The following is a 72,089-nucleotide window of genomic DNA, read 5'->3' on the forward strand; positions in this document are numbered from 1 at the left end:
TGTTGACAGCTCTGAAGGGGTAAACAGCAAAGGAACAAACAGAAGAGGCCAATACTCCACTTTCAAAATAAAAGAGGATATCTAGGTGGGAAATCAATAGAGAGTGGTAGATTTGAACACTGTAAATCAACTTTTCCTAACAGTTACACAGAGAGCATTCTACCCGACAGCAGCAGAACATGTGTTCTTCTCAACAGCTGTCAAAAATTCTCCAGGTGGGATCATCTAATTCAGAAAAAAATATGTCAACAATTTTTAGAAAATTGAAGTCATACCACTGTCTTTCATAACCCCAATAGAATAAAAATAGGAATCTATTTGAGAAAAACTGGAAAAGTCACACATACGTGGATCTCAATCCACACTGTCAGCCATTGGCTTGAAGAAGAAATGAAAAAGGAAATAAAAAATATTTCAGTGAGTACATTCTGAGTTTTTTTAAAAGATTTATTTATTTATTTGAAAGGCAGAGTTACACAGAGAAAGAAGGAGAGGCAGAGAGTCAGGTCTTCCATCTGCTGGTCATTCCCCAGATGGCCACAATGGCTGGAGCTGAGCCAATCCTGAGCCAGGAGCCAGGAGCTTCTTCCAGATTTCCCACATGGGTGCAGGGGTCCAAGAACTTGTGCCAACTTCTGCTGCTTTCTCAGGCCACAGTAGAGAGCTAGATCAGAAGTGGAGCAGCCGGGACTTGAACCGGTACCCATATGGAAAGCTAGCAGTGTAGGTGGTGGCTTTACCCACTGCACCACAGCGCCAGCCCCTATTTTGAGTTTTGAGCTGGGACCCATATCAACAATCACAATCCTCAAGTCCAGGCTTGGGTACAAAGAGAAACCAGGTGGACATGGAAGGTCACCAGTAGAAAAGCTCTTTGAACACTGAGAACCATGGGGATCTTTAAACAGAGCAGACAGAAGTCTTCTTACTGCCCACAACAAATTTAGGAGACCAGGATGCTGATGCTTATGACCGAGTTCAAAGGCAGACTGCAAAGTCATATATATTTTATTTAAAATATCAACATTCCATAGTCTGCTGAGCTTTATTTTATAAATGGATTGATTATACATGAGCTCCCCCATAACATTTAGTAAATAGCTCAGTTTGCTCATTCAGCATATGTTCTTTACATATCAGGCACTAGACACTATTCTAAGTATATGGGATGGAGCAGCAAAAAGACACAATCAGGAAGCCGGCGCCGTGGCTCAATAGGCTAATCCTCCACCTTGCGGCGCTGGCACACCGGGTTCTAGTCCCGGTTGGGGCGCCGGATTCTGTCCCGGTTGCCCCTCTTCCAGGCCAGCTCTCTGCTATGGCCAGGGAGTGCAGTGGAGGATGGCCCAGGTGCTTGGGCCCTGCACCCCATGGGAGACCAGGAAAAGCACCTGGCTCCTGGCTCCTGCCAGGATCAGCGCGGTGCGCCGGCTGCAGCGGCGGCCATTGGAGGGTGAACCAACGGCAAAGGAAGACCTTTCTCTCTCTGTCTCTCTCTCTCACTGTCCACTCTGCCTGTCCAAAAAAAAAAAAAAAAAAAAAAAAGACACAATCAGGAAGGCTGCTTTTTAATAGGTCACAGACTAGATACGAGAAAATGAATGAAAATTCACACTGATGCCATAATAAGTGCTATAAAAACATAAGTGTGTGATATAAAAAAGCTGCTTTGAGTACTCTGACCAAATCAATCCATTTCCTCCTAAAGTGTAGTATCCCCAAATGCTTGATCATGATGGGAGATTTTATTTTGCTGAAAGGCAGAGTAACAGGGAAGGAGATTCACATGCATGAAGGAGGAGTGCAGAGAGAGAGAGAGAGAGAGAGAGAGACTTCCATTCACTGGTTCCCTCCCCTAAGTGGCTGCAACAGTTGGGCCTGGGCCAGACTGAAGCTAGCAGTCAGGAACCCCATCTGAGTATTTCATGTGGGTGGCAAGGAGTCAAGTAATCAAGCCATTATCTGCTAATTCCTAGGCATAGGTTTAGAGGATTGGATCAGAAAGAACATAGCTAGGATTCAAGTTGGCACTCTGATAGGGGATGCAGGCATCATAAGTGATAGTTTAATGTGCTGTACCACAATGCCAGTCCCAGCAACTGAGTTTTATGTATGTTTATATTCTTGATGATTATTTCCTATTCCATTTTTGCATTGGAACCTGTGAACTAAACTGCAGTAGAAGGCAGAGAAAAGTTTATTTTCCTGAGAACAAATGTAGGTTTCACTCAGACTTGTTCCTGGAGGCTATTTAACACATCTCAGGTTGTTTCTTTGGTTGACTTTTCTTCTAGATGTTCCAGTGTCTCAGGGTCTTTCACATATTAGTCTCCTTGTGATCCCCTCTCTGGATTGTCTGTTCCAAGGGCTCTTGTTTCCTCACCTATTAACATCCTCCCACTGTCTCTAACTCTCCTCACTGTGTAAATGAGGGCATAGGCTTTTGGCTTGGTGCAGGAAAAGTGCCACACATGCCACCTTAGCAGCCTCCATGTGATATCACTTATCACTTCCAGCTTTTGCATGACATGGGTAAGCTCCAGTGCCACAAAACAGCCCAACATGGACTGACCCAACAAAAAAGCCCACAGACAAGTCACACACCAGTCAGCTGAGATGTGCAGATTTGTGGATCAAGAATCTAAGTATATTGCAAACCCTCAGCAGTTATGTCACTGTTGCATCCCAGAGTCCTTTCAACAGAAAGATAAGACTAAGGGAGGTGCTTTAATTCAAGCTGTTGAAAGCATGTATCTTTCTTAGACAAATACTAAAATTACAGGAATTTCTACTATCCAGATCTTTATCCTTCACCAACATTCATCAACTTTTCGAAGCTTGGTTTACACTCTAAATTGCTTAACATCCATTGTAGTGTCATAGTAAATGTTACTATTGTCTGAAATTCTGTGACAGTGGGCATACTTGATGTGAGATTCCTAGTACATCCAGATCTGTATGACAGATTAGCATGGTGTCTTTGGAGTGACTGTCTAACTGCTTGTTTCCAAGAAAACAAGCATTCTATGTGACATCCATCGTGACCAATAGAAATCTGTGAAAATCAGGGCCAGCACTATGTGCAAATATTAGGCCTCAACCTGCAATGCCAGCATCTTGTATGAGCATTCATTTGAGTCCTTACTGCTCCTCTTCCAATCCAACACCCTATAAATATATGTTGGAAAGCAGTGGAGTCATCACCCAAGTACTTGGGCCCCTACACCCACATGGGAGACCTGAATGGAGTTCCAGGCTCCTGGATTTGTTCTGGTTCAGCCTCAGCTATTGTGGCCATTTGGAGAGTAGACTAATAGATGGAAGATCTCTCTCTCTCTCTTTCAACTATCTATCTTTCTCCTTCTCTGTCACTCAGCCTTCTATATTTTAAAGATTTATTTGTTTCTTTTGAAAGTCAGAGTTGCACAGAGAGAGGAAGAGACAGAGACAGAGGGAGAAATCTTCCATCTGCTTGTTCACTCCCTCCAGATGGTTACAATGGCTGGTGTTGGTTCAGGCTAAAGCCATGAGTCAGGAGATTCTTCCAGTCTCCATGCGAGTGGCTGGAGCTCAAACACTTGTGTCATCCTCTGTTGCTTTTCCCAGGCCATTAGCAGGGAGCTGGACTGGAAATGGAGCAGCCAGAACATAAACATATAAGATGTCAGCATCACAGGTGCTAACTTTACCCATTACCCCTCAAAGCCAGCCCTTTTCTGCCTTTCAAATAAATAAATAAATCTAGTTTTAAAAAATAAATCTTGGAGTATCTTCCTGGTTGTGTTTGAAATCATATAGCCAACGAATGCAATGGTGTGATAACATCATTACAATGAATGGGGACCCAGACACTGGGAACTGATCCTGTGCCCAGCATGTAGAATGTTTGGTAGGTTGTTTTCTAAGTCTTTTTAAAAATCTATTTATTTGAAATAGAGCTACAGAGAGAGAGAGAAAGAAGAGAGAGAGAGAGAGAGAGAGAGAGAGACCTTCCTTCCACTGGTTCACTCCACAAATGCCTGCAATATCCAGAGATGGGCTGAGCTGAAGCCAGAAGCCAGAAGCTTCATCCAGGTCTCCCACATGGCAGGCAGGGGCCCAAGCCCTTGGGCCAGCTTCTTTTTTTAAGATTTATTTTGCTTATTTGGAAGTCAGGGTTACACAGAGAGAAAAGGAGAGGCAGAAATAGAGAGAAAAAGGTCTTCCATCCACTGGTTCACTCCCCAGTTGGCCACAATGGCTGGAGTTGCACCCATCTGGAGCCAGGAGCCAGGAGCTTCCTTCAGGTCTTCCCATGTGGGTGCAGGAGCCCAAGGACTTAGGTCATTTTCCACTGCTTTTCCAGGCCATAGCAGAGAGCTGGATCAGAAGTGGAGCTTCTAGGACTTGAACTGGTGCCTATATGGGATGCCAGCACTGCAGGCTGTGGCTTCACCTGCTATGCCACAGCACTGGCCCCTGGGCCATCTTCTGATGCTTTCCAAGGCATGCTAGTATTGAACTGGATCAGAAATGGAGCAGTCAAGTCTCAAACTGGTACCCACATGGGATGCTAGCATCACTGGAAGTGGCTTAAGCCACTATGCCACAACAGTGCCTCCCCCCAATGTTTTGAGAGTGCTCCTGGGATGGCAAGTATTTGTCAAGTGGTTTGTATGTGTCAGACTCTACAGTACCTCAACATGTTATGAGTGTCCCTCATATTCAGAAACCGAGTCACCACTCCTCCAAACCTGTTTCCTCTGAGACTGAGTTTCTGAACAGGACACTGTTGCCACAAGAGTCCATCCATCCTCCAGGTCACAAGGGATGCTGAGATGACAGCAGCTGTCAGCTAGCAAGGGGTCATAGAACACTTCAGCACTGGCTGGGGGTGCAAAAGAACATTTCAATTTTGCAGAGACCTGAAATCTGGGGCCTGACCCTGGAGGAGAGAAGCAGCCTCTGTGCTACTGGGAGGAAACATCACAAGATTTCCCTGCTGGGACCCCAAGTTACAGAAAGATGCTGCTGCTCCCTTTTCTGAACCTCCAAATGACAGGTTTGCCAGCTGCAGTCTTTGCAGCCTTCCTGGGCTCCCTTAACCCACATGAGTAGGCACAAGACCCAACAGACAGGTGCCAACCAATCACTGGATTTGGAGTTTTACTGCACGTCACTATTGCTCCCTAGAGAGTCCAGTTGACACATTTCAGTAATTTCTCTCTGTGGGACACTTGAAGCAAGTTTACTCATCAGTGCAGTGTATAAGCCCTCTGAGAGTGGTTCTGAGTTGGAGTGCTGAGGAGCCATTGATGTTTAGCTCTACCCAAAAGGTAAGGATGAACCCTGGGATGTATGTCATTTACCTGTGTGTTTACCTATTCAAATATCCCCAAGATAGCAAGCATTACAGTTATTAAAAATATATCTTGGGTCCACTGTCTGAAATGATGACACCCTATATAGGCACTGCTTCATGTACTAACTGCTACACTTCTTTCTTTCTTTTTTTTAAGATTTATTTACTTATTTGAAAGGTAGAAATACAGAGAGGCAGAAACAGAGAAAAAGAGGTCTTCCATCCAGTGATTCACTCTCCAGATGGCTGTAATGAATGGAGCTGAGCTGATCTGAAGCCAGGAGCTAGGAACTCTCTCTGGATCTCCCACTCAAGGGTAGCTGCCTGATGACTTGGGCCATCTTCTACTGTTTTTCCAGTCAGAGAGCAGGATCAGAAGTGGAGCAGCCAGGACTCAAACTGGCATCCATATGGGATGCTGGTACTGTAGGTTGTGGCTTTACCTGCTACACCACAGTGCCAGCCCCTTCTGCACTTCTGATCTAGTTCCCTGCTAATAGGCCTAAGAGTGCAGTGAAAGATGACACAAAGCTTTGGGCCTCTGCACCCTTGTGGAAGACCCAGATGGAGTTCAAGCCTCCTGCTTCAATCTGTCCCAGACCTAGCCATCACTGATAGATTCTGTGTGTGTGTGTTTGTGTGTGTGTTTGTAATTCTGCCTTTCAAATATATATATGTATGTATGTAAATATATATATAGTACATCAAGCTACTGCCTAAAAAAAAAAGAAAAGAAAAACATTCAAAATCAATGGCTCCCCTTGTGGCACAGTGGGTTAACCCACCAGCTGTGGTGCTGGAGTCCCATATCAGAGTGCTAGATTAAATTCTGAATGATTGACATTTTGCCCAGTTCCCTGCTGTTCCACCTGGGAAAGCAGCAGAAAATGGCCCAAATACTTGAGTCTCTGACACTCATGTGTGAGATCCAGCTAGTATTCCTGTCTGATGGCTTCAGCTAAGTCCATCTTGGTTGTTGTCATCATGTGAGATGTGAACCAATGGATGAAAGTTCTCTATCAATGTGCCTTTCAAATAAATCATTAAAAATAAAAGAATAAAATGCATAAATATTTAAGCTTAATGCTAGAAAGCATTTGATTAAATTCAGCATCTAAGCTTTAAAGAAACTGTTAGAAGAGAAGTAAAATATCAGAATTTTTTAGTATAATCAAAATTGTCTCTGAGGAGCCCATAACAATCAGTATCATTAAGATAAGACAATGAAAGCTCTTTTCCTGGGAGTTTACTCTGACAAAGCTACCTCCTTCCATTCTATTTCTGCAACATTGTACTAGAAGTGTAGTCAGGAAAAGGAAACAACAAAATGGAAGCATTAGATAAATGGATCAAATTTTAAACAACAAAATTTTATTTTGTTTTTAGAAAACTTTTATTTAATAAATACAAATTTTGAAAATGTACAATTTGGGACATGCTCAAGCTGACTTGCTCCAAATGGTAGAGTTAGAAACATACCAGGGGACTCCAATTTAATCCCATCAAGGTAGCATGTACCAATGCCATCTCACCAGTCCAAGTGATCAATTTCAGTTCACAATTGATCATAATGAAAGGACTAAGAGTCAAAGGAAGCACATAAACAAGTCTAGTACCTGCTAATACTAACTGATAGAATAAATAAAGGAGAGAGTGATCCAACATGGGAAGCGAGATACTCAGCAGACTCATAGAATGGTGGATGTCCTAAACAGCACTCTGGCCTCAGAATCAGCCCTAAAGGCATTCCGATCTGGCTGAAAAGCCCATGAGAGTATTTCAGGCATGGAAAGCCCAAGACACTCTGGCAAAAAAAAAAAAAAAAACCTAAATGAAAGATCTCTGTGAGTGAGATCCCAGTGGAAAGAACAGGTCTTCAAAGAAGGAGGTACCTTTCTCTGAAGGGAGGAGAGAACCTCCACTTTGAATATGACCTTATCTAAATAAGATAAGAGTCGGAGAACTCAAGGGGCTTCCATAGCCTTGGAAACTCATGACTGGTGCATAGGGAGATTACTGATGCCATAAACAGGAGTGTCAATTTGTAAAGTCAACAACAGGAGTCACTGTGCACTTACTCCTCATGTAGGATCTCTGTCCTTAATGTGCTGTACATTGAAACTTAATGCTATAATGAGTACTCAAACAGTATATTTCGCTTTGTGTTTCTATGGGGGTGCAAACTGTTGAAATCTTTACTTAATGTATACTAAACTGATCTTCTGTAAAAAAAAAAAAAAAAAAGAAGAAGAAATTATCAATTCCCAACTTGACTCTCACTGGGATTAAACATGACAATAGGTCTGATCTGATTTCATCATCATTTAAAAAGTCATCTATTATTTTTCACTTTATGTTTGTGTGGGAGCAAACTGTTGAAATCTTTACTTAGTGTATGCTAAACTGATCTTCTGTATATAAAGAGAATCGAAAATGAGTCTTGATGTGAATGGAAGGGGAGAGGGAGTGGGAAAGGGGAGGGTTGCGGGTGGGAGAGACGATATGGGGGGGAAGCCATTGTAATCCATAAGCCGTACTTTGGAAATTTATATTCATTAAATAAAAGTTAAAAAAAATAGTGAAAAAAATTTTGAAAATACAACTTGTGGATTATAGCAGTTTTTCTTCCCATCACCACCCTCCCACCTGCAAAACATCCCATCTCCTACTCCTTCTCCCATCCCATTCTTCATTAAGATTCATTTTTAATTATCTTTATATACAGAAGGTCAACTTAGTATATACTAAGGAAAGATTTCAACAGATTGCACCCACACAGACACACAAAGTGTAAAGTATTGTTTGAATACTAGTTTTACCATTAATTCACATAGTACAAAACATCAAGGACACAGATCTTACATGGGAAGTAAGTGCAGGGTGACTCCTGTTGTTGATTTAACAATTGGCACTCTTATTTATGATGTCAGTTATCACCCGAGCCTCTTGTCATGAGCTGCCAAGGCTATGGAAATCTCTTGAGTTCACAAACTCTGACCTTATTTAGACAAGGCCATAAGCAGAGTGGAAGTTTCCTCCTCCCTTCAGAGAATGGTACCTCCTTTTTTGATGGTCCCCTCTTTCCACAGGCATCTCACTCACAGAGATCGTTCATTTAGGTCATTTTTTTGCCAGAGTGTCTTGGCTTTCCATGCCTGAGAAACTCTCATGGGCTTTTTAGCAAGATCTGAATGCCTTAAGGGCTGATTCTGAGGCCAGAGTGCTGTTTAGGGCATTGGTGATTCTAGGAGTCTGCTGTGTATCTTGCTTCCCATGTTAGATCATTCTCTCCTTTTTAATTTTTTCAATTATTTTTAACAGGCACTGATCTTATTTATGTGATCCCTTTGACAAGTAATCCTATCTTTATGATCAATTATGAACTTAAACTGATCACTTTGACTAGTAAGATGGCATTGGTACCTGCCAACTTAATGGGATTTGGAGCCCCATGGCATGTTTCTAGCTCTACCATTAGGGGTAAGTCCGAGTGAGCATGTGCAAAAATGTACCTCTCCTCCCTCTCTTATTCCCACTCTTATTTTTGACAAGGATCAATTTTCAGTTGAACTTAAACATCTAAGAATAATTCTATGTTAATTAAAGAGTTCAATCAATGGTATTAAGTAGAAAAAGGAAATACTAAAAAGAATAAAATAGTAAGCTACTCCTCAACAGTCAGGACAAGGGCTGACCAAGTCATTGTTTCTCATCGTGTCAGTTTCACTTCTACAGGCTTCCTTTTAGGTGCTCAGTTAGTTGTCACAGATCAGGGAGAACATATGATATTTGTCCCTTTGGGACTGGCTTATTTTACTCAGCATGATGTTTTCCAGATTCCTCCATTTTGTTGCAAATGATCAGATTTTTTAAAAATTGCTGTGCAGTATTCTATAGAGTGCATATCCCATAATTTATTTATCCAGTCTTCTGCTGATGGGCATTTAGGTTGATTCCATGTCTTAGCTATTGTGAATTGAGCTGCAATAAACACTGAGGTACAAATAGCTCTTTTATTTACCAATTTAATTTCCCTTAGGTAAATTCCAAGGAGTGGGATGGCTGGGTTGTGTGGTAGGGCTATATTCAGATTTCTGAGGACTCTCCAAAGTGTCTTACGTAATGGCTTTACCAGTTCACCTTCCCACCAACCATAGATTAGTGTGCCTTTTTTCCCACATTCTCTCCAGCATCTGTTGCTTGTTGATGTCTGTATGAAAGCCTTTCTAACTGGGGCAAGGTGAAACCTCATTGTGGTTTTGATTTGCATTTCCCTGATGGCTAGTGATCCTGAACATTTTTTCATGTGTTTGTTGGCCATTTGGATTTCCTCTTTTGAAAAATGTCTGCTTAGGTCCTTGGCCCATCTCTTAAGTGTGTTGTTTGTTTTGTTTTTGTGGAGTTTTTTGATCTCTTTATAGATTCTGGTTATTAATCTTTTATCAGTTGCATAATTTGCAAACATTTTTTCCCATTCTGTTTGTTGCCTCTTTAATTTTCTGACTGTTTCTTTTGCAGTACAGAAACTTCTCAATTTGCTGTAATCCCAATTGTTAATTTCAGCATTTTTTGACAGTGTAACTGGCTTAATTTTTAAGTTTTATTTTGAATTTACCTTTCAAAATGTACCTAGGTATTATATGCAAGAAATGCTTTTATATAATAGGTTGTCCCCTGGATTACTTATTACACAAAACTCCACTGGTACTACACATTTCAAGTGTTTTTGAATCATAGAACCTAAGAATTTGTGAAAACCAAAAGGAACCTTTAAGACTGGAGGAACTCTACAACAGCTCAACTTTGGGCTTGATTGGAGATGGGAGAAGGGGTGTTCCTGTACTGCATTTCACATCTCTCAAAAATAGGAAGTGTTTTAGCAGCTTAAAGCTTTTTCAGTTATATTATAAAACTCATTACACACTAGGATTTCCTCTGAAATATAGTTTACATCCCAATCAGTCATTACATACACTGGCACTTCAGCACAGGGGCAAACTAAAAACATTTCAGACCTTTAAAATTAGGCCATAGTATAAAAAACAATCCATGGTCTTACATTCAGCAAGTTCATACCAAAATACTCTTTGTAAGATAAAAGCCAAGAAAACTTGACATATGCTACAAGATTACATGTATTTACATGGCTCTTTCTTCCCTAGTGAAGGTTCACATTATACAGTTCCCCACTTTAAGCAAGCTTTGCAGGGATGTTAAGGTCACTGACAGAATAGCTTGTGCAGTGCTATAATACAAAATATGCATTTGAAAGCTATTGAGTGACCTTCAAATACTGTTCCTATAAAAAATGGTTTGGATGCATTCATTAGCAGACACCTATCGAACTGCAGTTAAAGAAGGCTGATGGGTAAACTTGTGCCCTTCCCATTCACCACTGCATAATCCACTGAACTGTAACTTATTAAGGAAAATTCACATTTTCTTTTGGCAGTGCATTGGGTTGTTGACATTACTAGTTTGTTTCTAGAACATAAACTTTCAAAGGTTCAACTAGTTTTTGATCCTTGTGTTAGGTGATTAATTTGATTCACTGACCTTAAGCAGCTCACTACTGATCCATGAATGATAATCATAACTACTTTCCCCCAAAAGACAATAGAAAACTTATTTCTTTTGCCCTCCCCCAAATCTAAACGAATGAGAATCCAAACTTGAATGGTTTCACCTCAAAGTTACTCAATTGAGGACACTTAGTAGGAAGCACAATTATTTAGTTATCTTAAGTTGCACTGATACTACCATTATATCACAGTGCACACAAAACAAATGAGATATATGCTTATACTAATCAGTTTTACACAAATAAACTCCCTAGTCAAATTTGTTTCAGGCCAATTTAAACATTAGCACTTAACAGTTTTATACCTGTACTTTAAGTCAGGTTTTAAGTTGAAATGTCATTATTTCTTTATCTGAAGGATTAAAGGAAACAGGACCCCAGTGGCTAGGTGGTTTGGGAAGAACACTTGGCGATGGCGGCTCACTGAGTTTGGCTCCAACATAGTTCTGATTGGCTTGTGGCTTAAAAAGTAAGCTAGGACTTGACAAGTTCGCGTTCCAGTTTTGATTATTTGGGAAGTTTTTGTTCTTCTCTCCGTTTTGCATGGCTTGCCATGTGGCTGCTGATGAGTTGTAACCATGTCCTCTTTCTTTTTTCTTATGAACAATCTTCATCTGGGAATTCTGATCCTTGGTCTTCTGTCTGTTAAGCTGCTGTTGGTTCTTACTATTTCTAGACTGAGGGGCTGGAATGTTATACCTCTCTCCACCACCCATCTTCAGCTTCTTTGTCACCTTTCAGTCTGCTGCCCAGAGTGCAGGGTTCCCACCGCCTGGCCTCTTCCTTGCTGCCACGCCTAGGATCCTAGGTGTTGCTTTCTGGCTGATCCTCTCCTTTGTCTCAGGACAGAGGTGTTCATGGGCCGGTCTGCCGAGTTCAGCCTAGGAGCTGAGGCCAACATATGAGTGTCCTCAGCACACAAGCATGAGAGAAGTCCGACTTCACGCTCGGAACTATGGCGGCTGCTGCCTCTCGACATAGAGGCCTCCCTCCCTTTCCAGGGAGAGACGAAAGCAGGGATCAAACAACCTGCAAGCACCGACCAGCTAGCAGCCAACGGCTTGGTGTCTCCAACCGACATCCACCTCCTGCCTCTACAGACCAATTTTAGCATTGACTGCCTGTGCCTCTAGGGTTTTTCCCAAGAAGTCTGCCTGTGCCTATATCTTGCAGGGTTTCTCCCATGTTCTCTAATAATTTGATGGTGTCGGGTAGTAAGGTTAGATCTTTAATCTAAGTTGAGTGGATTTTTGTGTAAGGTGTAAGGTGTGGTTTTGCTTCATACTTCTGCATATGGAAATCCAGTTTTCCTAGCACAATTTGTTGAACAAACTGTCCTTGCTCCAGGAATTGGTTTTAGCTCCTTGATCAAATATAAGTTGGCTGTACATGTTTGGATTGATTTCTGGTGTTTCTATTCTGTTCCACTGGTCTATCCATGTGTTTCTGTACCAGTACCATGCTGTTTTGATTACAACTGCCCTGTAGTATGTCGTGAAATCTGGTGTTGTGATGCCTCCAGCTCTGTTTTTGTGTACAAGATTGCTTTAGCTATTCGAGGTCTCCTGTGCCTCCATATAAATTTCAGCATCATTTTTTTCCAGATCTGAGAACAATGTCTTTGGTATTTTGATTGGCATCATATTGAATGTATAAATCGCTTTTGGGAGAATGGACATTTTGAAGATATTGATTCTTCTCATCCATGAACATGGAAGATTTTTTTCATCTTTTGGTATCCTCTTCTATTTCTTTCTTTAAAGTTTTGTAATTCTCATTATAGAGATCTTTGACATCCATGGTTAAGTTTATTCCAAGGTATTTGATTGTTTTTGTAGCTATTGTGAATGGGATTGATCTTAGAAGTTCTTTCACAGCCATGGCATTGCCTGTGTATATAAAGGCTGTTGATTTTTGTGCACTGATTTTATATCCTGCTACTTTGCCAAACTTTTCTATGAGTTCCAATAGTCTCTTAGTAGAGTTCTTTGGATCCCCTAAATAAAGAATCATATTGTCTGCAAAGAGGGATAGTTTGAGTTCTTCCTTCCCAATTTGTATCCCTGTAATTTCTTTTTCTTGCCAAATGGCTCTGGCAAAAACTTCCAGTACTATATTGAATAGCAATGGTGAGAGTGGGCATTGCTGTCTGGTATCAGATCTCAGTGTGTTGTGTTCCAGATTGCCCAGATAGAAAGAACCAGTCAGACTGACCATAATGCAAAGAATGAAGGGACTTTATTTGTAGGTCCAGCATGCTGGGGCCCCAGCCGCCCATGCAATGCAGTGCTGGGAGACCAAGACTCCCTTCTCTTTGTTCTCAGGGTTTTATAGTTCCCAGGCAAACAAGTATTACATCTGCATTCCTTCCTTCCCCTGGGCCTGCAGGAGCAAGGATGGCCTACCTTATTGGTTGCCTCCACCTGGTCCTGCAGACAGGACCAAGGACTGCCCGGTGTCAGGTTTCATCTTCTCATACCAGGGGCATCCTGGGCCTAGTCAGTTTTTTTGTCTTGTGAGAAGCCTGTCATGGCATGGCTCTGGCCTCTCACAAGTGGAAATGCTTCCAACCTTTCCCCATTCGCTATGATACTGCCTGTGGGTTTTTCATCAATTGCCTTGATTGTATTGAGGAATGTCCCTTCTACACCCAATTAAACAACAAAATTTTCAATATATGTGGTTGACTCTACAATCTACAGAGGTAATCCAAAACAAACTATAAACTGGCAAGAGAATTAAGTGATATTAGTGAGTATAAGATCAATATATATCAAGTGGCTTTCCATGTAGCAGCAGGAAAAAATAGAAAGCCATTTTAAAGGACAAAATACAGACTAGAAAACTTCTATAGAGTATCTTTAAATATTTTTCAAATCATTAAAAAAGCAAAATGACCTAAAACAAAATTAAGTCAAAAAAATGAAGAAAATGAAAAGCTCAGAATTCATTAAATTTTGAGTAAATTTCATCTCTTGTAAAGGAGTTTATTGGAAGCTACAGGTCATAAGATCCCAGCAGAATCACAGACATTGGAGGGTGGGAGAGATCCCCACTCTCATGTGGTTGAGTCATCATGAAGGTGACAGCAGCCCCTGCTCTTAGGAGAGCGAGGCCCAAGGAGGGTGAGCACCTGCAGACCTGAGCCCAGTACTCAACCCTCACTACCCCCACCAGCCACAGCCTGGATGAATGGCACCCCTTCTCCCCAACTGTCACAGAAATCTAGTAGGTGTGACTCTGATTAGCTGCATCTTCTCTGACATGATGCCTTCTCATTGGCTCAGCAAACTGTCCAATCAGACACACTGGATCAACAATGAAGAGCAACATGGGGTCTTTTTCTTCATGCTGCTAAATACAGCTTCTCCAGTCTGCTGCTTATAGTGGTTCCACGAGGCTCATTCTTTGTCACCTGTGAAGTTCTCTCACTACAAAAACCATCAGAAGGATGCCTGGAATCTGGAATATGGTGAGTTTGTGGGGTTAGTTGCCTCCTGCTTGCAAGATGGTATCTGGCATGGGACACTGGATATCTTCTCATTCCTGAATGTGGTGACTTTGGCTCAGCCCTAGAGCTCTGTATTTTTCCAAATTGTGTGGTTAGGATGCACAGGTTCTCAGGGAGAATCCAGATTTCATGCATGAAATTTGGGGCAGAACCCATGATTTGTGGGATCCCCTGTCCCTTGTTTTTCCTCCTGGATAATGTAATTCCCCTCAGTTAGGAAACAGGTCACTAAATCCACAACCCAGTCCTCTTGCCACAGCTCTTCCTAAGGGAGTGAGGCTCTCATATTGTGGTTGCTGGGTATGAGCTGACCCTGGGGCAGAGAGCTGGATTAGAAGTGGAGCAGCCAGGCCTCAAACCGGTGCTCATATGGGATGCCAGTGCTTCAGGCCAGGGCATTAACCTGCTGTGCCACAGCACCGGCCCCTGTACTGTTTGCTTTTTAAAAATTGTAAAAGACAATGGACTTTTTTGTTTACATAAATCATTGATATAAGACAAACCATTTTAGACTACTTTAGAATAATTTGAAATTCTTTGCTCTTATTTTAAAGGCTTTTTAGGATTATTTCAAAATGCAAATTAAGGAACCAATAGATAGGGAAGAGAAAAATGAGAATGATAATGTGTCTTGGCACCCAAGATGTGTTCCAAATAACAAAGAGGTAGCTTTGGGATCCACAAGAGAGAAGTCCCACACTTCCAGGAACAAAAAGTCCTTGCCAAGGTCCCGCGTGCACCTAAAGGTCAACCAATGAGGATCAGAAGCACCTCAACCTTTAACCCCCATGCCCTGTATCTATAAAAGGAGCCCTCCCAACCTCTGAAGTGTGACTTGCCTGGCCCCCACTCTGTTGGAACTGGTGAACCTTGCCCAGGAGGGGAATCCCAATAAATACTTGTAAACTGATTCATTTGGCTAGGAAGATTTCTTACACACTGGACACCTTGCACAAAGAATGCAAGTGATCTTTGTCCTAACATGACATAAAACTGGTGTTTGGCAAGGAGAGAGAGGAACAAAGCAGAACAAATAACTTAAGGAATATAAGGGAATATAAGAATGTTACAGATTTGTAGCAGATAACTTTGTGTGAGGTTGCTTTGGCTGAGATTAGAAGGAAATTATTTCTATGAGTTTCTCATGTTATATAAGTACAAAGACAGAACTATGGATTTGGGCAACATGCTAAAGCAATAGTTATTTAGTTACAGGTATATATATATATGTATATATATTTATCTGTAAAAAGATACATATATGTGTATATGTATGTATATATATCTGTAATAAGTCATATATATATTTATATATACATATATATGTATATATATACACATATAAGTCTTAATGTTTCATTTTGAAATCTATTTTTAATGCAATTTCCCTTTTAGTAATTTCTACTTAATTGCTGATTTTCTTTGTCAAATTTCTAGGCATCTCCTGTAAGTTATTTCTTCCTCCTTGGTTCTGACTGTTGTGACCTGACATTAAAACTGTTTTATTTAGAAACCTAAGGTTATGCCTACTTCACTAGGATAACTTGATTCTTCTGTCTTTTTGTTAGGTAAGAAGTCAGAAATTAACCTATGTGTGTGACAAGGGCCAAAGGAAAGGGACATCTACAGCAGTCCAGCATTCGCATTTCAAAGTCACCCAATAACATTGCAGGTGCTGTCCAGTATCTGCACTTCAAAGTCCTGCCCTCAGACCCTGATAGCCTTCCAGGGGGCCCTGCCCCTTCTACCTGGCCTGATAAGCATCCTTCCTCTAAGGCAGGCACCCTAGAGAGAAACCCCTTGTCTAAGCTAGCCAGGCTTCCCCTGTCTGACTTCAGTGGGAAACTCAGACAGGAATTTTTTGTATTTACACCCAAGAAGTCCTTTGTTCTGGAGAAGAAGGAGACAGCAAAAAGGTGGAAAGGCAAGACCCAGCCCCTTAAAAGCCCCAGCCTAAATGTGAACTAGGCACTCTCTCTGGTTTGTCTGGAGAGGTGCCCATCTGTTCTTACGGACGTCCCAACCCTGATAAACTTTGCTACTTTGCTTTCCACTGCTCTCTGTCTCACACCTGAGTTCTTTCTTGCACAAATACAAGGACCCTTAGCTTCTTCTCCAGTGGCATTTCCTTAATGTGTTTAATTTTTCCCATGTAATCAGACAATTCCTTTAGCTTTTGTTTCTAAGGGTATTCTTCTATCCAAGGCTTTCGTGTTCTTCAATAATGTTTTTAGATAGGAAGATAGAAGTTAGCCTATGTGTGTGAAAGCAGCCATGGGAAACAAAACACGTGCCCCGCAGAAGTTATGCAGTAGTCTTAGAAGCATGTGCAGGCCAGCAGCACCAGTCAAACAGAACCTGAAGGGGGCAGTGGGAATGAAAAGAGGGACAAGGGTCAGAGAATGGAGCCAAGACAAGGCTCGTTTATTCCAGTGTCTCAGTGATATTTATACATAACCAGCTATAGGTCAAGGCAACACAGAGGATAACACCATACACAAGCAACTTATCGGGCTTTCTGCAACACAGTCATAACATAGTTAATTTTAGCAGAATGTTCTTGTTTGATCATTCTCCTTCAACATGGGAGTACATGACTTTTTTATCCCAGGAATTCCACAAGCCAAGACAGACCTTGACTTGTCGATGACTTCTTTATGGACTGTCTACAGAAGCAGGCCTTGGGAAACAGCCCGATATTTTATACTACAAAGTCCTGCCTTATCCCAATAACTTCATAGATGGTTCTAGTCTTCCCCTCCAATAAACACACACCCAGAAAACACTGTTTGCTTGGTGCAAAGAAGGCTACTAAGTCTGATAACATTACCTAATTTTGTACCTGGGAAATCTTTTGTCTAGGAGAGGAGTGTGTGTGTGTGTGTGTGTGTGTGTGTAGAAACAGTGAGAAGTAGACACCCAGCTCTTAGAAATCCCATTATTGACCAGTGCCACAGCTCACTAGGCTAATCCTCCACCTGCGGCACCAGCACCCCAGGTTCTAGTACCAGTCGGGGCACCAGATTCTGTCCCAGTTGCTCCTCTTCCACTCCAGCTCTCTGCTGTGGCCTGGGAAGGCAGTGGAGAATGGCCCAAGTGTTTGGGTCCTGCACCCACATGGGAGACCAGGAGGAAGCATCTGGCTCCTGGCTTAGGATTGGCACAGCGCACTGGCCATCACGTGCTAGCTGGAGTGGCCACTTGGAGGGTGAACCAATGGAAAAGGGAAGACTTTTCTCTCAGTCTCTCTCTCTCACTAACTCTGCCTGTCCAAAAAAAAAAAGAAAGAAAAGAAAAGAAAGAAAGAAAGAAATCCTATTGTTAACTTTGGTCCTCACAATCAACTTCATAGGGGCATCTGTGGAAATTTACAGTAGGTTTTTAAGAGAGCAGGGAAGCCCCAGGTCTCTGTTCTACCATTAGGCTGAGGCAGAGCTGAAGGACTCAGGTGCTAACCACCAGGAGGAATCAGAGAACTTAAGCATTGTCATTGATCTAGCAACAAGCCATGACATCCGAAACCAGAGACTGTCAACTCTTCCATGACTTCACCACACCAAAGTAATGGGGGAAAATGGTGATGAAGGAAGGTGCCTGGGGTGCATGTCTCACAAGGAATTTAATGTGGACACGCAGTGAGCAAAGCAAGATTTATTTACATGAGAAACCTCTTGCCACAGCAGCCACTAGGGGGTCTCCAAGAGAGGGAGACCTGAAAAAATGGATGGAGTTTTTTAACTGCAATTTGGATGAGCAGAATAATAACAGCTAACAATTAGTCAGAGGCTGGGGACAAAACCCATCAATAAACCTGTCTAGCTTGCTCTTGTTAAAACAAAAATCCAGCTGAATAGTAGGATAGGCAAATTCTTTCTATTCTCCTAATAAAACTAGAAGCTCAGAAGGGTGGATCATTGCTTCCTTGCTATTCTCATGATAAAGCTAGAAACTGGGGGAGTGGGATCACCACTTCTGTCTCGCTAATAGACAGGTTCTGGGGAGAAGCAAGCCTGTTGTCCACTCTTACAAGAACTCCCCATTAGGTCATCTAGTCCTTACACCAGCACCCCCTGCCTTAGAACCTCTTTATAAACCCTGATCACCCTCCTCCAACAGCATGGTAGTCCTAATGAAGGCATCCTACCTTCCCCTAATCTTGTGAGTAATATTTGCAGAAGAGTTTCAGAAGCCTACTGAAAAAAAGGAGATGATTTGGAAGGGCAGGCTTTTGACCCAGCTGACAGAGAACCCTCCCCCAACTGAGGTAGAAAGCACCTCCCTCCTGACACCCTGGACCCCCCACCCCGACTGTCTGGTGGGACCTTCCTCAGAACAAAGCCTGAAAATCTGCATAATTGTCAATTGAATAGACTCATTGTTTTATTTCAAGCCTGGTGCTCCAATTACCCCTGTCCCTCTAAACATCCTCTGTGCTGCGCGGTTGGGTAGAAAAAGGCTTCTTTGGATTGGGAGGACTTTCTTTCCCAAGACTGCAGCTGCCTTCTGGCAATACACCCTTTCCTCTGGCCAGCACTCAGCTATGGCGAATTGAAGCAGTGAGCATCCAGAGCCGGATTATGTGTCTGGAAACAACACTGGTGAGCTAGCCCAGAAGTCCGCGATGTATTTTTGTTGTTGTTGTTGTTGTTGTTTAAATATTTTATTTATTTATTGGAAAGTCAGGGTTACACAGAGAGGAGAGGCAGAGAGAGAGAGGGAGAGGCCTTCCATCCGATGATTCACTCCTCAATTGGCCATAATAGCTGGAGCTGCACCGATCTGAAGCCAGGAGCCAGGAGCTTCTTCCAGGTTCTCCCACACAGGTTAGGGGCCCAAGGACTTGGGCCATCTTCTACTGCTTTCCCAGCCCATTGCACAGAGCTGGATGGGAAGAGGAGCAGCCGGGACGAGAACTGGTGGCCATATGGGATGCTGGCACTTCAGGCCAGGACATTAACCCACTGAGCCACAGCGCTGGCCCCTGGAATGTATTTTTCAAGTGGCTTAACCCTTTCACATTAGTAAGGACAGCAATGGTCACTTGTACCTCCAACCCAGAGCTGCTTTTGAGCTAACATTTTGGCTGGGACTCTGGGGACATCCCCGCAGCTTCTGAGAGCACTTTCTCTCCGGGACTTTCCTTTCTGTTCCCGCTGTGACATCAGCTACCTTGCGGGGAGTCAATGGCTCCTCTTTGTGTCCGGAGTCAACAGCTCTGAGACTGGGTAAGTCGAACCAGGGGCATACCTGCAATTTCTGTCTCTGCTCTTTGGGCTCATGGCATTTGGACCTGGTTTGGGTCATTTTTTGTGGTACTGGTGTGTAGGAGATGGATTCTAAGATTTTTACTTCAGCCTCCCTGTGAGGAAACTTGGATATTTTTTGGAAGAGTACTCATTTGGTTGTTTGTATGAGGACTTCTTCCTCTTGGGTGAAATATGAGTGGTTCAATTTAATTTCCATCCAAAATCACCTTGAGTTGCATCGTGGCTGATTGGGCAGGATATAGTTACGATCTTATGACTAAGAAAAACATGGTGTTCTATTGTAATATTGCATGGCCTGCATATGTGTTAAATTTAAGAGAAGGTGGTTGTTAAGTGGGATTTTTAAATGTTTATTTTATTTGAAAAGCAGAGTTAGAGAGGCAGAGGTGGGGGGGGGTGTCCTGTTAGGAAAAGAGGCACAGAATAGAGAGGAGGTAGTGTATGAATTTATAGCCGGACCAAATTTATTCAGGGAAAATAAATCTGTAGAGATGGTAACCAACTGCAACTGTCCACGTACCCATGATGGAACACCTGACAGAAGGCCCTGACCCCCAGGGAAGGCTGGGGATGGGGGTGAGGTAGGGGGCAGCAGGCAGAGGGGAATTCCTGGAACTGGTCTTTCAGGTGGCTGTAAGGGGTGGAGTATGAAGACAGCAGAGTGTGAGACCCAATTGAGGTGTGTTTTTTTTTTTTTTAAAGATTTATTTATTTACTTGAAAGTCAGAGTTAAGCAGAGAGAGAAGGAGAGGCAGAGAGGGAGAGAGAAGGCTTTCATCCTCTGGTTCACTCCCCAAATGGCCACAATGGCCAGAGAAGGTACATCGATCTGAAGCCAGGAGCCAGGAGCTTCTTCTGGGTCTCTCCCATGGGTGCAGGGCCCCAAGGACTTGGGCTGTCTTCCACTGCTTTCCCAGGCATAGCAGAGAGCTGGATTAGAAATGGAGCAGCCAGGACTCAAACCAGCACCCCTAAAAGATTCCTGCACTACCGACAGCGGCTTTACCCGCTATGCCACAGCGCAGGCCCTCCAATTGTGTTTCTAGGTCAAAGAGTACATTCCAATGTTTATCTCTTTTGTTCAATGCAGGAGAATGGCTGAGGCTTATGTCCTTCTTCCTTGTTCCATCAGGCCCTTCATCTACTGGTTTACTTCTCAGATGGCTGCAATGGCCAGAGCTGGGCTGATTTGAATCCAGGAGCCAGGAGCTTTCTCTGGGTTCCCCCCCAACACACACCCAATGCAAGGGCCCAAGGGCCTGAGCCATCCTCCACTGCTCCCCCAGGGCCACATCAGAGACCTGGATCACAATTGGAGCACCCAGGACCAGCCCCAATGGGCACCCACATGGGATACTGGCACTCATTGCAGGTGGCTGCTTTACCCAATCTGCCACAGCATCAGTGGGTTTCTAACAGTAGAGGTTTTGTGAGATTTCTGGTAAATGGGACGGAGTAAACATTTAAATCCCTTAAACCTTCCAGCAACTGTGTCTGTGGCTGTTGATGCCCAAGGAGACAGGTTAGGAGTCTTTGTCAATTTAGAAAATGCAGGAGCTTCAGCTCTGCCTCAGCCCAGTGGTAGAGCAGAGACCCTGGGGCTCCCTGGTCTCTTAAAAAATCCATCATAGGGGCCAGTGCCATGGCTCACTTGGTTAATCCTCCACCTGCAGCACTGGCATCCCATATGGGTGCCGAGTTCTAGTCCCGATTGCTCCTCTTCCAGTCCAACTTTGCTGTAGACCAGGAAGGCAGTGGAGGATGTCCCAAGTGCTTGAGCCCTGCACCCACATGGGAAACAAGAAGCACCTGGCTCCTGGCTTCATTCAGATTGGCACAGCGCCCGCTGTAGTGGCCATTTGGGGGGTGAACCAATGGAAGGAAGACCTTTCTGTCTCTCTCACCGACTAGCTGTCAAATTAAAAAAAATTTTTTTAAAAATCTATTGTAAATTTCCACAAAGGCCTCTGATAAAATTGACTGTGAGGAACAAGAGTTAATAAAGCAATAAAAGATGTTTTTCCAACAGAGTGCTTACTGAATCTGAAATGAGGATATAATTATCTTCATGTATGTTAGTGTCCAGTTCCATCACTGGGACTAGAGTTGCTTTCCAAGTTAAATGCTCAAGTAAATTTTTCAGGAACAATAGGGTTAATTGAGGTTACTAACAGCAGGAAGTAATTATATTCAGTTGATTGGAGCTTTTAAAAAGGAATTTTAACCATACTAAAGCCATCCTCCTTCCCTTTTCCTTTTCACATTTTATATAGCAAAAACCAATTACTGATCCTGTATATTGCCTGAATTACTCTGGTGAATAGTAGCATTTGTATAATGGTGGACTTTTGCCCCAGCTAACAAAGCAGCCTTCACCCAACTGATGCTGAGTCCCCTGGTTAAGAGGCCTCATCAGAAAAAAGCTTGGGTATTTACATATTGTCAATTAAGGTGACTCTGTTTTATTTACCTCCCCTGAAGCTACCCTTGTCCTTTAAGAAACCCTTAAGCAGTTATGGTCTGGGACAGCAGTAGAAGATGGCCCAAGTCCTTGGGCTCCTGCACCCAAGTGGGAGACCCAGAATGATCTCAGGCTCCTGGCCTCGGATTGACACAGCTCTGGCCATCACAGCCAATTGGGGAGTGAACCTTTGGATGGAAGACCTCTCTCTCTCTCTCTCTCTCTATCTCTACCTCTTCTTCTAACTCTGACTTTCAAATAAATAAATAAATCTTAAAAAATTAACCCTTTAACAGAGATAGAACATTTTATATCAAGAGCTCTCTCGTGGCTGTGCTGTGGCATATAGAGCTGGACCTCCACCTGTAGTGCTGACATCCCATGTGGTCACTGTTTCATGTCCCTGTTGGTCCTCTTCTGATCTGGCTCTCTGCTTTGTGGCCTGGGAATGTGGTGGGAGATGCCCAGGGGGCTTGGGACCCAGTACCCATGTGGGAGATATGGGGAAGGCCCTGGCTCCTGGCTTTGGATTAGCCCAGCCTCAGCCATTGTGGCCATTTGGGGGGTGGTCCAGCTGGTGGAGGACCTTCCTCTCTGGCTCTCCCAAGATGCCAGCTTCCAGAAATAAGCTCTTTCTTCTTACCAACATTCATCCCTGTGCAATTGGCTACCCACATGGTGAGCCATAGGGCCTGATTAAAAGATTTAAAAAGAGTTGCAGAGATTTCTATATTTTTCTGTGTCATAATGTATGCTATGCATTATGTGTGTGTACTGCTGTATGTGTAAAAGTTGGTTGTGCTTATTTGTGTTATTTAAAATCACAACGTAATTTTCACCTAAGCACAAACAATAGATGAAAAGATGATGCAGTGTTCATTGCTTCCTATGAAGTCCAATTTAAAGTTGTTCTGTGGCAAGATCATGACTTAAGAGAATAACCATACTTATCTAATATGGTAGTTTCTCAGGCAATGTAAGTGTAATTGCTGAAAAATGAATTGGTGGTCTTTGCTGTGGCACCTTGTGCATCATCAGGTCCCTGCAACCTAAGGGATGTCTCCCTCTCCTCACCTTCCTGAGAAATAGACTCAAGTATGCACTGACTGGAGAGGGGGTAGAGAAGATAATGTAGCAGTGCTGGGTCAGAATCCACAGCAAGGTTCAAGCTGATGCTGCAAGCCTTGCTGGATTCATGGATATGTGTGAGATGGAGCAAACATCAGCATCAAGCCAACAGGTGAGCATTTCTGCCTGATCTTTGACACCACAGGGCCATCTTGCTGTTCACTACATCACAGAAGCCACATGGTGGCAGACATGAGCTGGAGGTGGTATACAAACTGAACACACACTGAAGAGAATGCCCAGTATGAGCTGTGCAAGGTGAGGAGGATGACTGGGTACAAAGGGAATCCCACCCCGATGGCTCATGATGCTTGTGCCATGCACAACCCAGATCCTCTCCTCAAGGTGATCACAGATGGATTACTGATTTGGGGACCCTATGCAATTAGACCTCAGGTTTTCCTGCCCAGGGATAAGAGCATCTCTTACTTAGAGTGGCTGAAGAGAGATAAAGCAGTGTAACAGCTAGAGAGACCAAGGGCTACTCTGCAGTAGGATGACTTTTTTTGAATTGCTAAATGTAAAAGATAGATTTTTCTAAATACATGTACTCTTGCCTTAAAATATATAGAAGGCATTGGGCCTTTTGGTAAATTTTTTTTTGACAGGCAGAGTGGACAGTGAGAGAGAGAGAGACAGAGAGACAGGTCTTCCTTTTGCCGTTGGTTCACCCTCCAATGGCCGCCATGGCTGGTGCGCTACAGCCGGTGCACCACGCTGATCTGATGGCAGGAGCCAGGTGCTTCTCCTGGTCTCCCATGGGGTGCAGGGCCCAAGCACTTGGGCCATCCTCCACTGCACTCCCAGGCCACAGCAGAGAGCTGGCCTGGAAGAGGGGCAACTGGGACAGAATCTGGTGCCCCGACCAGGACTAGAACCTGGTGTGCTGGTGCCACAAGGCGGAGGATTAGCCTAGTGAGCTGCGGCACTGGCCCGGTAAATGTTTTCATAAGTTGTTAACATATAACTGTTCAAAATTACTTGTGAAGTTTTCACTAAACAGTAAGTTTCCAAGGATAAGAAATAATTTTTTAAGATTTATTTATTTAAATATTTGCAAAGCAGAATAACAGAGAGAGGGAGAAGGAGAGAGAGAGAGAGAGAGAGAGAGAGAGGTCCTTCATCCACTGGTTCACTCCCCAGAGGGCTGCAATGGCTGGACCTTGCAGATCTCAAGCCAGAAGCCAGAAGCCAGGAGCCTCCTCCCACTCTCTTACATGGGTGCAGGGGCTAAAGGACTCTGGGCCACCTTCTCTGCTTTCTTAGGTCATTAGCAGGTAGCTGGATTGGAGTGGAGTAACCAGGACTTGAACCAGTGTCCTTATGGGATGCCAGCACTCCAGCACTGCGGGTGGAGGCTTAACCTACTATGCCACAGCACCAGCCCCAATAAGAAATAATTCTAAGTCAATATCCCAAAGCCTAGAATTTTTGAAAGATTTATTTATGTATTTGAAAGGCTGAGTTAGAGAGACAGAGACAGACATCTTCCATCTACTGGTTCATCCCCAGATGTCTGTAATAATCAAGCACTGGGCCAGACTGAAGGCAGGAGCCTGGAGCTCCATTCAGGTCTCCTACATCAGTAGCAGGGGCCTAAACAGTTGTGCCATTTTCCTTTGCTTTTCCCAGGCCATTAGCAGGGAGCTTGATCTGAGGTAGAGCAGCTGTGATATGAACCAGTGCCCATATGGGATGCCAGCATCACAGGTGGTGGCCTTACCCATACATCACAACACTGGCCCTGACATTAAGAATTTTCAAAGTGGGGGCAGCATCATAGGTTAAGTGCAGTCTATCATACCTGCATCCCATAAGAGTGCTTCTTTGAGTCCAGACTGCTCCACTTTAATCCAGCACCCTGCTAATGTGCCTGGGATAGCAGAAGATGGCTGTGACCCCTGCCACACATGTGGGAGAACCACATGGACTTTCCTGGCTTCTGGCTTCACCCTGTCCCAGCTCTGGCTGTTGTAGATGATTGGGGAGTGAACCAGATAGACAATCTCTTTCTCATTGGCTTTATTTTTCTGTAACTCTGTCTTTCAAATAAATAAAACTAGGATTTAGTCCCCTGTGTTAAATCAGTAAAGTTTTTTTAGAAAATATAAATATTAATGATAAATATTTGCTAGAGATTTTTAATATTTGATTTTAACGTATGATAACTTTCTAAAAAAGATTTATTTATCTGAAAGACAGAGATACAAAGTGAGAAAGAGGAAAAGAAAGAGATCTTCCATCCAATGACTCACTACCCAAATGGCCTCAATGGATGGGGGTTGGGTCAGGCAGGAGCCAGTAAGCAGGAGCTAGGAGCGCCTGCTGAGTCTCCCACACAGGTGCAGGGACTCAAGTACTTAGGCCACCTTCCTCTGCTTTTCCCAGGTGCATTAGCAGAGAGCTGGATCAGAAGTAGAGCAGCTGGGACTCAACTGAGCCGGAGTCCACATGAGATGCTGTGGACTGAGGAGGAGGCTTAACCTTCTATACCACAGTGCCTAAAATTTTGAGAGAGGGAGAGAGAGGGAGAGGCAGAGTGAAATGTCTTCCATCCATGGGTTCACTCCCCAAATGACCACAATGGCTGGAGTTGAGCCAATCCAAGAGGAGCCAGGAGCTTCTTGTGGGTCCCCCATTCTCAAGCACATCTTGCTCTGCTTTCCTAGGATTAACCTACTACGCTCCAGTGCCTGGCCCCTCTAATAACATTTTCAACCATCTTCTCAACTGCAGCTTCTTACAGTTTCCATTTGGTTGACTCCTTTCCAACAACTAGCCATCTCTTATAAGCTTTTTCTCCTCCTTTATTGTTTAGTTATGGCCTGTCATGAGAAATGCTTGTCTTTACAGCTGATATTGTGGCACAGCGGGTTAAGACACTGCCTGTGATGGCAGCAACCCATATGGGCACTGGTTTGATTCCTCGTGGCCCACTTCTGATTCATCTCCTAGCTAATGCACCTGGGAAAGCAGGAGAGGATGGCCCAAGTCCTTGGGACCCTGCACCCATGTAGAGACCTGGATGAGTCTCCTGGCAGTGGCTTCTGCCTTGCACAGTTCTGGTTGTAGTGGCCATTTGGCTAATGAACTAGCCAATGGAAGATCTCTCTCCCTGTAACTCTACCTTGGAAATAAATTAATCTTGAAAGAAATATTTATCTTAGGAGACTAGGGATAATAAGAGTACTTGATCTTTACACCTAATTTTTTAAAAAGCTTTATTTATTTATTTGAAAGTCAGAGTTACACAGAGAGAGAAGAGGAAGAGAGAGAGAGAGACAGGTCTTCCATCTGCTGGTTCACTCCCCAGATGGCTGCAACAGCCAGAGCTGTGCTGATGTGAAGCCAGGAGCCAGGAGCTTCTTCCAGGTCTCTCAAGTGAGTGCAGGAACCCAAGGACTTGGGCCATCTTCTGATGCTTTCCCAGGCCATAGCAGAGAGCTGGATAGGAAGTGGAGTGGCTGGGACTCAAACCAGTGCCCTTTTGAGACGCTGGCACTGCAGGCAGTGGCTTGACCCGCTACGCCACAGCACCAACCCCTACACCTAATATTTTTTAAGCTTTCTTTTTATTTGAAAGGCAGAGTTTACAGAGAGAGGGAGAGACAGAGATCTTTGGTCTACTGCTTCACACCCCAAATGGTCACAATGGCTGAACTTGAGCCACAACGGCCAGGAATCAGGAGCTTCTTCTGGTTCTCCCACCTCGCTGTCGGGAGCCCAAGGACTTTTTCATTTTTCATTGGTTTTCTAGGCACATTAGCAGGGAACTGTATCAGAAATGGAATAGTCTGGACTAGAATCAGTGTGCATGTGGAATGCCTGTGTCACAGGTGGTGGCTTTTACACTCCACGCCACAACACTGGCCCCTACACTTGACTTTTCTAGATGTATTTAAATTGTTCTATGGGTTTTTTTTCTGCTTTTGTTTCTAAGGTGTATTATTTTCTTTAATTTTGATGTATTTATTTATTTGAAATGCAGAGTTACAGAGAGGCAGAGAGAGAGAGAGAGAGGTCTTCCATCTGATAGTTCACTCCCCATATGATGACAATGGCCAAAGCTGCACTGAGCTGCAGCCAGGAGCTTCTTTTGGGTCTCCCACAGGGATGCAGGGGCCTAAGGACTTGGGCCATCTTCTGCTGCTTTCCCAGGCCATAGCAGAGAGCTGGATCAGAAGTGGAGCAGCCAGGACGTGAACTGACACCCATATGGGATCGCAGCATTGCAGGCAGTGACTTTACTTGCTAAGCCACAGTACCGGCAACAGGTGTAATGTTTTCTAAGTTTTTTCATTCTTTTATAATGTTGAATGCTCACAGCCTCCAGTGTCTAAGTTTGGGTACCTTTCCATTGGGTTTAACTTCTAAGTAATCTGGAGGAGCTTCCCATTAGAAGAAACACAGCACAAAAGAATTTTCTTTACCTTTTGGTTATTACAGAAGGGAAAGAAATTTTGTGTTTTGTCAAGATTATCTCATGTATTCTCTGACTTTGGGTTTAGAAAACTGAGTTTTAAGAGTTGAGATTTTTAATATATTTTAAATGTCTATTAATTAAATATTCAATATACTTAATATATTTATACATAATTTGACTTAATATTATGTAAGTGATTATTATAATGATCAGGGATCCTATGTGGTTTTCCATCCACTGGTTCACTCCCCAAATGACCGCAATGGCCAGATCTGAGCTGATCAGGAGCCAGGGGCCTCTTCTGGGTTTCCCATGTAGGTTCAGGGGCCCAAGGACTTGGGCCATCTTCTACTGCTTTCCCAGGCCAAAGAAGAGAGCTGGATCAGAAAAGGAGCATCTCATATGGGATGCTGGTGTCACAGGCTGGGTCTTTACCCTGCTGTGCCACAGCACCAGCCCAGAATAGCAGGCTTTGACCCAGCTAACAAAGGAGCTTCAGCCATATCAAAACATCTTCACCTGGTTGATGCCTTGGATATCCCCAGATGAGCACTTATTAGCGCAAAGCCTGGACAGCTGCCAAATTGTCAACTAAGTAGAATCACTTTGATTTCTAACCTCCATCTGAAGCTACCCATTTTTTAAAAAAAGATTTATTTATTTTATTCGAAAGGAAGAGATAGAGAGAGAGAGGAAGAGATGGAGAGAGATTTTCCATCAGCTAGTTCATTCCCCACATGGCTGCAATCACCTGAGCTGGGCCAGACCAAATCCAGGAGTCAGAAGCATCTCCCAGGTCTCCCAAGGGGGTGGCAGGGGCCCAAGCACGTGGGTGACCTTCCACTGATTTCCCAGCTGCATTCACAGTGAGTTGGATCAGAAGCAGAGCAGCTGGTGCCCATATGTGACAGTGGTACTGCTGGTTGTGCCTTTACCCCATATGCCAGTGTCTGCCCCTCGACCCATGTTCTTAGAAACAGCTCTTGCTGGCTTGTTGGGTGGAAAGAGCACATTTTAGATGAAGAGATCTCTTTCTCCCCAAGATGCCGGCTTCTTGAAATAAATGCTTTCCTCTCTGGTGAATCCAGTTGTCGAGAAGCAAGGGCCTGATTACTGTTCAGTAGCCTTATTTTCTGCTGACTTTACATAAAAAGTATAAACACCCACAGAATGCTTACCCAAGTGAATGAATGGGCATTTGTCAGTTCAGGTGTCTTCCTGATTTCTTCCCCCACTGCCCTCAGAAGTGACCAGGTCTAATTCTTTGTGGTTCTTTTTGTAGTTTACGATCAGCTTCTTCCAAAGAATTTTGCTTGTGTTTGTCTCTTGGCTTTTCAACTTTTCAGGATGCTGATACTAACTATTGATATTTTACACTAAAAAGATGTCTTCCTTTTTTGCCTTGAGTGTTTTTTCCCCAGATGTTTTTTTTTCTTTTTTTTAATTTTTGACAGGCAGAGTGGATAGTGAGAGAGAGAGACAGAGAGAAAGGTCTTCCATTGCTGTTGGTTCACCCTCCAATGGCCGCTGCAGCCAGCGCGCTGCAGCCGGCGCACCGTGCTGATCTGAAGGCAGGAGCCAGGTGCTTCTCCTGGTCTCCCATGTGGGTGCAGGGCCCAAGCACTTGGGCCATCCTCCACTGCCTTCCTGGGCCACAGCAGAGAGCTGGCCTGAAGACGGGCAACCGGGAGAGAATCCGGTGCCCTGACCGGGACTAAAACCCAGTGTGCCGATGCTGCAAGGTGGAGGATTAGCCTAGTGAGCCACGGTGCCAGCCTCCCCAGATGTTTCTATTCTAGGTTGTCGTTCAGGCAGTTCACGTCAGTGGTTCCAGTGGTTATGGAACGTTGCTTTCTTCTAGATTATTATTCGATGTCTGTGACTGTTACTTTTTTTAATTCCCCACCAGTGCTAATGCATGGCAAATATTTTAAATATGTGAGAAAAATATTGTTAGGTGGCAGGTTGTGGATAAATTCAAATTTAATATGAAGTATTCATAGAGTGGAGGGATTAACTAAATTTTCATTGATGTGTATTTTGTGATTTGTCAACACTGGGATGACCTTATTTCCTTATTCCATCTAGTAGTAACTGGCATCTCTGATTATTCATTACTAAATACCAGTTTCCAGTGACTTGGTATTTCCACTTTTATATTTATTTGTACTGATTACCACTGATGTATCTGTAATGCCCGTTCAATTGTATGGATTTTACTTTGCACAGATTGATGCTAAGGAAACAGTGTACTATCCTTTTGGAAAACTGCCTTCAGTTTCATTGTGTAACACTTAAAATTTTCTTACCTAAATCCTAATCAGAACTGAAGCTATCTTTGTGTTTATCCTACTCTTAATGTACTTATATATTTTCACTTGAAAAAAATGGAATAATTTAACACATTAGTGGTGATAAATATGTGTGTAGAAGTGAAATAAACCTCACCACCATATGCATTCTATCATGTAGTTTTTTTTTATTTTATTTTTTTATTTTATTTTTTTTACAGGCAGAGTGGACAGTGAGAGAGAGACAGAGAGAAAGGTCTTCCTTTGCCGTTGGTTCACCCTCCAATGGCCGCCGCGGCCAGCGTGCTGCGGCCGGCGCACCGCGCTGATCCGATGGCAGGAGCCAGGAGCCAGGTGCTTATCCTGGTCTCCCATGGGGTGCAGGGCCCAAGCACCTGGGCCATCCTCCACTGCACTCCCTGGCCACAGCAGAGGGCTGGCCTGGAAGAGGGGCAACCGGGACAGAATCCGGTGCCCCGACCGGGACTAGAACCCGGTGTGCCGGCGCCGCTAGGCGGAGGATTAGCCTAGTGAGCCGCGGCGCCGGCCCATGTAGTTGTTTTTGATGATGGCGGAGTCACCATGTTGTAATGCAGATCTTTCACATTTCATATGCAAGTGAAATTTATTCTTTCTTAAATATTTATTTATTTGAATGGGAGAGTGACAGAGAAAGAGATCTTCCGTCCTCTGGTTCACTCTGCAAATGGCTGCAATGGGCTGGATTGGGCTGGGCTGGGCCTAAGCCAGGACCCTAACTCTTCATCTGGAGGATACCTGAGTTCCACTTGAGTTTCCCACATGGGTGGCAGGAGCCAGGTACTAGGACAATCATCACTGCTTTCCTAGACATTAGAAGGGAGCTCAACTGAAAACAGAGCAGCTGATATTTGATACTCTGCTGGATGCCAGCATCATAAGTAGGAAGTTAATCTTGATACAGCGCTATAATGCTGGCATCCAATTTTTTCTTTAATTAACTCAGAATCAGATCATCTTTTTGCGTCTTTATATTTAAAATGGTTTTCTTATAGATCACACATAGTTTGGTCTTGGTTTTATTTTGGCTGTTTCAATCTCTTTTAATTGGTATATTTAGATAATCCACTTTGAACATGATAATTTATATAGTAGAATTCATTAAAATAGGATATTTTGATTGTTCTCTTTTGCTGTCATTTTTCTTTAATGTCTTATTTATTTTCATTTATTTGAAAGGCAGAGACAGAAAGACCTTCTCATCTGCTGGCTCACTGCCCAGGGGCCTGCAGCAGCTGTGGCTAGGACAGGCTAAATCCAGCATCCAAAAACTGCATTTGCAGCTACCATGTTTCTGGGGGGGGACTCAAGTACTTGAATCATCATCTCAGGATGAACATTAGCAGGAAGATGGATCAGGTAGGACAAGCAGGCTCCAGCAAGGCACTCCAGTATGCAATGACGTTATCACAAGTGGCATTTCTTACCCTCAAACCTCCCTGCAATGTCCACAGTAAGCAAATCTATTTTAATGCAGCACATTTGCGGTTGCTTGTGTTGCAAAGTTTAGAAATAGGGAAAAGAGCAGAAGACAGCCAAATTTTTTTTTCACATTTTTAAGCTTTTATTTAGTGAAAGAAATGCATAGGAGAGTGAGAACCCTATCTACAGGAGAGAAGCAAATCTGAATTCATGCTGAGTACTAGGAACCAGCCACATGGAGGAACATCTAGGCCAGGAAGCATGGGGTAGGTGGCCCAAAGTCCATGAGCCCTGGAGGTGCAGGGCCGCAGCAAGCCCCATACTGGCAAAAGGCCAAGGAAAGGAGAGAGAAGGACACCATGTCCCAGACTTTTATTCCACTTCCAAAGGGGAGAGGTTAATTAACCTGATTGGCCTGTGGATACACAGGTGTGGCCAGGTAGGGGTATGAGGTCACACAGGGGCATGGTGAAAGTGTGGTCTTTTAGCTCACACACCGAATCAATTTTATTCTATATGCCTGCCTACAACATTCTCCCCTCAGACCCCATTCTCTTAATCCTAAGGGATGTTGAGGGGCTTAGAGTCAACATCTCTTCTGTAGCTGCATCCTGCTTATGAGTGGAGTAGTACATTTCTTTCATTTATTCTTTTATATCTTTTAGGCAGAGACAGAAACAGATACAGTGCTTTCATCCTCCAAGGCTCACAACTGAGTCTGGGCTAAATCAAAACCAGGAGCGGTGGGGCAGGGATTGTGCTGCATCAGTTTAAGCTGCTGATTGGGAGGCTCACATCAAATACCAGGGTGTGTGTCTTGTCTACTATGATTTTTTTAAAAAATTTATTGTTTTCCAATTAATGTGAAATGTAGTTTGTCATATTTGATATCTAGAGCTATGGTGAAGTGCATTGACAAATATCAAATGATTTGTAGATGTCACAAACTCTGGTTTATTTATTTATTTTTGAGTAGGGTTATTTAATTCACCACATTTATATTAAAAGTTGTATTTTGAGACCCATTTCAGAAACCGCAGTTGATTTGGAACACACACTGTTTTGGAAGACTTTTCCTTGTTCATGGTTATACTTTTTCCCTAATAATCTCTATGAATTGTGTATCCAAATGTGAGCATTATACAAGGTTTTCACACTTAGTATCAGCTACTTACATGCTACAAAATTTAGTGTGAATCTATTTTCCATTACTTAACATGTGAACAATTCATGCTTTTACTGCTTGCTGGTTTGTAAAATACAAATAAATCACAGTACAGTGCTCAAATAGATGTATAAGATTAAAACAGTTTTGCAGCCTGTGTTGAGGCATAGCAGGTCAAGCCACTGCCTGTGACCCTGGCATCCTATATGGCACCAGTTAATGTCCTGGCTGCCCCAATTTTGATCCAGCCCCTTGCTAATATTCTGAGAAAAAACAGGAAGATGGTCCAAGATTCTGGGCTCTTGCACTCAAAATGGAGAAAAATTGTGCAGGTATAAAATTCAACCATTTCATTTGTAATTCTTAGTAAGCATTTTGGGGTGGCCTCTGCTAGGCCATCCATATGCTGGTGGCACCTGGAATCACAAATCACCTGTTTTAGTTGTCTACTGCTTTAATTGAGGCTGCTGCCTTCAGGATTGCTTAACTCACACCAATATATTTTTTAAATTTTATTTATTTATTTGTTCATTTGAAAGGCAGATTCATAGAGAGACAGGGAGAGACAGATCTATCTTTCTATCTAATATCTTCTGCTGGTTCACTCTTCAAATGGTGTCAGTGGCTAGGACTGGACCAGGCCAAAGCCAGAAAACAGGAACTCGATCCAGGTTTCCCAGGTGGATAGAAATGGTCCAAGTAGTTGGACTGTCTTCAGGTATTTTCCCAGGTGCATTAGTAGGGAACTGGATTGGAAGTGGAGCAACTCTGGCTTTAACCAGTGGTGGTAGAGACCCACTGTTCCATATCGCATACCGATAATTTTCTACTGATTTGTTTATTTGAAAGTCAGAGAAAAAGGTCCTCCATCCACTGGATCACTCTGCAAAAGCCCACAATAGCGAGTGTTATATCTATGAAAGCCAGGAGGTAGGAACTCTATGTGGGTTTCCCATTCAGATGGCAGGAAACCAAGTTTTTGAGCCATGATCTGTTGCCTCAAGAGAACACTTTTGAGCTGGTGCTGTGCTGTAATAGGAAAGTCACAACCTGCAGTGCCAGCATCCCATGGGCACTGGTTCCAGTCCTGGCTGCCCACTTCCAATCCAGCTCTCTGCTGTGGCCTGAGAAAGCAGTAGAAGATAGTTCAAGTCCTTGGACCCCTGCACCTTCATGGGAGACCTGGAAGAAGCTCCTGGCTCCTGATTTTGGATCTGTTTAGCTCTGGCCATTATGGCCATTTGGGGAGTGAACCAGCAGGTGGAAGGCCTCTCGCTCTCTGCCTCTGCTTCTCTGTAGCTCTGCCTTTGAAACAAACAAATAAATAGTTTTTAAAACAAACAAACAAACAAAAAAAACCACTTGCAGGAAGTTGAGTTGGAGGTGTGGAATAGCCAGGACACAAACTAGGCACTCTGTGATGTGGTATGTCCAGAGAAGTAGGTAAGCCTACTGCATCATAATGCCTTCCCTTCCAATGTCTGATTTGCACAGCCTATGGCCTAGGCCCCAGGTGTCCATCAGGTAAGTCTCAGGGTTCTCCATGTGATTACTGTACAAGAAGGCACACTCCCAACTGTAAAATACTTTACAAACTATGTTGATATCATACTTATGGTCATCTCATGGGCTAGAACAAGTGAACTGGAAAATGTCAGGGGTCTGTGTGGTGGAGAATTATGTTAAGATTTGGATACAGGGAGGAGTGTCACATGGAAGTTGCAGAAAGCTGTGCTAGTAGATTCTGTCAATTTTTCCTATACATATGGTTGTGGCCAAAAACTAATTTTCAAGCTGGATACTTTTAAGGAATTTGAGATACATAAAAAAAGCAAGAGATGTTTTAAGGAAAACAGTACTGCCTGAGTAATTTTCTATGTAATATAGATTCTAGTGAAATCATAATTTTTTTGGTGTACTGCTACTTATTTGAACAATAGTGATGAACATAAATTATTTCTATACGATTTATTTATTTGAAAGGCTGAGTTACAGAGACAGAGGAAAAGAGAGAGAGGCCTTCCAGCTGCTGGTTCACTCCCACATGTCCTCAATGGCTGGGCTGGGCTGATCTGAAGCCAGTAGCCTGGAGCTTCTTACAGGTCTGCCATGTGAGTGCACGGGGCCCAAGGACTTAGGTGTTCATCCACTGCTTTCCCAGTCCATTTCAGAGAGCTAGACCAGAAGTAGAGTAGCTGGGACTCAAATTGGTGCCCATATGGATGCCCACACTGTAGGAGGTGGCTTTACCCACCACTCCACAGTGACAGCCCCTGACAATGATTTTTTTTACATAATTGGTAATAAATTAATATTTTAGTAAGTCTAACAATAGTTTATGTTTAATCAAAGTGATTGGTAGACTTGTGTGTGCTCTTTTGGCATCTTTTCTGTTTTTCCCATGTGTAAAGATTATATTCCCCCACAGGGAGGCTACTTCATTTTTGTCACTGAGCCAATATGCCCATTTTTCTATATACATTTCCTTCATGCTCTTGATTAGCACAGTAGAATCTAGGAAGAATCTAGACTTTGTCTGACCCCTCCTTCTAAGCAATTTCTTTTGCAGGTAAGATTCTAGAGACATCTACATGTGGCCAAGACCGACAAAAATAAATATATTGCTGGTAGGTTATTTATTCCTCAGCTTCTTTCACATTGTATGTTAAGAGTTTTATGAGATATTTTAAATAAATTGGAAAAGCATAAAGAAATATAATTCAGAATCAGGATTCATATAAGATAAAGTAATAATGGTTTCAAGATTTAAAGCCATCTGAGCTGAATTCACTTTGGTCTTAATTTTTTTTATTGCCATAGCTACAAGACTTTTTACATGGTTTGAATTCAAACTTTGGCAAGAATTTGCTACCATCAGAAAAAATTAAAAAGATAATATTTTTAATAATTAAAGTAGAGTGTCTTTAAAAGCTTTTTGGAGGCTGAACTTGCTTCATGGATTAGATCAGAAAATGTGTAGAGGATAGAATCTATTGCAGGTTCTTAAATAACTCTCCATAGTTTTATCACAGTGAGTGTACAAATGCAGGATTACTTCAGACTCCACAAAGTTATGTTTCAGTCAAATTATTCCATTTATCAATGGCATAAACTATAGTCAGAGCCCAAGACAATTCTCTAGTTTTTGACTTGAATCTTTTGCCATCTTTTTTTTCTTTGACAGGCAGAGTGGACAGTGAGAGAGAGACAGAGAGAAAGGTCTTCCTTTACCATTGGTTCACCCTCCAATGGCCGCCGCGGCTGGCGTGCTACAGCTGGCACACCATGCTGATCTGAAGCCAGGAGCCAGGTGCGTCTCCTGGTCTCCCATGTGGGTGCAGGGCCCAAGGACTTGGGCCATCCTCCACTGCACTCCCGGGCCACAGCAGAGAGCTGGACTGGAAGAGGAGCAACTGGGACAGAATCTGGTGCTCTGACCGGGACTGGAACCTGGTGTGCCAGTGCTGCAGGTGGAGGATTAGCCTAGAGAGCCATGGTGCCGGCCAATCTTTTGCCATCTTAAAGTATTTATATACTTGAGAGAGAATGAGAAGTAGATGGAAATACATAGAGACTTTTTTTAAAAAAAGATTTTATTTATTTATTTGGTGGGCATAGTTACAGGGAGAGGAGAGACATACAAATTTTTTATCCACTGGTTCAGTCTCCAAATGGCGAAAATAGTTGGAGATGGGCTGATCCAAAGCTAAGAGCCAGGAGCTTCCTCTGGGTTTCTCAGGTGGGTTTAGGGGCCCAAGGACTTGGGCTATCTTCCACTGCTTTCCCAGGACAAAATCAGAGAGCTGGATCCAAAGAAGAGCATCTGGGGCCCTTGCTGTGGCATAGTTGGTTAAGCCTCTGCCTGTGGTGTCGGCATCCCATATAGGCACTGATTTGAGTCCCAGTTGGTCCACTTCCAATCCAGCCCTTTGCTATGGCTTGGGAAAGTAGTTGAGGATGGCCCAACTCTTTGGGCCCCTGCACCCAAGTGGGAGACCTGGAGGATGCTCCTGGCTTCTGGCTTTGTATCTGCCCAGCTCCAGCTATTGCAGCCATTTTGGGAGTGAACCAGCAGATGCAAGACCTTTTTCTCTGTCTCTGGCTCTCTCTCTGCAACTCTACTTTCAAATAAATATTTAAAAAAGAAGAAGAGCATCTGGAACACAAATTGGTGCCCATATGGGATGCTGGCACCATGGGTGGAGGCTTAGCCTACTCTGTGTTATGGAATGAGAGAGAAAGGGAGAGAGAGAGAGACAGAGACAAACACCTTCAATCCATTGATTCACACCCACAACAACCAGGACTGAGACAGGGTCATAACAGAGAGCCAGGAATATAGTCCTAGCCTCTCACTTAAGTTGCAGAAGCTTAATTTCTTGAGTTGTCCACACTCACTTCTAGTGTCTAAATTTACAAAAATTGTGACATTGCAGTATATTGGGTTAAACAGCTGCCTGGGATTCAAGTATCCCTATGGGTTCTGGTTTGTTTCTTGGTTGCTCCACTTCCAATCCAGCTCCCTGCTTAGGGCACCTGTGAAAGCAGCAGAAGGTGGTCCAAGTGCTTGGGCACCTGTCACCCATGTGTGAGACCCAGATGAAGCTTCTGGCTCCTGGTTTCAGTCTGGCCCAGTTTTGGCTGTTACAGCCACTTGGGGAGTAGAGCAACAGATGGAAGATCTTCCACTGCCTTCTGCTCTCTCTCCAAAACTATGTCTTTTAAAACAAAAAAGTAAACAATTAAAAATAAATAAGATGAAAAATGCATCATTCATTCTGTGCTTTTAAATATTGCTACCAAGTAGCCTTGACCCAAATCATCAAAATGAAAATTTTTCTGGAATATTCCTTTCATATCTTTTTTCCTTAGAAACCTTTTATTTAAGGAAGACAAACTTCATGCATTTCATAATTACAACTTTAAGAACATAGTGACTCTTCCCACCATAGCCACCCTCCCACCTACACTCTTCTTCCTCACCTATTCTCATTCCTATTTTTTACTAAGATCTATTTTCAATTAACTTTATACACATATGAGTAACTCTATACTAAAGAGTTCAGCAGATTATGTGAAAAAATTGTTCCTCAATAGTCAAGACAAGGACTGTTCAAAGTCATTGCTTCTCAAAGTGTCAATTTCATTTCTATAGGTTACCTTTAGGTGTGCTATTAGTTATCACAGATCAGGGAGAATATATGGTTTTTGTCCTTTTTAGACTGGCTTATTCACTAAGTACGATGTTTTGAGGTATCTCCATACTGTCTTCCATGGTGTCTTTACCAGTTTACATTCCCACAAACAGTGGATCAGGGTTAAGTTTTCCACACATCTTTGCCAGCATTTGTTTGATTTCTATGTGAATGCCATTCTAACGGGGGTGAGGTAAAACTTCCTTGTGGTTTTGATTTACATTTCTCTGTTGAATGGTGATCCTGAGCATTTTCTCACGTATCTGTTGGCTATTTGGATTTCTTTTTAAAAATATGTATGTAACTCCTTTGCCCATTTCTGCACTGGTTTTTTCGTTTTGCTGTTGTGGAATTTCTTGAGCCTTTATATATTCTGGTTATTAATTCTTTATCAGTTGCATAGTTTGCAAATCATTTCTCCCAGTTTGTCAGTTGGCCCTTCACTTTGATAACTTTTTTTTTTTTTTTTTTTTTTTTTGCAGTACAGAAGCTTCTCAATTTGATGTGATCCCATTTGTCAATTTTAGCTTTGATTGCTTGTGCCTCTGCGGTCTTTTCCAAGTAGTCTTTTTCTATGCCAATGTCTTGCAGGGTCACCCCAACTTTCTCTAATAATTTGGTATCAGGTTGTTATTTAAATCTTTTATCCATTTTAATCCATTTTGAGTGTATTTTTGTAAGGTGTAAAGTAGGAGTATTGCTTCATACTTCTGCATGAGGAAATCCAGTTTTCCCAGCACTATGTGTTTAAGAGACTATCCTCTCCAGGATTGATTTCTGCATTTATATTCTGTTCCATTGGTCTATCCATCTGTTTTTGTACAAGTACTAGGCTATTTTGATTACTGTACTATAGTATATCTTGAAACCTGGGGGCAGTGCTGTGATACAGTGGGTGATTCCCCACCTGCAGTGCTGGAATCCCATGTGGGCACCAGTTGAAGTCCTGGCTGCTCCTCTTCCAATGCAGCTCTCTGCTATAGCCTGGGAGTGCAGTAGAGGATGGCCCAAGTGCTTGAGCTCCTTCCTGTGTTCACATAGGAGACTTAGAAGAACCTCCAGGCTCCTGACTTTGGATTTCCCCAGCTCAGGCCATTGTGAACAATTGGGTAGTGAAGCAGTGGATGGAAGACCTCTCTCCCTCCCTCTCACTGTCTGCAACTCTACCTCTCAAATAAGCCTCCAGCTTTGTTTTTGTTGTATAAGATTGCTTTAGCTATTCAGGGACTCTTGTGTTTCCATATGAATTTCAGCATCCTTTTCTATATCTGAGAAGAATGTCCTTGGTATATTGAATCAGTATATTGAATCTTGGTGTATTGAATCTTTAAATTGTTTTCAGTAGTTTGGAGTTTGATATTGATTCTAACTCCATGAACATGAACAATTTTTCATTTTTTGTCTCATTTCTTTCTTTAATATTTTGTATTTCTCATCACAGAGATCTTTGACATTGCTTAAATTTACTCCAAGGTAGTTGATTGTTCTTGTATCTATTGTGAATGGGGTTGATGTTAGAAGTTCTATGTCAGCTGTGGTATTGTCTGTGTATACAGAGGCTATTGATGTCTGAGTGTTATCTTATATCCTGACCTAATCCAATCTGATATATAAAAGATTATTTATTTATTTATTTATTTGAGAGATAGAGTTATAGACAGTGAGAGGGAGAGACAGAGAAAGATCTTCCTTCCATTGGTTCACTCCCCAAATGGCCACAATGGCTGAAGCTGTGCCGATCTGAAGCCAGGAACCAGGAGCTTTTTCCCAGTCTCCCATGTGGGTGCAGGAGCTCAAGCATTTTGGCCATCTTCTACTGCTTTCCCAGGCCATAGCAGAGAGCTGGATTGGAAGAGGAGCACCTGGCACTTGAACCGGCATCCATATGGGATGCCAGCACTGCAGGCATGGAGGATTAACCTACTGTGCCACAGCGCTGGCCCCTCCAATCTGATTTTGAAAGAGAGTCCCTAGAGATGGGAGGAGAAACAGACTAGATCCCAAAGGTTATGTTGGAAATTTGATGATCTTGAAACAAGAGAATGTCCTCAGAAGAAATCAAAACTTCAGTCAGCATAGTGTGAAACTATGAGAAACTAAATTTCTGTTATTTTATTCATCTAGTGTTTAGTACAATGTTATGGAATTTTCTCACTCAAAATTATAAATCATATACCTCATGTACTTGTCAAGTTTTTGTACATTTGATGTGATCTTTGGATTCCATTTTAGCTTTTTTCTGTATTTTTTAAGATTTATTTATTTCTGTGTCTTGATCCAAAACTTTATTTTTTTAATTTCTTTTTTGTAAAGATTTATTTTACTTATTTGAAAGACAGAGTTACAGAGAGAAGAGAGGCAGAGAGAGAGGTCTTCCATCCGATGGTTCACTCCCCAGATAGCTGCAATGGCCAGAGCTGTACCATTCTGAAGCTGGGAGCCAGGAGCTTCTTCTGGGTATCCCACATGGCTGCAGGAGCCCAAGGACTTGGGCCATCCTCTACTGCTTTCCCAGGCCATAACGGAGATCTGGATCAGAAGAGGAGAAGTCAGGACTAGAAACTGCACCCATATGGGATGCTGGCACTTCAGGCCAAGGCATTAACCTGCTGTGCCACACGCCAGTCCCTTTTCTCTGTATTTGTGTTAAGCACTATTTATTAAAAATTCCAGAGATATAACCCAGGGACTTGCAGTGCCATCTATTTATGAGTGCCATCTACTACAGCTAATGGCCTTTTAATGGCTTTCTCAGGTAACCAATGACTCAGTTTCTTCAAGTCTTCCACATTTAAGCTGTGCATCAGCTGTCATTTTGACCTCAGGCTGATAGAATGGTGTCTACTGATGGTCATTGTGGCTGGATGATAAAGAACAGTGATTTTCTGTGATTTTTAAGTATAGGAATGGGGGTGTAAGATCCTCTCACAAGAAACAACACTGAAGATGAGTGGTCCCTGGTCATCACATGCTGGAATGTCTCTTCTCCCACAGGTATCTTTTTTAAAAAAAATTATTTGACAGAGTTATATACAGTGAGAGGGAGAGTCACAGAGAAAGGTCTTCCTTCTGTTGGTTCACCCCCAAAAATGCTGGCACAGCCGGCACTACACTGATCTGAAGCCAGGAGCCAGGTGCTTCTTCCTGGTCTCCCATGCAGGTGCAGGCACCCAAGCACTTGCGCCATCCTCCACTGCCTTCCCAGGCCACAGCAGAGAGCTGGACTGGAAGAGGAGCAACCAGGAATAGAAGTTAAGCTATGGCCTGTAGTGCCAGCATCCCATATGGGTACCAGTCTCACTTCTTTGCATCATATTCTTGTTGACTTTTTTTCCAATTTCAACTTCCTGTGCCAGTGTCCACACAGTCTTTCATGTACACATCATGGAATTGAACTCCACTTTCAACCCTCTGCGTAACCAATTAGTACCGAATTGTGTTCACGCTTCCTGTCTTTTTCTTCAGTATTCTGACTACTCTATGTCTAATGGTTGGTCATCATGTCTTCTCCAATTCTTCCTCTCTATTTCTTCATTCTCCTTCCAGATGTTGACTCTTAAATTCAAATCTTCTGGGGGCTGGTGATGTTGCACCAGCATCCAATATGGGTACCCGTTTGTGTCCTGACTGCTCACCTTCTGATCCAGCTCTCTGCTTGTGGCCTGGGAACATAGTGTAAGATGGCCCAAGTGCTTGGGCTCTGGCACCCACGTGGGAGACTTTGAAGGAGCTCCTGGCTCCTGGCTTCTGAGTGACTCAACTCTGGCCATTGAGGCCATTTGGGGAGTGAACCAGCAGATGGAAGAAATATTTTCTATCCCTCCCTCTCTGTGTCTGTAGTTGTACCTCTCAAATAAATCAATAAAATCTTGTCCCTTTGATCTGTTATTTTTAAATATTTATTTTTATTTATTTGAAAGATAGAGTTACAGATAGAGGTAGAGCCAGAGAGAGAGAGGTCTTCCTTCCACTGGTTCACTCCCAAAATGTCTGCAACAGCCAGAGTTGAGCTGAACCAAAGTCAGGAGCCAAGAGTTTCTTTTGGGTCTCACACATGGGTACAGGGGCCCAAGCACTTGCGCCATCTCCCACTGTTTTCCTAGGCCACAGCAGAAGCTGGGTTGGCAGTAGAGCAGCCGGGACTCAAACTGTTGCCTGTATGGGATGCTGGCACTGCAGGCTGGGGCTTTAACCCACTGTACCACAGTGCCAGCTCCAATCAAATCTTTAAAAAAATGCAAATCTTCTAAGATAACTTTCCAAGTTTATGTGCCCTGTTCGAGGACATACACAATATCTTTCATGTAAACAATAGCAATTACATTGATTTTTGGAAGAAATATGAAAAAGCTTATAAGTATACTTTTGTTTATAAATAATTTACAAAAACAGTGATTCATTCAGTTAACACTTCTTTGAACATGTTTACTGTTTTTTTCTCCTCACAGTCCAGGACCACTCACCTAGATATGGTGCATTTGTAGTTCCCATCACTTGGTCTAGTTTTTTCTTTGTCTTTTTGCCAGTGTGTTTTGCAATTTTATATTCATGAGGACACATTGATGAAGAGATATGTCTTTTCTGTGAAGTGTAACCCGATGATCCAAAAAAGTTTTATTTACTACTTATTTATTTATTTGAAAGAGAGTTACAGAGAGAGAGAAAGAGATAGATGTCCCATCTGCTGGTTGTCACCAAATTGTTACAATGGCTGGGGTTGGGCCAGTACCTGCCCAGAACTTCTTCCAAGTTTCCCAAGTGGATGGCAGAAGTCTAAGTACTTCGGCCATCTTCCACTGGTTTTCCACGTTTATTCACAAAGAGTGGATAAGAAATGGAGTAGGTGTGGCTCATATTGGTGCTCATGTGGGATGCTGTGGGTTCAGATGGTAGCTTAATCTGCTGTGGCACTTATAAGAGGCAAGATAGACATAAATAGAAGAATGAACTCCCTGTCACCCTTCTTTGTGACCCAGAGCTGATACCATCTGGAGAAATGCACTGTTACAAGTGTGGACTGTGGACTTCACCCTGGAGGAGCAGCAGGAGCTGGACACTTTAAAAGGTTTAATATTATCTGTACCGCTTGTGTAGCCCCTGCATTTCCAGGCAAAAGAAGGAAATCATTTTGGTGATGGAGCAACTGTGTTCAGCATTAAGCAGCACAATCCTTTGTCTCTGACGCAGGTGAAAATACAAAATCCCCAGGATATTCAAACATGCCGCCTTCTTACAATTGGTATGTAGTAAACCCTGCAGGGTTTTCACCCTGCCAGCCAACAGACAAGAGCATGTGGGTGGTAAATCTGAACTGGCTCTTCCTGGGCTTGGCTTACATGCACAGCAGGGGTTGTATGACTGTCCCAGAGGCATCAGCAGAGTCCAAAGAGGATCCATATGTGAGTATGGTGGTTGAGAGCAAGGTTCAGAGATTGTAGGGTCTTGGTGGGGAGGCATCCTTGCCACATGCTAGCATCACAGCACTGCTTCTTTCCTACATGAAGATGGGGAGAATTACCCCTTCCTGTCTCCACCTTCTCCATTTTACTGTTTACTTCTTCTGCTTTCTTGTTTTGGCTTGAGTTTTCTCTGAAAAATTTTTTTAGCTTCAAATGTTAGAATTATAGCTATGCCACAGTGCTGGCCCCTCAAGTTTTATCCTGCTATGGAATGCATGGAACATTTCTCTTTGTATTAATACAAAAAAGTTTTTTAAAAAAGTTTTAATCCTATACAGATTATATATATATTTTTTTTTTTTAGTGTAACCTGATAATATTTGCCTTTATAAATATTCAACTGAAAAATAGTTGTAGATACTTTAGGGTATGATGTGATCATTTGATGAATGTTAATTCTGGGATTTTCAAATGAGAATTATTCACATTCTCTTTTTTTTTTTTTTTTGACAGGCAGAGTGGACAGTGAGAGAGAGACAGAGAGAAAGGTCTTCTTTTGCCATTGGTTCACCCTCCAATGGTCACCGCAGGCAGTGTGTGGTGGCCAGCACACCACGCTGATCCGAAGGCAGGAGCCAGGTACTTATCCTGGTCTCCCATGGGGTGCAGGGCCCAAGCACCTGGACCATCCTCCACTGCGCTCCCTGGCCACAGCAGAGAGCTGGCCTGGAAGAGGGGCAACCGGGACGGAATCCAGCGCCGCGACTGGGACTAGAACCCAGTGTGCCAGTGCTGCAAGGTGGAGGGTTAGCATATTGAGCCACGACACTGGCCCAGAATTATTCACATTCTTCACCTCATGTATTATGGTGAGAACATTTGAAAACCTCTACAAGAAATTTGAAATATGAAATGCAGCATTATAATTTCATTCACGGTGTCTAGGGAAACTTTGTGCATATTTACCAATGTGTCCCCTTTATCCTTACTCCACCATTCTTCTCTCTAACATGCATTCTAGATTTTTAGTGAGATAATATTTGTCCTTTTGTGTCCTTCTGGGTTTCTCACTTCACATATAATCTCTATATTCACATAAATTGTCAAAAGTGACAGAATTTCACTATGGAAGGCTCAGTGGAACCCCATTGGGTTTATGTGGCACATTTCAAGTCTATTCATGTGTAGGCAGATATGTCCACTGTTTTTACATCTAACATTCTTTTTTTTTTTTTTTTTTGACAGGCAGAGTGGACAGTGAGAGAGAGAGACAGAGAGAGAAAGGTCTTCCTTTGCCGTTGGTTCACCCTCCAATGGCCGCCGCTGCAGCCGGCGCACCGCGCTGATCCTGGCAGGAGCCAGGATCCAGGTGCTTTTCCTGGTCTCCCATGGGGTGCAGGGCCCAAGCACCTGGGCCATCCTCCACTGCACTCCCTGGCCATAGCAGAGAGCTGGCCTGGAAGAGGGGCAACCGGGACAGAATCCGGCGCCCCAACCGGGACTAGAACCCGGTGTGCCGGTGCCGCAAGGTGGAGGATTAGCCTATTGAGCCACGGCGCCGGCTCTACATCTAACATTCTGAGTAATGTGTAATACGCATGAGAATATAGGCAGCTCTTCATTATACTGGTTCTATGTCTTTCATTTATATACCTTAGTAGAGGATTGTTAAAACTAATGGTATTTCTGTTTAAGTTTATGCTATTTGCCAAGCTGTCTGTTTTAATACACAATTGCATATGGTACAATGAGTCTCTTAGTGGTGAAACATAATTTAGTAGGCTATTTGTAAGCTGAGGAGGGACTAACAATGACCTAATTTCATTCAAAATATCACCTCATGTCAGCTTCAGCAATTCACTCCCCAAATGTCTGAAACAGCTGTGTAGGGCCAGGCCAAAGCCAGGAGACTGGGACTCCATCCACGTCTCTACTTGGGTGGCAGAGATCCAAGAACTTGGGCCATCTTCCACTTCTTTTTTAGGAGCCGTAGCAGGGAGTAGCACCAGAAGTGGAGTAGCCAGGACCTTAACCATATGGGATGCTGGGATCACCAAAGCATCACTGCAATTTTACTCTATCTTGCCTCCAGCTGGGGAATGTTTCCCTCACCAAAACCTTGATGGTCAACTGGTCAATGCCTGTATTGAGCTACTATAGACCCACAAGGGGATAATTGAGATGTGACAGAGCTTAGCACAAGACATTGCCTTGCATCACACAAAGAAATAGATGTGGTGTAATAAACAGACTGGGTATAGAAAACTACACATCAGCATGATCCAGGCCATAGCTAGATCACTGCTCACGGTATTCAGTTGTCTCCTCTAATATCAAGGAGATAAGGATCCCTGCCCTCATCATTTCTTTTGCTTGTAGCAGTGGAACTTCAAACTAGAGCTATTAGGCAAGAAAGAGAGCAAACTGATAAAAATAAGAACGTAGTAGAATTAGTTGTCTGTTACATGGCATGTGTATCATTAACAGAGACAGCAGGGGGTTGATGCTTCAAGTCGTCCCTTTCCCTCACATGAGAAACTTAGATTGAACTCTCAGATCCTAGCTTTGACTTAACTCATCCCCAGCTACTGTGATCATTCGGGGCATGAACCAACACGTGGCTGCTCTCTGTCCATCCATCCCTCCCCTCTTTTGGAATTTCAAATGTCAAAAAACCCTAATGAGTCCATTACAAATGTTAGAACTCAGAAAAATTACAGAAGATAAAATCAAACCAATGCACTTGCAATGAAAATTTCAATGTTATTCTTTAGGGATGCTTTTAAGATTTATTTGAAAGCAGAGTCACAGAGAGACAAAAAGGGAGAAGTAGAGTTGTCAACTAGTATTAGGGCACATGTATTTGCCATTTTCAGTAATGGAAAGAAGTTTGCAAAGTAGCTTGCAATATATTGGAAAGGATATAGGAAATATGAACATCATGAAAAAACTTGACAGTATAGTTGGACAAGAGAATACACTTGCTGTTCAAGTGCACATGTAATACCCTGCAGAAGAACTTTTGCTAGGTCACAAAAGAGTCTAAATAAACTGAAAAGATACAAATAAAACAATGAATGTTCTATGACCACAGGGATTTATCTTGAGTGTCAATAACAGAAGGACCTTTGAGAAGTGCACATATATATGGAACATAGCAACATATTCCTAAATAGAGAGCTATAGAAAATAGATAGCAAGTGAAAGTAAAAAATGCGAGATGATAGGAAATGAAAATGAAACATAAAAATAGGATGCAGTTAAAACAGGTTACGAATATGATCCCTCTCAATTTCTATAGCTTTTTAAGTACTAAAATGGAAAATTAGGATCACTTCAACTCTGCTATTCTTCATTGTGTAGGGTGGTCTGTAAGCAGTTTGTCAGTGTCTAACAAAAAAATGTATTAGTTGCATCAGAAGTCCAGCAGAGGGCAGCAAGAAGCCACTGAACAATGAGTTTGATCCTGAACTCACCCAAGAGGCCTCCTATGGTGCGCATTCTTAATCCACCAGGTGGTGTAGGTGCTGTGCCTACAGTAAATACAAGAACATTTTTCCTTCAAGACTGTGCTAAGGAAGCACCACTGCAACTTCTGGAAGACTTGGGGCTGTTTCCACATGGAGGAAATGATCCTGCACATGAGCCTTGTTGCAGTCTAGGATGTTTCTCATTTTTAAAAAATTTTTATTTGAAAGGCAAAGAGAGACAGACACATACACATAAGCAGAGAAAGAGGGAGAGATAGTGATTTTGCATGGGCTGGAACTGGCCAGGCCAAATCAGAAGCTGGTCACTCATCTGATCTCTCATATTGGTGGCAGAGAGACAACTATTGAGCTTGCTGCTTCCGTGGTTGTGTATGTGCAGGGAGCTGGAACAGAATCAGTACTGGGACTTGAGACAGACAGCACAGTATGGAATGTGGGTCTTCAACTACCAGGCCAAGTGCTTATTCCCTGGGAGTTTCTCTTAACTAGCAACAGAGAAGCAATCATTTACTAAGATGTTCCTGGGTGGCTTATTTATTTTTTTCATATAAAGTCAATTATCCATCACTGAGTGTTTTAATCAGATGAAGCTACACTGGGCTATGTTGTTTTTATATGTATCCCAGAGTGTTTGGGAGAAGAAATCCCAACACAGATTCAGAGATTGGCAGATAATGAAAGTGTGATAACAAATTTATCAGGATTTTGCAGTACAGACTTGGGGAGCACTCACTGCTGGTTTAGTCTGAGGCAAGAGGAAAAGATGTGAGCTCCTAAACTAATGCCTTCATTAATTCTCTATCACTGACTTTTTAAATCTGGGGAGGGAGTGTTGAGTAGTGGCCCCCCAAAGCCACACTGTATTTTTTTTCTATTTATTTTATTGGAAATAGGTACAGAAAGAGGTAGGGAGAGCGATAGCTAGAAAGATAGCTGTGTCTTTTATGCACTGGCTTACTCACAAAATGACAATTGCCAGAGTTGAGCTAATCCAAAGTCAAGAGTTTGTCCTGGATCTCCTACATCAGTGTGGAGGCACAAGGACTTGGCCATCCCCCGCTACTTTCCAAGGTGCATTGCCAGGGAGCTGGATTGGAAGTGGAGCAGCCAGGCTCCCATATGGGATGCAGATGCTACAGGCTGGTGCACCACAGCACAAGCCCAAATCAGTAATTTGCAGCTTCAAATTATTTCTAAATATTTTCAAAAGCAGAGGTGTGCAATATAATCATGGCTGATGCTGTGGTATAGTGGGTAAGCCACCACCTGGAGCACTGGCATCCCATATAGGAGCTGGTTCCTATCCCAGCTGTTCCACTTTCAATTCTGCTCCCTGTTAATGCACCTGGAAAAGCAACAGAAGATGGCCCAACTGCCATCCATGAGAGACACCTAGAATGAGTTCTGAGTTCTTGGCACCTCACTTTGACCTCTAAGCCCCAACTATTGTGGACATTTAGGGACTGAACCAGCAGATGGGTGATCTCTGCTGTGTCCTTCAGTCTATCTGGAATTCAAAGAAAAAATTAGTTTAAAAATGTAAGGGAATGGGATTTGGCATAATGATTGGAGCACTCCTTGAGAAGCGTATCTTTTATGTCAGCATGCCTGGGTTCAAGTCCCATCTCTGCCCTTATTGCAGGACATACCTCCAATCTGGTTGGTGGTGTTGCTGTAGAACCCCTAAAACCTGTATATACTTGCCCAACACACAGTAAGCCAATCACTGGCTTTGGTGTGGTGGAGTAAAGAAGCATTTATTTTAAAGACCAGATCAAGGAACTTAACTCCAGGGCTCCCCAGGAAGTTAGAAGCAAAGGTTCTTATAGATTGAAATTAGAGGTGACAGATGCATGTTCAGCTTGTGTCCAGGTTCCTGATCGGTTCGTGATGCTTTTGACCTTCATCTTCCTAGTTGAAGATGCTATATTCTTTAGGGAAGTGTAATGGTGTTCAGGTGCGCGTCAGTGAATCTGGGAGTTTACATACAATTGGTAGTTATTTGCTGCCCCAGACTGGGATGTTTCCTTACCTAGATGTGGAACTCCCCTAAATAAACCCATCCAGACAATATTGGCCAGCAGGCTTCTATCTGTTGCAGAAAAGTGACTTCTTGTGTGCAGGCCAGCTGTATCACTCCCTCAATTCAGTGAATTATTTTTGGTACAATATGGATAAGGACGCCTTGGTCTAAGGGAGACAGAGGAGATGCTTGGTCCTGCTTTTGTTTTATAGGGGTTTCATTTTAGATGTTTTTATTTTTTGTTACTTCTCCATCCTTAGGGAAAAGGGACAGTGATTGGTTAGACTGCTTCATGAAATTTGTGGGGTAATGTGGGGGTATTTTTAGGATGAAAGGAGAGGAGGTTGGAGGCATTTCTTTTACTTACTCATTTGCTTACTTAATAGTTAACACACACAGAGAGAGAGAGATATCTTCCATCTGCTGGTTCACTTCCCCAGGTGGCTGCATCAGCCAGGGCCACAAATAATGAGTCATCTTCCAAGGCCATTAGCAAGGTGTTGGATTGGAAGTGGAGCAGCCAAGACTGAAAGCAGTACTCATATGGGATGCTGGGGTCATAGTTGGCAATTTTACTTGCTACACCACAACATCAGCCACCATAGGCATTTCTTTAAGAAAAAAACTTGCTAGTTCTGGGTTTTGCTGTAGCAATCTTATATATAAATAGAAGGGTTACACAGCCAGTTTTTGCATAGCTTTACCTTGCAGGTATATAACCATTCTACAGCAGTAATAAAAGCAACATGCTAGTATTTCTGTACCTCAAATGAAACCAGAGAAATTAGTGATTTTTCTGCTAGAAAACTTCCAGCTTAAAACCAGGGATAGTCACTGATTAAGATTTGTGTGCATGTGGCTGGCACTTTGGTGTAGAGGGTAAAGCCACTGCTTGCCTTGCCAGTATCCTATATGGGCATGGGTTTGAGTCCCAGCTGCTCCACTTCTGATCCTTCTTGCTGCTAATGCACCCAGGAAATGAGCAGAGGATGGCCCAAGTACTGGGACTCTGGAACCACTTGGGGGACCTGGAAGAAGCTCCTGGCTTTTGACATTGGATGGGTCCAGCTCTGGCTGTTGCAGCCATTTGAGGACTGAACCAGCCACTGGAAGATCTCTCTGTCTCTTTCTCTCTTTGTAACTCTGTCTTTCAAATAAATGAATATTTAAAAAACAATAAAAAAAGAGACTTAGAGTAAGACCAGACATTGCATTTTAAGACATGTTGAGTTGGAAAGCAGTTCATACAGCAGACTCATGGAATGACAATCATTTTATATAGCATAGTGACCTCAGAATGAGCCCTTAAAGCATTCTTGTATGGTTGAAAAGCCCATGAAAACATTTCAGGCATTGAATTCTAAGACACTGTGGCAAAAATAAAAAAAGTCCTACATGAAGGATTGCCATGAATGATACCCCAGTGGAAAGAAGGAGCCATCCAAGAAGAATGTAGTTTTCTTTGAAGGGAGGACAGAACTTCCATTTTGCCTTTGGCTTTGCCTAAATACTGACAAAGACTGTGGTCTCAAAAGGCTTCCTTAGCCTGGGCAACTCATGGCAAGAGTCTTGGGTGATCACTGACATCATACATAAGAGATTCAATTGTTAAATTACAGCAGGAGTTGTACACTTACTCTGCATGCAAGACCTCGGTCCTAAATGAGTCATTGTATATTTATTTGAAAGTTACACAGAGGAGAGGCAGAGAGAGAGAAGTCTTCCATCTGCTGGTTCAAGGACTTGGGCCATCTTCTACTGATTTCCCAGGCCATAGCAGAGAGCTGGATCAGAAGTGGAGCATCCAGGGCTCGAGCTGGTGTCCATATAGGAGGCCGGCACTACAAGCAGCGGCTTTACTTGCTACACCACGGCGCCAGCCCCCAAGTTGTGGTTATTTATCACTTGCAATCACCTTTCCCCCTCCCATATGCTTTCCTTCGTTTGAGATATTTTGACCTTCAGTTTTGTTTGTGGATGTGGAAGGATGATAATTCTAAATTTTTGGTTTCCCTGAAATTTGTTTGTTTGTTTGTTTGTTTGTTTGTTTTTCTGTACTCTTCTCTGTTGGTTCCCTTATCCCATTGTCTTATCCATTCTGCCTCTGTGTGGGCCTGGGCTATGCCGTAGGTTAGATGTCCCTTCAGAGCTCCAACATGCCCGCAGAGTCTGCATAGAGATTCAGACCCAGAAACACATCCTGACCTCAGCAGCCGCTATCTTCTTAGTGGGAGCTACAACACTCTTCTTTGCTTGTACGTGTCCAGAACTAAGCCTGAATATGTCACCTGCAGTGCCCATCTACAATGCATTTATGTTTCTCTTTGTTCTGGCCAATTTCAGTAGGGCCACCTTCATGGACCCAGGCATTTTCCCTCAAGCTGAGGAAGATGAGGACAAGGAAGATTTTCGAGCTCCCTTGACAAAACAGTGGAGATCAATGGCATCCAGGTGTGCATGAAAGGATGTGCCAGCTGCCGCTGCTACTGTCCTCCTCGGCGTTCCCACACAGTGTCTGTGATAATTGTGTGGAGGAATTTGATCATCCCTGCCCCTGGGTGAACAACTGTATTGGCCGCCAGAACGAGCATTGTTTCTTCCTCTTCCTCCTTTCCTTGACAGCCCACTCTATGGGTATATTTGGCTTTGGCCTCCTTTATGTCCTCTGCCACATAGAGGAGCTCTCAGGGGTCTGCACACTGTCACAATGGCAGTGAAGTGTGTTGCTGGCTTATTCTTCATCCCTGTAGCTGGCCTCACAGGGTTTCATGTGGTGCTGGTGGCCTGCGGACGCACAGCCAATGAACAGGTTATGGGTAAATTCTGGGGAGGCATGAGCCCCTTCACCAATGGCTGCTGTAACAATGCACTTTGCAATTCCCCAGCACCCAGATATTTGGGAAGACCAAAGAAAGAGAAGACAATTGTAATCAGACCTCCCTTCCTTCAGCCAGAAGTGTCAGATTACTGTGAAGATCATGGATAATGGCATCCAGGGAGAGCTTAGGGGAACTAAGACTAAGGAAAGCTTGGAAACAACAGAGAGCCAGTCCGCAAATGCCAAACCCCGGCCTCCTCCTATGCCAGACCTGAGCAGCTGCATGGGACTGCGAACATACCTTTGCCTGGCTACTAATGGAGATAGCAGCTTTTGGGGCAAGGACAGCCCCCCACACCAACCATGTACAAGTGTCAGCCGGGTTATAGTAGCAGCAGTGCATCAGCTGCCCTACCTCATTCCTCCAGCACCAAGTTAGTCATGGGGACAGTTTGAGGAAGCCAACCTCAACTGCAGAGAGCAGCTGTCATCCCAGTTACCACTCAGAGCCCAGCTTGGAACCCGAGAGCTTCTGTTCTCCCACCTTTGGCAAAAGCTTTCACTTCGATCCACTTTCCAGTGGCTCTCGTTCCTCCAGCCTCAAGTCGGCGCAGAGAACAGGTTTTGTACTGGACGAGTTGCAGTCCATGCGTTCAGAAGGCACCACTTCCACCTCCTGTAAGAGCCTAGCCAATCAGACATGCAACGGAAGCCTGAGCCAGACCCAGCTTTCAGCTACACCTCTCCCTTCCTGTCAGTATTCCTGGCCCAGCAACAGGAAGCCGAGAGGCATGCACATTTGGTGCCAACATGAGAGCCCTCACCAGTCCGTTATGACAATCTGTGGCCTCCCTCCAGGGATGAGAGAAGCTGCTGCACCAGTCACCCAGTTCCCAGTCCATGAGGAAGAGCCAGGCTTGGGAGACTCAGGCATTCAGTCAACACCTGGCTCAGGCATGCCCTCATAGGGCTTCCTCCTTAGCTGATCCGAAGAGATCACCACTGAGCAAGACTCCACTTGGAAGCCCAGCTGTCCCCCATTTGGGGAAGGCAGAAAGCCTAAGGGGCCAGGGACTAGGGTCCCCTGAACCAGGTCCAACCACCCCATATCTGGGCTGTTAAACATCTTACAGCAGCCAAGAATCCCCACCTGGTGTCTCTGAGATAGAGAAAGTGGCCTTGCAGCCACTGCTGATGCCTGAAGATGAAGTACAGCTCAATACTGCCCACAGCAAATCCAACAGCAACCCAAGAGCATCAGCTCAGCCTCCCCTGGTCCCACAAGGGGAGGAGTCAAGAAACTGTCCTGAGTGGGTGGTACCACCTGAGATATGGTGTGAGCCATCAGCACCTCCCCTTCCCCACACCACTGTGTGTAGACCAAAGGGCCTCTGGTGACCATCTTCCTTCCCTCAAGGGGCTCCCTTCCCCTGCATGGATATGTTTTAAAACCCCAATTCCCAGAGGATGAGTGTTTTATAAAATGCAACCGAGTTGGGGAGTTGGAGAGTTGGGGCCCTGAGGCTGGGGTAGTAGCTCCCCCCTTTTACCTTTTAAGACCTTCCTTCCCTAATCCCAGGACCAGACTCAGTGGACATTTGTGCAATTGCTTGCCCTGGAGGGAACCAGATCATTTTTAAACCAGAAATAATTTTTTATTATTGTTACAGATCCTATTTTTTAATCTGTGTTACCAGGTGTGGGTATAAATATCAAAGAAATTATATATCTATCTTGGGATGGGAAAATGAGGGAGGGATATGTAAAAGAAGGAGGGTCTTACTTTTCCTGGTTCTCAGACCAGCAGGAAAAGAGGAGAGACACCAGAGTCTTCCTTTCCCCCCATGGTCCCTCTCTTGTCTGTTACCAACTAAGGAAGTAGTAGAACCCCCTGTTGGTGCTAAGTGATCATGAAAGAAACCTGGGGAGAGAGGATTCTGAGCTCTTGGTTAGAAGAGGAAAGGACTTGTGGAAAGTTAGTTTTCTAGGCTTAGTGGCATTTAGCTTCCCAGGAAAGGGGTCAGAGCTCCATGACATTGGTGGTGGTGGTAGGAGGGGGATCAGGAAAAGCATCTGGCCTAATTCAAAACACTATTAGAAAATCCCCCCTTTCTTGGGAGAGAGGGGTTGGGTGGCTTTCTTAAGTGAGCCCCTCAGAGTTTCCCCTAGGCTACAGTTAAGGTGATTTTAAAGTGCAAGGACAGAAGAGAAAAATCCAAAATGCAATATTTTTCATCACATGCCAAAAACAGGACAGAGGAAAGGAGTGGCAGGCCTAGGCCCCTCCAGATATCCCCTGGGGGTTACCCCTCAGCCCACCTTAGAATGGTGCTGGGTAGAGGAGATACCTGGGTTCTAAACTCTAAATAGGGGAGACTCCAGCCTCTTCACAGAGTCCTTTTCATTTTTTATTCTGATTAGCCATTTTCAACCGACAAATGAGAGAAATCCTGATCTATCAGCAAACAAAAAAAGAGTACTTCAGTTTATATTTAGAAACATTTATGTCATTTGCTTTACCCAGTTTATACTTAACAGCAATACCTAGAAGTCTTAAGAAACTGAGATAGTATATAACTAAAGTTATAATTTCTTTTCACTACCCCAGAGTCAGTGAATGACTTGCTATGTCTCAGGCAAATGAACCCATTTGAAGTTGCTGTAGCAATTCCTCCTGGCAGTTTTGGGAGTGTTCAGCAGCAACTTTTTTTTTTTAAAGATTTATTTATTTATTAGAAAGGAAAAGCTATAAAGAGCAGAGGCAAAGAGAGAGAGAGGTCTTCAATTGGCTGGTTCACCTCCCCCAAATGGTCGCAACTGCTGGAACAGGGCCAATCCAAAGCCAGGAGACAGGAGCTTCTTTGGGGTCTGCTCATGGGTGCAGGGGCCCAAGGACTTGGGCCCCCTTCTACTGACTTCCCAGGCCACAGCAGACAGCTGGGTTAGAAGTGGAGCAGTCGAGACTCAAACCAGTGCCCATATGAGATAATGGCACAGCAGGCAGTGGTTTTACCAGCTATGACTCAGTGCCAGCTCCTTAAAGCTACGATTTTGAAAATTTTTCCTATGAAAGAAAACTCAAAAGGCTGATTCTGATTCATTGTACTTAATACACAGAACATACTTTTAACCTTAGTTAAAATTTTCATATTTTGGCTGACACTCACTGGCTGCTGGTGTTTTGAATGACCTATGAATAATGGTGTTTGCATGGGAGTTTCAGGAGCCCACTGAAAGGCAATGACAGAAGGCAGACCTCACTGACAGCTCATGAGGAAGCATGTATCCATCGACTGTGAACAACTGACTTCTATTTCCAAGAAGCCTCCACCCAGACCATCTGTAGAGTTATAGAGGAAAGGAGAGACAGAGAGAAAGGTCTTCCATGTGGTTCACTCCTCAAATGACCACAATGGCCATTGCGGGGCCAATCCTAAGTCAGGAACAAGAGTTCCTTCTGGGTATCCCACATGGGTGCAGAGGCCCAAGCACTTGGCAAATCTCTACTGCTTTTCCAGGTCGCAGCATAGAGCTGGATGAGAAGAGGAGCAGCCAGGACTAGAAATCATGCCCAGATGGGATGCAGGCACCTGCAGTGGTAGCTTAGCCCACTACGTCACAGCCCCAGCCCCATTCAGAGATCTTTTAAGTGGCCATTTCTTATTCAGTCTTAAGGAGGTCAAGCAGTATTATAGTAAAACAGCTTTTTCTTTTGTAGTTTCCAAATACAATTTATTTATTTTAGAAAATAAGTGCTAAGGGGCGATAAGAATAGAGCTCTGATCACAATTGCTGTTTAGTCCAGACCTGTAAAAGAACCAAGTTAGAAAACAATTTCTTGGGCTGGCGCTGTGGCACAGTGGGTTAACACCCTCTCCTGAAGTGCCGGCACCCCATATGGGTGCTGGTTCTAGTCCTGGCTGCTCCTCTTCCAATCCAGCTCTCTGCTATGGCCTGGGATAACAATAGAAAATTGCCCAAGTCCATGGGCCCCTGAACCCATGTGGGAGACCCAGAAGAATCTTGTGGCTCCTGACTTTGGATTGGAGCAGCTCCAGCTGTTGCGGCCATCTGGAGAGTGAACCAGCAGGTGGAAGACTTCTCTCTGTCTCTAGCTCTCTGTGTAACTCTATCTTTCCAATAAATAAAATAAATCTTTAAAAAAAATAAGAAAGCAATTTCTCAGGGAAGAGATATCTAACTACAAAAGGGAGAGCTCTCTTTCTATTTTATTTAATTTTTTGCAAATCAGAGTTACACACAGAGAGAAGGAGAGGCAGAGGGAGAGAGACAGGTCTTCCATCCACTGGTGCACTCCCCAATTGGCCATAACAGCCAGAGCTGTGGTGATCTGAAGCCAGGATCCAGGAGCCTCTTCCAGGTCTTCCACACAGGTGCAGGGGCCCAAGGACTTGGCTGGTCTTCTACTGGCTTTCCCAGGCCAGAGCAGAGACATGGATTGGAAGTGGAGCAGCCAGGACTCAAACTGGCACCACACCACAGCACTGACCCCAGGGAGAGCTCTCTTAAATGCAATGTTCAGGGGTCAGCATTGTAGCATAATGGGTAAAGTCACCTCCTATGTTGTCAGCTACTCCACTTCCAATCCAGCTCCATGCTATTGTGCTTGGGAAAGCAGCAGAAAATGATCCAGGAATTTGGGCCCCTGAACTCATGTGGGAGACTTGGAAAAAGAAGCTCCTGATACCTGGTTTTGAACCAACCCAATCCTGGTCATTATGGCCAATTGGGGAGTGACCCATGGATGGAAATTCTTTCTCTGTCTCCCTCTCTCTCTGTACCTCTGTCATAAAAATCAATTAAATCTTTTGAAAACAAAACAAAACAAAACAAAAAAACAATGTCCACTAACAGCTGAATAAAACATTAAAAGAGATATTACCTGGTACCACCATGTACAAGTTTGATACTTACCAAATACATTTCCCTAGATTTCAGTTGGAATTTTAATCTGGTTTGTGCCAGTCTGAAACTCCTTAGGCCAATGACACCAGGTCAACAACTAGTTGCTCAGGTTATTTCTGATTCAAAGAAATATTCAGGAAGCAGCAAGACAGTTCACAGGGGTGATTTGTACCAGGGGCTGCTTTGCCTACTCTGGACTGTGCTCCCTTCATGATTGCTGTATCTGTCTTTCAAAATGAAATAAAATAAAATAAATCTTTAAGATAAATTGAAAAAGCCAGAATCATGGAGCAAATGAACCTTAAGCACCAGAACAGTGGTGCTTCTAATACAAAAGTATTAGAGGTTAAAGCATGAAATATGGATATGCAATGTAAGGTAATTATAAAAGAGATGTATATACTTGCTGACCATTCCAATAAGAGAAGAAACTCTAAAATAAAGGTACTACAGATAAATGACATTTTAGAGTAATAAAAGGGTCAATCAACCTGGATAAGATTAATTCTAGATATGCATGTATCTAACAAATAAGCCCAACATTAAATGAAAGAAAATGACAAAGATCATAGAGAAAAGACTGGTCAAGACTAGTATTAGGAAGGGGCACTGTGGCATAGGAAGTAAAGCCACCAATTGTGGCACTCATTCGAGTTCTGGCAGTTCTAGTGATCCAGCTCCTGGCTAGCTCACCCTTTCAAAAGATTTATTTATGTGAGTTACAGAGAGAGAGAGAGAGGTCATCCATCCACTGGCTCACTCCCCAGATTGCCAAAATGGCTGGAGTTGGGTGCAGGGGCCCAAGGACTTGGGCCATCTTCCACTGTTTTCCCAAGCCATAGCAGAGAGCTGGATCAGAATTGAAACAGCCAGGACTCAAACAAGGACCCATATGGGATGCTGGCACTGCAGGCAGTGGTTTTGCCTACTGCGCCACAACACTGGCCAGCTTTGTAGCAATTTTGAAAGAAAATCAGCAGAGGAATGCCTCTCTCTCTCTCTCTCTAGTCCAGCATTAGATATAATAATTCTTAAAAAATTAATATTAGGAGACAGAAATATGTCTCTTAATAATGGACAGAACAGGTTTGCAATATATTGGAAATGATAAAGCAACTTGACCATGTACTTGAACAAAAGAATACACATTCTGTTCAAGTACTCACAGAACATGGTCTGCAGAAGACCTTTTGCTAGGTCACAAAAGAACCTAAATAAAATTAAAAGAATAAAAATAAAAAAGGACATCCTTTGAGCACAATAGATTCACCTGGAATATCAGTAACAGAAGAACATTTGAGAAGTGCACAATATGTGGAAAATAAGAACACACTCCTAGGAGCTACAGAAACAAATCACAAAGGACAATAGCAAACATTGTGAAATGATTGGAAATGAAATGCATATAAAAAAGGTAATGGGATACAGTTGAAGCTGAGATTAGAGGAGGCTCAGTCTCTCCATTCCTATAGCTTTATAAAATGGTAAGTTGTGACCACTTTAACTTTGCTATTCATCATTATGTAGGGTCTTGAAAGTTTGTAAACAATTTGTCAGTATCTGCCAAACACTTTATTAGTTCCACCAGAGGGCCAGCAGGGGGCAGCAAGCCACCGCTAAACAGTAAGCTTTGCACCAAAACTCACCCTGGAGGAGTCAAGCACAGGCTTGCTACTACCAGTGATGTACGCACAGCACCTACTGGAAAACAAGAGCATTTTTCCCTCAAGACTGAGCTAAGATATGATTGCAGCTTCTGGAAGACTTGGGCAGTTTCCTCATGTAGGTAAAGATGCTGAACATGACCCTGATGGCTTAAGAAAAAATACTTTTCTTGTCCATGATGTTTCTCATTTTTAGAAAACATTTCATGGGGCAGCACTGTGGCATAGTGTTACCGGTAAAGCCACCACTTGCAGTGCCGGCATCCAGTATAGGCATCGGTTTGTGTTCTGGCTGCTCAAGTTTCGATTCAGCTTTCTGCTATGGCCTGGGAAGGCAGTAGAACATGGCCCAAGTCCTTAGGTCCCTGCGACCGTGTGGGAGACCTGGAATAGGTTCTGGCTTCTGGCTTCAGATTGGTGTGGCTCCAGCTGTTGCAGTCATCTGGGAAGTGAACCAGTGGATGGAAGACCTCTCTCTCTCAAACTCTCTCTGCCTCCTCTCTGTAACTCTCCCTTTCAAATAAACAAATCTTTAAAAAAATTTTCATTTGAAAACAGATACTGATTAAGAGACAGAGGGACACACACACTCACACAGAGAGAGAGAGAGAGAGACAGAGGGAGAGAGATTGTCTTTGCACCTGCTGGGACTGGCCAGGGTAGTCAGAAGCCAGAATCTTATTCTGAATCCACCACGCTGGCAATAGAGAGATAACTATTGAGCTTGCTGCTCACCTGCTTGTGTATGAACAGGAAGCTGGATCAGAATCAGTACTGGGACTTGAACCCAGGTACCATAACATGGAATGTGGGTCTTTTCACTACCATGCCAAATGCTTTTTCCCTGAATGTTTATCTCATTTTCTGAAATGCTTCCAGGTGAGTTATTCTGTGTTTCTTCATATAAAGTTTAAGGAAGAGTCATGTATCCATTATTGAGTGTTTTAATGGGATGGAGCTATATCATGCTGTGATATTTCTACAGATTCAAGAAGGCTTGGGGAAGAAATCCCAACATAGATTCAGAGAGTGGCAGACAAAAACAGTGTGAAAATATGCATAGTGTATCCGAACATTGCAATACGGACTTGGTGGTCCTGCATTGAAGCCTGAGGGGAAAAGAAGAATCTGACCTCCTGCATTCCTGCTTTCATTAATTCTATATCATTCTCTTCTACACAACTTCAATGTAGTTGTAAATGTCTTCTAAAGCAGAGGTGTTAAAACTCATGTTATGCTCGGTTTAGATATATTATTTGTACCCAAACCACAATCTATTATTTTCTTACTTTCCTGAATTTATTAAAAGCAAACTTTCAAATAATATATTTAATATAATACTGAGTGTATCTCATTTACATTTGTGAGAATCTCCCTGTTTAATTGACAATTTTTTCAAAGAAAAATCAGTTTTCCCTCTTCTAAGTAGAGAAAGAGACTTGTGAGGGAAAATACCTCAACAAAGTTAGCTGGGCTGGAATTTGGCACAACAATTGAGCTGTCACTTGGGACACCCACATTTCGCTACAAGAATGCCTAGGACAGAGTCCTGGCTCTTCTAATCCCATCATCTTGCTAATGTTTGCCCTTGGAGGCTAAGCCACTCAGATCCATGCCAGCCATGAGGGAGACCTGGAATGAGTTCTTGGATCCTGGCTTTGGCCTCACTCAGCCCCAGACATTCTGGGCATTTGAGGAGTGAAACATCAGATGGATCATCTCCTCTGTCTTCTCAGTCTCTCTGGCATTCAAGTAGAAAGTTAATTTAACAAACTAAGGGAATGGGATTTAGCATAGTGATTGGAGCACTGCTTGAGATGCCTACATTCTATGTCAGCATGCCTGGGTTTCAAGCACCATCTCTGCTTCTATGCAGAATAATCCCCCCAAACTCATTGGCATTGTTGTTATAGAACCCCCTAACCAGGACCTGCCCCATGGCATAGCAGATAAAAATCACTGCTTGCAGTGCTGCCAGACTATATGGGCACCACTTTGAGTCCCAGCTGCTCCACTTCTGATCCAGCTCTCTGCTTTGGCCTGGGAAAGCAGTGGAAAATGCCCTAGGTCTTTGGGCCCCTGCACCCACATGGGAGACCCAGAAGAAGCTCCTGGTTTCAGATCAGTGCAGCTTCAGCCATTGCAGCCAATTAGAGAGTGAACCAGCAGATGGAAGACCTCTCTCTCTCTCTCTCTTACTCTCTCCCTCTCCCTCTCTGCCTCTCCTTCTCTCTCTGTGTAATTCTGAGTCTCAAAGAAATAAATAAATCTTTAAAACAGAAACAAAAAATAAAACAAAAAGAACTCTCTAACCTATATGTGCTTGCACAACACACAGTAAGCCAATCACTGACACTGAGTGATGGTAGTTTGAGGTGTTTATGGCAAAGTCCAAAGTAAGGAGATGAGAACTTTTCACTTAATTTCAGGGCTCCCCAAGAAGTTAGAGGTAAATGTTTTTATAGATTAAAATTGGGGCTGACAGGTGCATGTTCAGCTTTGTCCAAGTTCCCGATTGTTCAGTGGTGCTTGTGATCTTCCTTTTATTGGTGGCGATGACATGTTCTTTAGTGAATTTTTATGATGTACAGGTGAGCTTAATTTGTCTGGGGTTTATGTGTAAATGGTAGTTATTTACTTCCCAGACTTGGATTTTTCTTACCTGATCTGAAACTCCCCTAAATAAACCTTTCCAGACAATTTTGGCTAGCAGGGTTTTATCTATTGCAGAAACAAATGACTTTTTTTTTTTTTTTTTTGACAGGCAGAGTGGACAGTGAGAGAGAGAGACAGAGAGAAAGGTCTTCCTTTGCCATTGGTTCACCCTCCAATGGCCGGCACGGCCGGCGTGATGCGGCCGGCGCACCGCGCTGATCCAATGGCAGGAGCCAGGAGCCAGGTGCTTTTCCTGGTCTCCCATGGGGTGCAGGGCCCAAGCACCTGGGCCATCCTCCACTGCACTCCCTGACCACAGCAGAGGGCTGGCCTGGAAGAGGGGCAACCGGGACAGAATCCGGCTCCCCGACTGGGACTGGAACCCGGTGTGCCGGTGCCGCTAGGTGGAGGATTAGCCTGTTGAGCCGCGGTGCTGGCCTAAAAACAAATGACTTCTTTTGTCCAGTGATTACTAGCTTGTCAGGCCAGCTGTATCACTCCCTTTTTTTAAAAAAAGATTTATTTATTTACTTCAGAGGAAGAGTTTACAGACAGGGAGGGAGAGAGAGAGAGATAGAGATAGAGAGAGAGAGAGAGAGAGAGTCTTCCATCAGTTGGTTCATTCTCCAAATGGCCACAATGGACAGAGCTGAGTGGATCTGAAGCCAGGTGCCAGGAAATTCTTTCCACATGGATGTAGAGGCCTAAAGACATGGGCCATCTTCTGCTGCTTTCCAAAGCCATTAGCAAGGAGCTGGATCAAAAGTGGAGCAGCTGGGACTAGAACCATCCATATGTGATGCTGGCACTGCAGGTAGAGGCTTAGCCTACCATGCCACAGCATTGGTCCCAAATTTTTTCGATACCATACAGGCAAGAAAGCTTTGGGCTAAGAGACACAGACAAGAGGCTGAGCCTTGATTTTGTCTTATGGAAGTTTTGGTTTAATTGCCCCAATTTCTTGTTATTCCTCAAACCTCAGAGAAAAGGAACAATGACTGTCTGACTGGGGTATTGTAAGAATGAAAGGAGACAAAGTTTTAGGTATTTCTTTTATTAGTTATTTATTTACATAATAGTGAAGTTAACAGAGAAAGAAAGAGAGACAGAGTTTTTTCATTGCAGGTTCACTTCTCAGATGGTTGCATAATCCAGGGATTGATCATGATGAAGCTAGGAGCTTCTTCAGTGTGTTCTACATGAGTGGTAGGGGAACAAGTACTTGAGTCACCTTCTGCTGCTTTTGCAAGGCCATTAGCAGGGAGCTGGATCAGAAGTGGAGCAGCTGTGACTCTAACCAGCATCCATATGGGATACTGAGTAGAAGTTGGCAGTTTTACCTGATACACTACAATACCAGCCCCTGTAGGCATTGCTTCAGATAGTTTCTAGTCTTGGGTTTAGCTGTAGAGATCCTCTGCATTATGAGAAGGATTGCACAGCCAGTTTCTGTGCAGCTTTTTTTTTTTTAGATTTATTTATTTATTTGAAAGGCAGAGTTACAGAGAGGCAGAGGCAGAGAGAAGTCTTCCATCTGCTGGTTATCTGCCCAGATGGCTTCAATGGCAGAAGCTGAGCTGGTTCAAAGCCAGGAGCCTTGGAGCTTCTTCCAGGTCTCTCACACAGGTGTAGGAGCCCATGTACTTGAGCCATCTTCCACTCTTCTCCCAGGCCATAGCAGAGAGTGGATTAGAAGTGGAGCAGCTAGGACTTGAACCAGTGCCCATATGGGATGCTGGCACTGTGGCATAGCAGGTAAAGCCATTGTCTACAGTGCCAGCATCCCATATGGGCACTGGTTCAAGTTCCAACTGCTCCACTTCCAATTCAGCTCGCTACTATGGCCTGGGAAAGCAGTGGAAGATGGCCCAAGTCCTGGGGCCCTGTACCTGCTCAGGATACCCAGAAGAAGTTCTTGGCTCCTGATTTGGATTGGCCCAGCTCCAGCCATTGTGGCCATTAGGGGAGTGAAACAATGGATGGAAGATCTCTCTCTCTCTCTCTCCCTCTCTCTCTCTCTCCTTTTCAAATAAATAAGTAAATAAATAAATCTTTTTTAAAAAAGATTTAGCCTGCTACAGGTTTATTGAATTTCAAGTCCCATTTGCAGTTGCCTTAGCAAGGTCAGACCCATGGGCTTTCTATGACATGGAATGGGTGTTCCCCCCTCTGCTAAAGGGACATTGGTCAGATCTAGCTGTTCAATATCATATAATTATTCACATATATGTGTCCCAGAGCGGTCTCGTGGCAAGGTGACTGGATTAAACATTATAGCTTCAAAGTAACATTTTGGTTATCAAATACTATGGCTTAATATCTCCCAGAGAGCCCAAAATGAGTCAGTAACCTTTGCTCCAGGAGTGGAAGCACACACAGTGAGTTGTATGTATTGTGCTGGGTTGGCCAAAAGTGAGCTACTCTGCGTCGTGCAGTACACAAGTGACTGTTCTGAGACATATCAGCCAGCCTCATGTGGCAATGCCCAGATCAATCTTACAGCATCGGTAATTTTATTTTTCCAAAGTTTGAATTAGTGCTCTGCATCCTAATCCCAGCTTCTCAGGAACAACAATGTCAAAGAACTTCCTCAGAAGTTCACTGTGGGTGCTGTACAAAATTTCTAGCATTAGGTATGAGAACGCTAAGTATCACATCAAGGTAGCATCTCCCCTTCAAAATGGAAGCCCTCTCCAGAGGATATAGTTCTGACAGAATGTTCTGTTATAGTTACTATCAAACAATAATTCATTAAAAATCCCTTCCTTTATAACCATCCTGCTTCATCAAACCTGATTTAGGATTGACACTAATGATTCATTGCATCTTGATTTTTGTTTCCTCTTTGTGACCAAAATCCATTTCTGAAAATGCAGCTGATCATGTTCCAATTTTTCCAGGTTTTATTTGACCTGGTTTTTGATCCAGACCCATGTCAAGAGAGAAACATTTGATGAGAAGGGGTCAGTGTGAGCACATTTTTAGCCAACTTTGAGCAACAATGAGGGTTTAGAAGGAGTGGTCTTCAGGCTAGTTTTACTTGCAGTCCATTAATAAACTTAGCTATATTTGTTATGTAGCCAGAATTCACTATCTCAAAGTGCCAGGCCAGGAGTATTATGCTGGGAATTATACTTCTGAAAAATTCTGCCAGGCAAGAGGTATAAAGCTCAAAAGAGAAATATATAACAATGCTGGCCCTGTGGAGTAGTGGGTAAAGGTGCTGCCTGCAGTGCTGGTATCTCATAGACACTGGTTCATGTCCTGGCTGCTTCACTTCTGATCCAGTTCTTTGCTATGGCCTGGGAAGATGCAGAAGATGGCCCACGTCCTTGGGACCCTGCACCCACGTGGGAGACCTGGAAGAATCTCCTGGTTCCTGGCTTTGGATTGGCACAGCTCCAGCCATTACAGCCAACTGGGGAGTGAACCAGTGGATGGAAGACCTTGCTCGCTCTCTCTGCCTCTCCTTCTCTCTCTGTGTAATTCAGACATACCAAGAAATAAATATTTAAAAAAGAAAAACATGTAACAAAACCAAAGAAGATAACAAATTGTGTTGTCATCCTAAACAATGAACAGAGTTAAAAGTTAATAGCAGAATATTATACTATAATTGACATTATATAAGGAAACTAGAAATGTTGATTAATCATACATTAATAAGCCCCATAAAACATTTTTTAAAAAAGGATTTATTTATTTATTTGAAAAGCAGAGTGACATAGAGGGAAAGGCAGTGAGAAAGTCTTCCATCCACTAGTTCATTCCCCAAATAATCGTAACAGCCAGAGATGGGCCAATCCAAAGCCAGGACCTTGGAGCTTCTTCCAGTTCTCCCCTGTGGGTGCAGGGACCCAAGCACAGGGGCCATCTTCCACTGCTTTCCCAGGCCATAGCAGAGCTGGATCAAAAGTAGAGTGCTGAGACTTGAACCAGTGCCTGAATGGGATGCTAGCACTGTAGGCAATGGGCTTGGAGATGTGAGCTAATGCTGGGCTGATGAGAAAGAGGGAGAGTTTGGGCTAGATTTCAGGGTCCTTTGAGATAACAGTGTGAGCTGGGAGAGGTTCAGGCTGAGACTGGACTCTGAGGCTGAGCAGCTGAGATATGGGGAGATAGCTTGAGAGGAGGAGTGAGAGAGATCTCGGGCTGACAGCAGGAGTCTTCTGATAGTAATGTGTCCAAAAGTCAAGGCAGGACAGGCCTGGTTAAAGTAGGGTGGCACTGTATTGGCAAGGCCGAAAAACAGGGGCCTGCTTGTTGCTATGTAAGAGGTCATCATGGATCCAAGGCTTTTGTCCTTGCTCCATCACTGTGTATGATAAAGTCAGAACAAAGCATGCTTTGATGAAGGTGATTTCTGGTAGAAATTCTACAATAAAAATCTATCCAATCACAATCTGCTGCAGTTCAGATAGATTTCGCTCTTTAGCTAAAGGCATTCATGTTTGGTGCCTTTCAGCTGGGAATGTGAGGAAATGTCCAACCAGGGTAAATGCCACAAGAGTGGCCATGGACTCTAGTAGAGACAACAGTGTGCACCACCAGTGACAAAATCCAGCTCTAATTACAGAACTCCAAATCCCCAGTGAGGGGCCACACAGTTAGCATCTTTCAAGTTCACAAGGTGTACTTATATTTTGCAAGAACTCTCAGTCAGGCTCAAGCTATGTGTATGTTTTAAGTAGATATCACTTGCTGTACCTTTTACAGGAAAGACAAACAGAAAATTAGCCACATTGGGCCCTTCACTCACAATTTCCAACATCACTACTACCATCAATTCTGATATAAGAAGAGGTCAATTGTGCGTCTTGGGAAAGGAGCAACAGGGATGTATTATTTTGCTGTCTCTTTGCTCTGTTTCTAGCCTGCAAATCTCTCCTCTTCTCTAGTTGTGCCCGGTAAGAAGTCAGATTGCTTCACTTGCTCATCTGTCTGCCTTGCAAATCCCATGCCCCACTCTCCCTCTGTCAGAGCCTCATTCATGTTGTAAGTCAGAGGAGCATAAAGGGAAAGACATGGGGTCAGGAGACCAGTTCATCTTCCCAGGGCTGTCCCTGTCACATCAACCCCTAAAAGTGTTGTTGCTATGGCAACTCTCCAACCTTGAAGCTAGTGCTTCAAACTTCCTCGACTGCAGGTCCCCATGTATTCCCTGGCCTCAGCAGGCACTCCAGATGCAGATTTGGTCCATGCATACTGAAGTGGTGGCCAGGCAGAGGCAGGGATAGCTTGAACGCCTGCCTATCACCCATTCTTTGTGTGTCAACAGCTGGAGCCAGCACCATGAGGCCACAAATATCTTCACGCCTTCTGTGCCCTGCCTACCCTGTTGGCAAATGTGCAGTGAGGCCAGCCTCTGAGGCTTCTGCTGTATCCTTGTATGAATGGGCTCTAGTGGGGTGGGGCTTTTTCTCCTCACATGGTTTTGAAAGTGTCAAGATAGTGCTTGCCCACCTCTAGTCTTAGGGGATTTCTCATTTTCTGGAGCATATACTCAAGAGGTTGGCAGCTGGGTACTTCTGAGTTGTGAAATGGATTATTTATTTATTTTGCTTTTTTTTAACTTTTATTTAATGAATATAAATTTCCAAAGTACAGCTTATGGATTACAATGGCTTCCCCCCCCCATAACGTCCCTCCCACCCGCAACTCTCCCCTTTCCCACTCCCTCTCCCCTTCCATTCACATGAGGATTCATTTTCGATTCTCTTTATATACAGAAGATCAGTTTAGCATACACTAAGTAAAGATTTCAACAGTTTGCTCCCACACAGACACATAAAGTGAAAAATAATAGATGATTTTTTAAATGATGATGAAATCAGATCAGACCTATTGTCATGTTTAATCCCAGTGAGAGTCAAGTTGGGAATTGATAATTTCTTCTTCTTCTTCTTTTTTTTTTTTTCAGAAGATCAGGTTAGTATACATTAAGTAAAGATTTCAACAGTTTGCACCCCCATAGAAACACAAAGTGAAATATACTGTTTGAGTACTCATTATAGCATTAAGTCTCAATGTACAGCACATTAAGGACAGAGATCCTACATGAGGAATAAGTGCACAGTGACTCCTGTTGTTGACTTTACAAATTGACACTCCTGTTTATGGCATCAGAAATCTCCCTATACACCAGTCATGAGTTTCCAAGGCTATGGAAGCCCCTTGAGTTCTCCGACTCTTATCTTGTTTAGACAAGGTCATAGTCAAAGTGGAGGTTCTCTCCTCTCTTCAGAGAAAGGTACCTCCTTCTTTGAAGACCTGTTCTTTCCACTGGGATTTCACTCACAGAGATCTTTCATTTAGTTTTTTTTTTTTTTTCCAGAGTGTCTTGGGCTTTCCATGCCTGAAATACTCTCATGGGCTTTTCGGCCATATTGGAATGCCTTTAGGGCTGATTCTGAGGCCAGAGTGCTGTTTAGGACATCTGCCATTCTATGAGTCTGCTGAGTATCTCGCTTCCCATGTTGGATCACTCTCCCCTTTATTTATTCTATCGGTTAGTATTAGCAGGTACTAGACTTGTTTGTGTGCTCCCTTTGACTCTTAGTCCTTTCATTATGATCAATTGTGAACTGAAATTGATCACTTGGACTAGTGAGATGGTATTGGTACATGCCACCTTGATGGGATTGAATTGGAGACCCCTGGTATGTTTCTAACTCTACCATTTGGGGCAAGTCAGCTTGAGCATGTCCCAAATTGTACATCTCTTCCCTCTCTTATTCCCACTCTTATGTTTAACAGGGATCACATTTCAGTTAAATTTCAACACTTAAGAATAACTGTGTATTAATTACAGAATTAAACCAGTCATATTAAGTAGAACAGACAAAAAAAAATACTAAGAGGGATAATGTCTTAAGTTGTTCATTAACAGTCAGGGCTATGCTGATCAAGTCACCATTTCTCATAGTGTCCATTTCACTTCAACAGGTTTCCTTTTTGGTGCTGAGTTAGTTGTCACCGATCAGGGAGAACATATGGTATTTGTCCCTTTGGGACTAGCTTATTTCACTCATCATGATGTATTCCAGATTCCTCCATTTTGTTGCAAATGACTGGATTTCATTGTTTCTTACTGCGGTATAGTATTCTAAAGAGTACATATCCCATAATTTCTTTATCCAGCCTACCGTTGATGGGCATTTAGGTTGGTTCCAGGTCTTGGTTATTGTGAATTGTGCTGCAATAAACATTAGGGTGCAGACCACATTTTTGTTTGCCAATTTATATTACTTTGGGTAAATTCCAAGGAGTGTTTAATTTATTTGAAAGACAGAATTACAGAGAGAGGTAGAAACACAGAGAGAGGTCTTCCATCCAATGGTTCACTCCCCAGATGGCCTCAGTTGCTGGAGTTGTACCAGCTGGTGCTGCACTGATCTGAAGCCAGGAGCCAAGAGCTTCTTCCAGGTCTCCCCCATGGGTGCAGGAGCCCAAGGACTTGGGCTATCTTCTACTGCTTTTCCAGGCCATAGCAGAGAGCTGGATCAGAAAAGGAGCAGCTGGGACTCAAACCAGTGCCTATATGGGATGCCGGTGCTTCAGCCCAGAACTTTAACCCGCTGTACCACAGCACCAGCTCCTATTTATTTTGATTTTTAAGAAGGACTCTTAGGTTGAGTGTGACCAAAATCCCCTGCCTCAATTTTCTCATATTGCAGTACACCCATAAGGTGAGTATTGACTCATGAGTCTTCTATTTAGTTGACACCTCAAGATTCTGTTCATTCAATAAGTCATTATCATCTGCCCTCTGTGGGTATGTGGGAGATCTGGTGGCAGGAGAGTTTAATGCAAAAAAGAAAATATCCACCTGCGGCTCTGGTACTCCAAGTTCTAGCCCCAGTTGGGGCACCGGATTCTGTCTTGGTTGCTCCTCTTCCAGTCCAGCTCTCTGTTGTGGCCCAGGAGTGCAGTGGAGGATGGCCCAAGTGCTTGGGCCCTACACCCACATGGGAGACCAGGAGGAAGCACCTGGCTCCTGGCTTTGGATCGGCACAGCACACCAGCCGTCGCGGCCATTTAGGGGGTGAACCAATGGAAGGAAGACCTGTCTCTGTCTCTCTCTCTCACTCTCTAACTCTGCCTGTCAAATAAAAAAAGGAAAAAGAAAAGAGAAGAGAAGAGAAGAGAAGAGAAGAGAAGAGAAAAGAAAAGAAAAGAAAAGAAAAGAAAAGAAAAGAAAAGAAAAGAAAAGAAAAGAAAAGAAAAGAAAAGGAGCCTTCCCATGAATGAGGAAACCTCAGGGTAAAACGATTCTGGCCTCAAATGGAGGACCTCCCACAGTCCCTCTGGTCAACCACAGCCAGAGGTGAGTTTCTCTTTCTTGTTATGCCTCTCTACAGACATGCACACCAGGATAGAAGCTAGGACATCTCAGCCTGGTACAGGTTAATGACAGTTTGACAGCCTCCAGTCAGTCAGGATCCATGCTCTGGCTCCAGCTTCAGTTACCAAGCATCTGCCTATCACCTGCCTATTTTCTTTTCAGACAACTGTGTCATTTCTGGGCTCTCATCCCTCTGAGATTTGACCTTAGCCCAGTTCTTACCTGACATGGACATGAAATCCACAAATGATGTAGGTGATTCTGTTGTGCACCTACACCTTTTATCACACTGTTTTGTAATTATCTATGTCCTTGTCACCTGTCCCCCAGGACTGAAATGTCTCTAGAGTAAACACTATATTCACATCATTCATGTTGTATCAATTATACCCAGGAGAGTACCAGGCATAATGCAGACAAATCATCCCTGTCTCCCTTCCTCCTCTGCTCCTTATGCCCCTAGTGTTAGATGCTCTTGGTTCTCTCCTCCCCCTCCACACCTCCCTCTGCACACTGCTGCCACATTTAGACCCCCACACACCATGCTCCTCTACCCCCTCTGACCCCATGTGCTCTCCAGTTCCAGTGGCTCCAAACAAAGATATAGCAAGGGAGTGAGGCTTAGTTGTACCCATAAAGCCAAGCTTCTGTGCTCCATTATCACTAGATGAATTGTGGATGTTGGCCTGGAATGTATTGATTCTGCTCAGTTCTGATGGCCCCATGACAACTCAGAGCATGGTAGTCTCCCAGAAATCAAAATGCCTGCCTGCATATTACATCCAGCTAGGGGCCACAGAGCTCTGCATCACTGTTCTTGGAGCCCTTTCCACTTAGTCACAGTTCACACTGACTGCTTTCTTCTTCTCTTTGTGCCCACTCATGCCTGCCAGAGGAGCCAGTTCATGAACCAGTTTAAGAGCCATGATGCAGAGCCAGTGGCAGGACACCTCACTTGGACTTTATAATGCATATTTTGACTATTCTAGGAATGTTTTTACTTATGTTCTGCTCATTGTACTTTGAGTACCTGAGATTGCTGGACACATGAACTGTGACTTAGTGAGGTGTTCCAAATTCAGCTATGAATTATGTAATTTTGAATTTCATTTTTATTTAGGTTGTTCATATAGCCATTGATTATGTCTGCTAGTTTCTTTTCTTTAAAAATAGTTTCTCATCAGCATTTTTTTAGATTTTATTTATTTATTTGAAAGGCAGAACTTCAGAGAGGCAGAGGCAGAGAGAGAGAGAGAGAGAGAGAGAAAATCTTTGATGTGTTGGTTCACTCCCCAAATGGCTGCAATGGCTAGAGCTAAGCTGATCTGAAGCCAGGAGTCAGGAGCTTCTTCTGGATCTCCAATGTGGGTGCAGGGGCTCAAGGACTTGGGCCATCTTCTTCTGCTTTCCCAGGTCACAGCAGAGAGCTGGATCAGAAGTGGAGAAGCTGGGACTTAAACTGGTTCCCATATGGGATGCTGGCACTGCAGGCAGAAGCTTTACCCACCACAGCACAGCGCTGACCCCATGTCTTCTAATTTCTAAGTAACTGCATCATAGTGAGGACCATTGTATATGGTAGCAATTTACCTAATAGGCTTGATGATTTACATAGGGTTTATACATAACATTTACCCATGAGATTGTGTTCTAGATTTATGCAAACTTTGTAAGTTGATTGGAGGTAGCCTTTTGTTACTGATGAACATTAATATAGTAAGAACATCTTGTCCTTTAAAAATAAAATCCAAATTAAGATTTACACATGAGTTTCATCTGCCTTCATCCACCATATTAAAGCATTGTACTCCCATTGATTCTACATGTAGATCTCAATGTAATATTTGCCTTTTCTTCATTCTCACTGCCACAGTACCTCTGCGTGAATCCTACTAAATTATCTTTAATAGACTAATTTACCCTCTATCTTTTATTTTCCTTACCTTTGTGTGCAAAGCCTTTTGTGATTCAGCCCAGTCTCCCTGCTTCTATCTGGTTGTTCAGGGAAATCAAGTGGCTGTTAGTTCTTTCTACACACAACACAGAAGATTGATCAATAAACACTTATTAAATAAATGAATGGAATGCCTTCCATAGCAAGGGTGAACATTTGACCTGTTGGCATGGATGGTTCCTGTTTGTACACTTCAACCCTAATTGTGACAGTCTCCAAATAGACTTCTTTTTCCTTGTCTCCTCTACTAGGCAGTTCTTGGGGGTCACAACTCTTATTTGCTTGTTTCTATATCCTCATTTATTCACTGAACTAAGAGACTTACTCTGTCCAGATGCTGAGTTAATTTCAAGGCAAACATGTTTCTTGTCCCCATGACATTTTCAATTTGGCAAGAAAGAGCAGTCTACCCAAAGAATATTGCCTGACAATAAATAGTGTGAAACCAATGGATAAGTATTTAAGCATTCCTAATCCAGCAACAACTCTAATCCCATGAACTAGAATTGACAGAAGCAATCATAAACATAGACCTCCATGTCATCCAATTATCCATTTGCATTTCTACTTAAACATTTTAAAAATCATATGTATACCTAAGATTGCATAATATATATGCTATCTTGATATTAAACATAAGAAAAAATGAAAATGACAATGGAATAATAGCAATTTTGAATTGTCTTCCTTTTTAGACAAGTTAGAATCCTATGTTCTCTACAGTGTAGATTATTGTTGTAGGTACTCTTGCTCTCTCTCACTTTTTTTAAAAAGATTTATTTATTTATTTGAAATCAGAGCTACACAGAAAGAAGGAGAGAGAGAGAGAGAGATCTTCTATCTGCTGGTTCACTCCCCAACTGGCTGTAATGACTGGAGCTGTGCCCATCTGAAGTCAGGAGCCAGGAGTTTCTTCCAGGTCTCCCACATGGGTGCAGGGAGCCAAGGACTTGGGCCATCTTCTACTGCTTTCTCAGATCATAGCAGAGAG

General features: G+C 43.3%; 1 long non-coding RNA gene and 2 pseudogenes across 2 annotated transcripts; 2 read left to right on the plus strand and 1 right to left on the minus strand.

The window, feature by feature from the left end:
* Window positions 1-11,221: 11,221 nt before the first annotated feature.
* On the minus strand, window positions 11,222-12,932 carry LOC149122870 (proline-rich nuclear receptor coactivator 2-like; annotated as a pseudogene). The gene has a single exon (XR_016219412.1). The product of XR_016219412.1 is annotated as a proline-rich nuclear receptor coactivator 2-like (transcript).
* A 5,845-nt stretch (window positions 12,933-18,777) lies between these two features.
* LOC149122871 (uncharacterized) lies at window positions 18,778-44,429 on the plus strand. Its single transcript, XR_016219974.1, has 5 exons — window positions 18,778-19,031; window positions 35,199-35,256; window positions 40,724-40,818; window positions 42,801-42,889; window positions 43,737-44,429. It is a non-coding gene; the product is annotated as an uncharacterized LOC149122871 (long non-coding RNA).
* Window positions 44,430-50,375: 5,946 nt separating this feature from the next.
* LOC100352566 (palmitoyltransferase ZDHHC5 pseudogene) lies at window positions 50,376-52,895 on the plus strand (annotated as a pseudogene).
* The last annotated feature ends 19,194 nt before the right edge of the window (window positions 52,896-72,089 follow it).

This window comes from Oryctolagus cuniculus, chromosome 13, assembly GCF_051225735.1.
Source record: "Oryctolagus cuniculus isolate XC-2025 breed Fujian yellow rabbit chromosome 13, ASM5122573v1, whole genome shotgun sequence".
Classification (NCBI taxonomy): Eukaryota; Metazoa; Chordata; class Mammalia; order Lagomorpha; family Leporidae; genus Oryctolagus; species Oryctolagus cuniculus.